The sequence below is a fragment of the Drosophila ananassae genome, assembly GCF_017639315.1.
Source record: "Drosophila ananassae strain 14024-0371.13 chromosome Y unlocalized genomic scaffold, ASM1763931v2 tig00000087, whole genome shotgun sequence".
In the NCBI taxonomy this organism is placed as follows: domain Eukaryota; kingdom Metazoa; phylum Arthropoda; class Insecta; order Diptera; family Drosophilidae; genus Drosophila; species Drosophila ananassae.
Window position 1 is genome coordinate 449,437 of NW_025319052.1, and position 72,089 is coordinate 521,525.

Below are 72,089 nucleotides of genomic sequence, written 5' to 3' on the forward strand. Positions count from 1 at the left end.
AAAATGGAATATACATTCTTAGATCCTTTTGGGTAGACGAAAATTGCCCAGAAGTCAGTAGAATGAAATACACATTTGTGTGTAAAGAAAATGATATTCAAGAAGATTCCTACAATTGTGGCATATTGATTTTGCAGTTTGCAGAATACTACATGAAAAATCTTCCAGTGACAAATTTGAAACCCTCTACCTTGGTTGGGGTGAGTTTGCCTACGTGGCAGCCCTTTCGCTTAGTAGGACCCTATTTAGCATTGCATGGAGAGCTTTGACGATCTGGTGACAAGGGTAAAGCGAAGCGTAAGTTGATGTTTTGACTACGGAAGGAGAAAGATCGGACGAGCAAGGAGAGGCATCGAAAAGTTCAAGAAGGGCTGTAGCGAAGATTTACCCGCTGAGGGATCATCGCGCTGGAGGAACTGACGCAGGACTGGCAATAATAAAAAGGCCACGAGGGGCCATTTGCCGGTGTTCGCGGAGTTGAGTTGAGGCAGGTAGCTGATCGCAGAGGCGAGGTGAGTCTTGAGGTTAGGTCATGGTCGTGCGAGCCTGACGTAGAGGTTTTCGTTTCGTTAGGTCAAGGGTACAAGCGTAAAAGCTAGATCCCTAGTGGCAACGAGGCGTGGTGTGACAGGGCGCTTGCGGCGCTTTCAAGAAGCGCTCTGTCTTTCAAGGGAGCGGAGAGACTCGTCCGACTGATGGCCTAACGGTGCCGAAAGCGGAGATTTCAAGCGGGAGCACTGCTGCTGGCTGAGTGTTTTATTGTTGGAATTGTTAACGGGATAGGCGAGAATTCTCCCGAAATGTATATTTTCTTTTCCAGCCTCGAGAAGTGGAAGCGCTTCAACGACTCCTCGCGGATATAAAAAGTGAGTAATCTTCAATCTATGCCAAGCCAGCTGAAGTGATGCGGAATTCTCCGATCAATATTTTTCCACGTTTTCCAAGTTCCGGCCCAAGAGGCTTTAACAGTTAGACAGTCAACCACCTTGCGGCATTGAACAGAAATAAAGAACTCAAATCGAACACGGTCCACTTCCGTACGCGGACTTTGTAGTGAAGCGCTTTTAGCAATTAAAATCCTATGCAATGAAATTGAGCGCGCGTCCACAAATCCTATCAAATTGAATATACAGTAAGTTCGCAAATCTTTAGTGATAAGTTATTGTTAAGCGTAGTAAGAAGGAATATATATTGAATTATTAGGATATTTAAGGAATCTAGGAAAGATATGTTATTTAGAGATTTAACGACTTTCTTTAAGGAATAAATATGAAGTTTATAATAAAGTGAGATAACGCAGTTCGCCTCGTTTGATTTGCCACCGCCCTGCCGCCAGCCTATGCCATGGACCTTTGTAGGGACCTCCCAAAGGATCCTAATATACACCGTTTTAAGGAGCTCGAGTTTGACCTACGCAGTTCGTGAGGTCTCGCACGCATCAATATTGAAATAATTAATGATTCCCGAGGCAGCATCAAGGGGAGAGAAGGGGGTGTTTCAGAACCCGCCCATTAGCCGGCGAGATCTGGCCGGACACCGCATGCAACCCTTTGTCTCATCCGATATCTCCAGCGATGCCACCTCAGCACTGCGACTATTCGTTACAGTTATAATTATCTTAATCATAAATTTATCTGACGCCCAACTAAGTGGCCATGTTTTTAGCATGGTTAGACGCAGCCATGTTTTGCGGACAAATCTTTTCGGCCGGTTACAGTAGCATGGCAGAACCAGACCAAAACCCTCAGCAGTGGCGCGGGTACCGCTTGGAATTCTACACTCAAAAGAGAAAGTAGACCGCAGTGCCACGGCAGCCATAGCGATAGTTTCGAGTAGAGTTTAGCAGGACGGTTTCTCGCATAGGACTTCAGGAGGGAACAGGACCCAAATGACCACGAGTAACGGATAGCAGGCTGCTATAAGAGCGAAGGGACGGGAGAGCCATTGCCACGGTTGCTTGGAAATGCAGAATTAGTCAGCGGACTGATATCTGACCACGACTGTAGATTGGCAGCGAGATCCCTAGGAGAGCAGAAGGACGCTTGGAGTTCAGTCGTAGCAGTTACGATATGACCACGTCCAAAAAGTTTCAGCTATTGGATCGCAGGCCTGGGAATTAGCAGGACGGGCGACAAAGAGCTGAGAAGGGGAGTTTTGTTAAGGGCGGTTTCCAGAACGGAACTAGGAGAGAAGCGATGGCGAAAGAAGAAGAACATTAGGCAGCGTGCAATGGCGGTTGGAAATCTGCTGCGTTGTGCCCATGCCTGACAGTGCCCGCATATGCGAATTAAATTTATCCGAAAGCTCGCGAAACCTCGTCGCCGATGCGGATTCTACAGCACTCAGATGCATTATCTTATTAACATGAGCTTGAAAAATAAGCCTGCGATTACTAAATCTTTTGTTTAGCAGCTCCAATGCGAAGTCATAATTTTAGTCCGTGAGCTCCAACGATTCTCGAAGGCAGGACCGTAAGCGCTCCGCATAACCTCCACTAAAAGTGGGAAGTGGCAGTGGCGGCAAAGCCTGGAAAGATCTGCCGAACGACGCATCAAAATTTTTGGCAGCAGTACCGTTGAGCAGCGTTGAACTTGCCGGCAAGAAACTGGAGCGCCACATAATCTCCTGGTCCAGGATGAATCGTGCCTCCCTCGCCGCATCGTTGAAGTTGACGCGCAGATCGCTCATGAGTTCTGAAACATCCAGCTCGGACAAGCTCCTTGTGTGCGCTCTTGAAATCCGCGATGATGCCTTCCAATTCGCTAAGCCGCACATTTATCATTGCCTTCGGAAGTTTCTCCACTTCTTTCAAGGAGGACAGCAATCCTTGAAGATCCTCAAAAAGGACAGGAATTCTTGACTCAGGAATATTTTCTTTCCAGGCGAGGCACACTCGAAAAACGGATTCATTTTCGTTTATTTATTCTCAGCTCAAGACCCACTGTGTAACAGTGTTGACCCGACAGATGCATTTGACATTTTATACAGGATTTATCCACAAAGCTAGAGGTATTCCTGTGAAACGTCATGTGAAGAGTAAGAATATTACTTTGAGCACAATATCTGGAAAAATTCACTTTCGAAAGTGATTCAGTACTTTAGTCGAACAAAGTCAGCCAGGTAGTGGCCAAACTAACTTGTATTTCAAATTGAATTGAATCAAATTATGCGTGGAGGAAAAAAAAGTTGGAAATTGTAGGCCTGTGTTATTAAGGCAAGACGTCATAATCGTGGTAAGACTGAAGAAAAGACCCATTATCAAATTTATCAAAGAAAAAATTGTCAACTTTCAAAAAAAGAATGAAAAATTTGATTTCAACTTTCTTAAATTCAAGTTTCTTAGATATACATATTTAAAGAAGAATTTGGGAAATTTTCAGAAAAAAATATTAAACAGTCAGCCATTGAGACGTCATTTCCCATGGCCCCTTGGAAAAAAGGTGCTTTCGCGTTGACAGCACAATTCCTGACAGAATCATCTGAAAAGAAAAAACTAAATACGTTCCTTTAGTACAGACCTAAAACTAGAAACTAAACGAAAAAAAAAAAACAAGTAAAAATTGGATTTTTCGGACCCCTTTTTGCAAAAAAATTAATATTTGGGGAAACATTTTTGACTCTGTAGAATTTTATAAAAAAATAAAAAAAAATCGATTTTTTTGAAGTCGCCAAACCCACTTAACCCCTTAAATAAATTTGAAAATAGCAGTATTAAATTTTATCTTCTTATTTGCAAATCTCTTTTTCAATGTGTGCATGGACTTAATTTGAATAAGTTTATATATCACATTGAATTAGACGATTTAATAACATTATTTGATAAAAAATGGGTTTTAATTTATATTTTAGATGCCAGCTTAGCAGCATTAATTTCTGATAGGAATTGAAAGAGATAAGAGCAATAAAAGTGGAAGTACATTTGTGAGTGGCCCACTAACGGCAACAAAGTGGTTTCAGTCGAAAGTACAGCGCATCACAGATGGGCCAGGGCGAGAATTGAGGTGGTCTACACTGAGAGAAAATTATGAGAAATAAATAACCATTGAAAGCGTCCCCTCTCAGCTTTGCGAATATGCCTTCTTAAATGAAAATATTATAAAAGATGCTTTTATGACAGGCAATACTTTAAATGTGCCCCTTTGTTATAATTGGCATTTCTTAATTTTGTTTGTGGATTTTTAAAAAATGGAATATACATTCTTAGATCCTTTTGGGTAGACGAAAATTGCCCAGAAGTCAGTAAAATGAAATACACATTTGTGTGTAAAGAAAATGATATTCAAGAAGATTCCTACAATTGTGGCATATTGATTTTGCAGTTTGCAGAATACTACATGAAAAATCTTCCAGTGACAAATTTGAAACCTTCTACCTTGGTTGGGGTGAGTTTGCCTACGTGGCAGCGCTATCGCTTAGTAGGACCCTATTTAGCATTGCATGGAGAGCTTTGACGATCTGGTGACAAGGGTAAAGGGTAAGCGTAAGTTGGTGTTTTGACTACGGAAGGAGAAAGATCGGCCGAGCAAGGAGAGGCATCGAAAAGTTCAAGAAGGGCTGTAGCGAAGATTTACCCGCTGAGGGATCATCGCGCTGGAGGAACTGACGCAGGACTGGCAATAATAAAAAGGCCACGAGGGGCCATTTGCCGGTGTTCGCGCAGTTGAGTTGAGGCAGGTAGCTGATCGAAGAGGCGAGGTGAGTCTTGAGGTTAGGTCATGGTCGTGCGAGCCTGACGTAGAGGTTTTCGTTTCGTTAGGTCAAGGGTACAAGCGTAAAAGCTAGATCCCTAGTGGCAGCGAGGCGTGGTGTGAGCGACGCGCACAGAGGAGGCAGAGAGCTGTGGCGTTCGGCCAGAAGAAGCAGAGCGAGTCTCAGAAGCGCTGAGCTGAAGCAGCTGGAGCGTTCGCGACGCTTTAAGGGGCGCTCCGCTGGAGACTCGGATAGGGTCATCGTGAAGGAGTGAAGCTAAGAACGGAGTGCTGGCGGCGCTTACAAGGAGCACCCCGTGGAATGAAGGAGTCGCCGTAAAGTAGGCGTCATCCTGTAGGAGTGAAGTCAAGGACGGAGTGCTGGCGGCGCTTTTAAGGAACACCCCGTCGATCGAAGGAGTCGCCGTAAAACAGGCGATATCCTGTAGGAGCAGAAGCGAAAACGGAGCGCTTGCGGCGCTTTCAAGGAGCGCTCCGTTGTTCGGAGGAGTAGCCGTGGATTAATCGACGGTCGTAGGACAGGGAGCAGGGACAGGGCGCTTGCGGCGCTTTCAAGAAGCGCTCTGTCGTTCAAGGGAGCGGAGAGACTCGTCCGACTGAAGGCCTAACGGTGCCGAAAGCGGAGATTTCAAGCGGGAGCACTGCTGCTGGCTGAGTGTTTTATTGTTGGCATTGTTAACGGGATAGGCGAGAATTCTCCCGATATGTATATTTTCTTTTCCAGCCTCAAGAAGTGGAAGCGCTTCAACGACTCGTCGCGGATATAGAAAAGTGAGTAATCTTCAATCTATGCCAAGCCAGATGAAGTGATGCGGAATTCTCCGATCAATATTTTTCCACGTTTTCCAAGTTCCGGGCCAAGAGGCTTAACAGTTAGACAGTCAACCACCTTGCGGCATTGAACAGAAATAAAGAACTCAAATCGAACACGGCCCACTTCCGTACGCGGACTTTGTAGTGAAGCGCTTTTAGCAATTAAAATCCTATGCAATGAAATTGAGCGCGCGTCCACAAATCCTATCCAATTGAATATACAGTAAGTTCGCAAATCTTTAGTGATAAGTTATTGTTAAGCGTAGTAAGAAGGAATATATATTGAATTATTAGGATATTTAAGGAAACTAGGAAAGATATGTTATTTAGAGATTTAAGGACTTTCTTTAAGGAATAAATATGAAGTTTATAATAAAGTGAGATAACGCAGTTCGCCTCGTTTGATTTGCCACCGCCCTGCCGCCAGCCTATGCCATGGACCTTTGTAGGGACCTCCCAAAGGATCCTAATATACACCGTTTTATGGAGCTCGAGTTTGACCTACGCAGTTCGTGAGGTCGCGCACGCATCAATATTGAAATAATTAATGATTCCCGAGGCAGCATCAAGGGGAGAGAAGGGGCTGTTTCAGAACCCGCCCATTAGCCGGCGAGATCTGGCCGGACACCGCATGCAACCCTTTCTCTCATCCGATATCTCCAGCGATGCCACCTCAGCACTGCGACTATTCGTTACAGTTATAATTATCTTAATCATAAATTTATCTGGCGCCCAACTAAGTGGCCATGTTTTGAGCATGGTTAGACGCAGCCATGTTTTGCGGACAAATCTTTTCGGCCGGTTACAGTAGCATGGCAGTAACCAGACCAAAACCCTCAGCAGTGGCGCGGGTACCGCTTGGAATTCTACACTCAAAAGAGAAAGTAGACCGCAGTGCCAGCGATAGCGATAGTTTCGAGTAGAGTTTAGCAGGACGGTTTCTCGCATAGGACTTCAGGAGGGAACAGGACCCAAATGACCACGAGTAACGGATAGCAGGCTGCTATAAGAGCGAAGGGACGGGAGAGCCATTGCCACAGTTGCTTGGAAATGCAGAATTAGTCAGCGGACTGATATCTGACCACGACTGTAGATTGGCAGCGAGATCCCTAGGAGAGCAGAAGGACGCTTGGAGTTCAGTCGTAGCAGTTACGATATGACCACGTCCAAAAAGTTTCAGCTATTGGATCGCAGGCCTGGGAATTAGCAGGACGGGCGACAAAGAGCTGAGAAGAGGAGTTTTGTTAAGGGCGGTTTCCAGAACAGAACTAGGAGAGAAGCAATGGCGAAAGAAGAAGAAAATTAGGCAGCGTGCAATGGCGGTTGGCAGACTGAGAACGGAGGGGAAGTTCAGTTTTAGAGTTTTGGTATTTGAAAAGCGAGTATTTTTTCAGGCTAAGCAAGAAAGGGAAAAAAAAGGATGAACCCAGCAGAGGCAGAGAAGGGGTCAGCGACACCTATGAAGGTGAACCGGCAGAGCCAGGACCAAGTGCGGACACGAGTTCCACAAAGCATGTATAACAACACACGCTAAATCGAAGTTGTCATGTCCGAAGTGCAAGGTAGTGTGTTTCGAGAAAGCACAGGCTTCCGGCGACATGACTGGCGCGAGCACGAGTCAGCTGACTCGCAGAGCAAATTCACCTTGTGGGACCATCCAAAAGAGCTCTCAAGCAGAGTCGGCAGGAAGCACAGCAGAATTGAGTTCGATTGTGTTCCAATCAATCAGCGCTATGCAGGCAACGCTTTTGGAACAACTGTCAGCGCAAATGGACAGACTGGTCCACCAAATGGCGCAATTAGAAAGGGAAGGAGAAGAGAGAGCAGGAGGCTACGAGTAGCCTAGTGGGATCTATGGTGATGAAAGGGAAACTATTTATTTAGGAAATGGCGTAAGGCAACAGGCTGGCCACAACTTTGGGTATAGACCAGAGAAAGTGGGACAGATCCTGAATAGTTGGAAGATTCATTTTAGACATCCCGACGGTATGACCATCGATAATTTCATCTTTCGGGAAGAAGCTTTGACGCTCTATGCGGAAATGCTAGTTTGTTATTTGATGGGAAGCGGGATAATTTTACTGGCGCTTTCACAAGTTAAATAGAGGAATGAGGTGGAATGATTTATGCGACGCGCTCATGAAACACTTCAGGGATGATAGGTCGGATGAGGACATAAGAGAGGCGATAAGAGATCGAAAGCAGCGCAACAGAGAAGATTTCGACACGTTTTATGAGGCGGTAGAACAGTTGATGAATGGTCTAAGTATTCCATTAAGCGATGCCACGCTTGTGGAGATGGCGTTCCGTCAGGTGTGAACAAGGACAAGTAGGAAATAAGTTCAGAGAAGAGTGTAGTAAGGCTAAGGTTGAGAGTAAGATTAGGTTAAGGAATACTAATAGATTAAGGCAGTATTGGCAGTCAATGAAGGCGGTAGAAACGATAAGGTATAAGACCTCAGACAAACGTCCTTTTGCCGAGGTTAGATTGTTAGGAGAGGAAGTGCTTGGACTACTGGATACTGGTGCAGCAGTTAGCTGCATCGGAGGGAGTTTTGCGGGCGAAATCATAAGAAGCGGGGCTGACTTCAGCCGTAACGACAGCAGGTGGTAGGTCATTTGACGACTGAGGTGGAGTTCAATGATCGATGCAAGACCCATATGTTCTACCTGGTTCCCACTCTGCGCCAGGATTTGTATCTAGGTATCGATTTCTGGAGGAGTTTCGAGCTGTTGCCATCGGAGTTCCGAGTCGGCGAAAATTCCGTTAGTCAGGAGTTGTCTGAAGCTCAGCAAGTTAGTCTGAAGGTAGTGGTAGAGCTATTTCCATCATTCGCCAAGTTAGGATTGGGCAAGACGCATTTGATCACCCACAGTATCGACGTCTGAGACACGAAAGCGGACAAGAAGAGGCACTATCCGGTTTCTCCAGCGGTAGAGAAACTGCTCTACGGAGAGGTCGATAGGATGATGAGATTAAGAGTGATCGAGGAGTCGCAAAGCGCCTGGTCGTCGCCAGTTGTATTGGTACAGAAGCCAGGAAAAGTTCGGTTATGTCTGGACTGCAGGAAAGTGAATAGTTTTACCCAGGGCGACGCTTATCCACTTCCGCAAATTGATGGGATCCTGAGTAGACTTCCCAGAGCTTGGTTCATCTCCAGTCTGGATCTGAAGGATGGGTACTGGCAAATCCCGTTGGATCCGGATTGTACCAGTTTAAAGTTATGCCTTTCGGTCTAATGAATGCATCGCAGATCATGACTCGACTCATGGACAAAGTGATTCCGGTCTCGTTGCGTAATGAGGTATTCGAGTAGTTGGATGATCTGCTGGTCGTCTCCGATACCTTTGAGTCGCATCTAGTGTTTCTGAAGACGGTGGCAGGTCACATTCAGAAAGCAGGGCTAACCCGGAAAATTGAGAAGAGCAAATTTTGCATGCGTTCTATTAAGTATTTGGGCCATGTGATCGGAGATGGCGTCATAAGGACCGACCCCGAGAAGATAGAGGCGATGGTAAATTACCCGGTTCCGCGGACGTTAAAGGCGTTGCGGAGTTTTCTGGGCATGACTGGATGGTATAGCAAATTCATTAGTAATTATGCAGACATAATCAACCACTTGGCTGATCTGGAGAGGCCTAAGTGTCGTTTTACGATGTCGCAGGCTGGTCTAGAGGCTTTCAAAAAGCTTAAGAAAGCGATGTGTCAGGCTCTGGTTCTGCACAGTCCGGATTTTAGGTAGCCGTTCTTTACGCACTGCGATGCGAGCAGCTACGGGATTTGTGGTGTCCTGGTTCAAAAGACGGAAGGAGTCAAGGGGGACGGGTATCGCTTTCGTCTCAAAGAAGTTGAGTAAGGCCCAAAGGAATTACGCCGTCACTGAGCAGGAATACCTGGCCGCGATTTTTTGTATTAAGCGGTTCAGACCTTACGTGACGGCGAGACGGTACCAGATTTGAAGGTCATGGATGGCAAGGTTTTCCGGCGGACGAAGCAAGTCCGGGATGTAAAGCTAGCGGATAATTTCACATGGAAGTTATGTGTTCCAAAGGGTATGATTCCCGGGATACTTAGAGAGGCCCATGACAGTCCCACAGCAGCTTATGGAGGAGTCCATAAAACGCTGGAAAGAATTCGCCAAAGGTACTACTGGCCAGGATTAGTGAATGAAGTGAAAGAGTACGTAGGCAAGTGAGAGGTCTGTAAGATGAACAAGGTACCTAATCAAGTGATAAGGCCAGCGATGGGAAGACCGGCAGAGACCCAAAGATTCTTTCAGCAAATTTATGTGGACTTCCTGGGGCCGTACCCGAGATCCAAAATGGAAATATTGGAATATTCATTGCGTTAGACATTGCGTTAAAGCTTTCAGCGGATGTAGTGGTGAAATACATGAGGAGGGGTTGTTCCACGCATATGGAGTTCCGGAGACTGTGTTTTCAGATAATGGAAAGCAATTCAAAGGAGAACTATTTAGGACGATAATGCGGGAGAATAGGGTGACGCAGGTCCATTCACCGCAGGCCAATGCGTCGGAAAGGGTGAATAGGTCCGTCATTGCAGCCATAAGGTCGTATGTAATTGCAGACCAAAGAAATTGGGACGAGCATCTCAGCGAGATCTGCTGTGCTTTGAGGACCTCGGTCCATTCGGGCACCGGGGAGTCCCCATATTACTTAGAGTTTTGGCAGCAGTTTGTAGGGTCAAAAGGAACGTACAAGCTCATGAGAGAGCTAGGTATCATGGAGGATAAAGAAGTCAGGCTATCCAAGGAGGACTCGTTGAAAGTAGCACGCGCTCAAGCTCAGAAGGCTTTCGCGAGGCAAACGGAAAATAATGAGAGGCTTTACAATGTGCGTTCCAGAGAGGTATCATATCGGGAGGGCCAAGAGATCTTCAGAAGAAACTTCAAGCATAGTAATTTTGCTGTAGGGTATAATGCCAAGCTTGGGCCTAGGTATGTTAAAGCTAGAGTTAGGAGGAGAACAGCAAGGGCGATCGATAGGTATCTATCATGCCAAAGATTTGAAGCAGTAGTTCTCGCCTCCGTGGTTGAGCTAAACAGGATCGTTTGAGACCCTGTTCTAGCTCTTGAGAAGGGTGCATTTTGTAACGTCGGCGATTGGTCGACCGGGGTGGCAACCCGGGGGGTACGGCGAGTTGGAAGAATTAACAATCACAACCAAGGCAAGGATTATGTCCTTATGTAATGCCTTCAGTACAGCTGAGGACCCCCGCTCAGCTACTGCAATTTCCACAGCCCCAACTCGAGCTAGACTTCCCAGTTTAGCATTACCAAAATTCAGTGGAAATTATTCGGAGTTCAAAAATTGTATAAGTCTCTACGAGACCTTGGTACACAAAGATGTGAACATTCCTGTTATTTTGAAATTTAATCATTTTATTTCTTGCCTCTCTGGTAAAGCCTTAGGAACTATCAATACATTCCAAGTCACTGAGAGTAATTACGACAATGGTATCGCTAGTCTAAAAAGAGTCTATGATAACAAATGTCTCATCTTTGCGAACCAAATAAGTCAATTGTTCAGCCTTTCGAAAATTTCCCAGCCGTCTGCGTCGTCGTCCAGCCGTCTGCATCGATTTATGGATCATTATTATCCATAGATGACACTAACATTGCAAACTCTATGATTATATATTTAGTTTTGAGTAGAGTAGATCCAGTGACCAGGCAAAAATGGGAAGAGTTACTGGATTATGAGGAATTGCCGCTGTGGTCTGATTTCGAAAAGGTATTAAATCGTAGGTACCAGAATCTAACCTCTGAAAAGACTGGCAAAAAAAACAGGAGAAAACTGGGTTTCGCAAGCAACTTAATAGAAGTTCGTTGGCTTACTCTTCTGCTAACACCAGCTTGCGAAGTACAAATCAACTAGATGTCAAATCTGTGCAAGATCGCACCATAAACTTCTGCACCGATTTACAGAGATGACTGAAAATAACTTAGCGTTACCACCACCAACAGAAAATCCTCCTTCGGCGTTAACGAATAATGGCCCTTCTACTTGACATGCTTTGCATGCGTCTCTAGAAAGGGTATTGTTAGCGACGGCGAGCACATATTGGCCCGAGCATTACTGACTCAGATCTTGCTCAACGCTTACAGATCCGTAGGAAGGAATCGTTCATCAACTTGTTTGGAATTGGTCAAACTAATTCACAAGTAAAGAAACCGTGGTCACCGTGGTGAAGTCGAGAGTCAATGGTAGCGAGTTTCCGTTCGACTTTTGGGTTTTGAAAACAATTTCAGGCTATCACCCTGACCAGTCAGTGAACATCCTCTCTTCCTCTCTTTATCTTAAAGCGGACGGACGTGTTTTTTTTGTGCGCACTACGTTTTTGTAAAATTTGCACTAAGCTTTCTATAAACAATCGGTGTTTATTTCTTTACAGATATAAAAACAAATTGCAATTTTTTAGATCCGTATCGCTTCGCGTGTGCAGTGATATATTTGGAGGTAAAATAATAATTTATTTAATTTACTTTCCAAACATAGCCCTGCTCTGCTTCTTCATCACCTACGGTGTTGTTGCTATTCTTTTGCTTCTACTCTCGCTCAATAGAGATTCTTATCTCCATTTCTTTAAATCTTACTTACTTGCACTAACTGCTCTCTTTAATCTCCCCCTTTCGTTTCCTTGGTACAGTGGTTCAAGGTTCCTCATTAATATAATCAAATAATATTTTTAAATTAATTATTAATTTTTTTAATAATTTTTAATAAATTAATTATTTAATTTTTAATAATTTTTAATAAATTAATTATTTAATTTTAAATAATTTTTACTAAATTAATTATTTAAATTTTTAATAATTATGGATTTTAAATTGGTCTGTGCATTAAAGTCTTGCAATAAGACAATCTCGTCTTCCCAGCCTACCATCCATTGCTGGCTCTGTGAAAACGTTTTACACGCTAAGTGTGCCGGGTTCACGGCCTCAGTTTCGGATGCAATCTCGCGTAGGTCTGGTCTTCACTTTTGCTGTGATGGTTGTCGTGCTGTTCAGGACGAAATGAGGTCGTTCATGAGGCAGACTAAAAGCGGTTTCAAGGAGTTGATTAGTGGTTTTCGAAAAATCAATTACCAACTCTGTGCGCTTGATACACAGTTTAGTAGCCTTCAACTACTAAATGAGTCTCCAAAGCGTAAGAAATCCGCTTTTAGTGATGTGCTCGGGTCGAATAATCTTCAGCATGCTCAGCCGACAACTATGCAGCCGCTTATATCTCTGGGCACCCCAAGGGCCGGACCTGAGAAAAATTCGGCTTCCGAATGTCTCGGAATCAATGAGCAATTGTCCGATATGTCCTTTGTGGCATCGCTTCAAGTGATCCCAGACCCAATAATTCAAACCCCTGTAACAGTCACCAAACAGGGTAATAAACCGTCCGGACCCCCGGTACGTACTGATGCCGCAGTATTAGTTATGGCGGCACCAAAACCCTTGCTGGTGATCCCACCATCGAAACACATTTTTGTTTCCCGGCTTGCCCCTGATACTTCGGAGATTGATATCTCGGCTTACATCAAAGCCAAAGCAAAAGCCGACATAAAGGTGGTGGATATTACAAAATTCAAATATTCTTACACCAGGCACACGTCATCTTTCAAAATACGTGTGCCCTTGCAGATGTTCAAGACGATCTGTTCCGCCAGCTTTTAGCCAGAGAACATTTTCGTCCAAGAACATCAGCCAAGTACGGTGAAAAAAAAGATAACCAAACTTGTGGGTGTAAAACTCCCACATGTTGAGGCCACTGATCAACCTTCCACCTCATCTTCCTCAATTTCAAAAAACTAATGTCTTCATTAACACTTACCTATCAGAATACTAAAGGGTTACGTAGTAAACTTCCCAAACTGTATTCTGATAGTTCTTTTTTTGCATCCCACATTATAGTATTTACAGAAACTTGGTTAAAGCCGGAGATCTTAAGCTCCGAAGGTTTTCCTAGTAGGTACACCACTTTTAGATGTGATAGAACTTTGCGAAGGGGAGGAGGAGTGCTAATTTCTGTAGACTCCAATTTCGCTTCTAAAGAGGTAAAATCACAAGAGTTTGGTGACATTGAATTCCTTTGCATCAAAATCACTTTGTCCGATCAATTTTTGTATGTTACCTGTTCGTACATACCACCTTCGTCCGAACCGCCAACATACTGGCAACATTTGCCCGCTATTCGTTTGGTTTTCGATCGTCTGTCTGATGGTGACCAGCTGATAGCTCTGGGTGACTTTAATATCCTAGAACTTATGTGGTCAAGTGTTGATAATTCACCGTCTTTACAGCTTAACTCCCACCATGACTTCCCTGAGGGCATGTTCGACATGTCACTCGGGCAAATTAACCATGTTAGAAATTCTTTAGGTCGGCTGTTGGACTTATGTTTCGTTTCTGATCCTGATGGAATTACTCTTTCCAGAACTTTGCCCCTTTCTCGGATCCATATCATCCCACTCTTGAGGTTTTAATCGAAAATATTTACTTTATTGACCTTAAGCATACAGTTAAATCTCAGAAAGTTCGCTTCTTTCGTAAAGCTGACTTTATGAAATTAAATAAGTTAATTTTGGAATTTGATTGGTCTGATTTACTGGCATGCGAGGATATAAACATCGCATTAAAAAAATTTTATTACACTTTGAAGTTATTTTTTGACGCTTGCGTGCCGTGGAAATTTCCGTCCGCTTCAACGAATCCGCCTTGGTATATGTACAAGGCACCTTATAAATTTAAAGAATAGTATGAGTAGACTTTTAAACAAACATAGATTATCTGGCTGTACAGTTAGTTATTCAAGATACTTAGTAGCTCGGTCCAATTTCACCGTGCATAACGCAGAATGTTAAAGGAGTTATATTCGCCGCTGCAGGATTCAGTTTACTCAGGATCCGAAGCAGTTTTATAACTTTGTAAACACTAAGCGTAAACATGTATCTTTTCCCCCACTGCTTACGTTTGAAAACTCTTATGCGAACACCGATCAGGCAATGGCCGATCTCTTTGCACAGTTTTTTCAAACTACCTATTCACCTAGCAGCAGTTTAGCTCAGCCTTACACTTATAATATCCAATCAGCCAACCTTATATTTTGCCCATCTCTCGATCTTCTTAAGGTTAAGCCAGTGTATTCGCCAGGCCCTGATGGAGTACCAGGCTGTTAAACTCTTTAATCTATCGCTGGAAACTTCGATCTTTCCCCTTATGTGCTGCTGTTACGCTGCATAAAAAAGGAAAAAATCCGACGTTGCTAATTATAGAGGCATCTCTAAATTGTCAGCAATTCCAAAGCTTTTTGAAAAACTTATCACTTCACATTAGCGACACCTATGTAGTTCAATAATAATTCATGAAGCGCCGCTCCACCACTACCAACTTATTGGAGCTAACATCTTTTATCACGGATGGCTTCCGGAATGGCTTACAAACAGACGTCATATACACTGACTTCAGTAAAAAATTTGACTCTGTTAACCATTCGCTTCTTATAAGTAAACTCAGTCTTTTGGGATTCCCAACTGATCTTCTTATGTGGATTTCGAGCTACTTATCAGGGAGAACCCAACGTGTTTTCTTTAAAGATGTTACCTCGCGTTTAGTCCGCGCCACATCGGGGGTGCCCCAAGGAAGCCATCTTGGACCCCTACTTTTTACTCGGTTTATTAACGTCTTGCCCCTTGCCTTAACTAATTCACTTGTACTTATGTACGCTGATGATGTTAAGCTATGCCTTCAGTATAAATTCACTAGCGTCCAGTCGAGACTTCAATCCGATCTGGATAATCTTCTAAAGCTTAAGGGATCGAAATGTTAGGCTATGTACTTTCTCTATGGGAACGCCTTAGAACGATTAACCCAGGTTAACGATCTAGGTGTCCTAATAGATTTGAGACTTAAATTTTTCGACCATATATCTACCATGGGACGGACATTACTGGTCCGTCCGATTCTTGAGTATGGATCGTGCGTCTGGAGTCCACAATATGGAGTACACCAAGATCACATTGAATCTGTACAAAAAAAACTTACTTACTTTTACTCTTAGGGGACTCAATTGTCTTTTAGTAATCAACTTACCATCATTAACAAACCGTAGAACGATGCTGGGTGTCATGTTTCTATATAATCTTATTTATGGAAATATAGACAGCCAGCATTTACTAACACGCTTAAATTTTAACATTCCTAGTAGAAGGACCAGAAACTTTCGTCCTCTACTCCTCAGCCATTGTAGTTCGACATATGCCCAACACGATCTATTCAGGGTATTATGTTCGGACTACAATGGTCTCTACCACATCTTGTCACTTTGCTCTATTAACAATCATAAGCTTATATTAACCGCCGTGATCGCTTATCCTCGCTTATGTATCTCGGATCTATTCCCCCGATTTAATCCGTACGTTACGGTTGGACGGGAGGTGGGCTGCACGTATGCAGTGGGAACCGCTCAAAAAAAATATATAACAGGAAAAAAAAGTAAAACAAAAAAAAAATAAATAAAAATAATATATATACAACAGCATAGAGAAATAGAACGACCCTGACGTCATCCGAATAAGGGGGGAGGTGGATATGGGTATCCACACACAGAAAAAAAAGAACAAAAACAAAAAAAACTAATTATTCACACAAAATAATGCGTCTCTTCCTGTCCCTGAACTTGGTGAGGCAAGGAATACCTTTCTCTGCCTTTTATTTGTCTCCCTGTTGCTTTCCCGAATTAGGAGAACCGCCAGCTGAACCATTAGTCTGTGGATTCTCCACCTGGGTGGCCATGGAGGATTCTGATGACCTCGAGGAAGGAACTTTTCCGGTGTCCCGTTCCAGCTTCCGGAGTATTTGTTCAAATCCCGTCCTCATGCACATGTCGATCCTTCGATGCACCAGTTGGCTGAGATCTACCCTTAGCTGCTCTTGGGAGGTGTGAATGAGGCCTGTATCTCTCGTCGATTAAAGGATGCATAGGCATCTGCGTTCTACAGGCTATACTGCTCTTGAATGGGATCCAATTGGACATGAGAGTACTTCCCGCATGGAGTTGATGCTTGCTCCATGCCGAGGTTCGTCGGGATTGCACCCTTTTGTTGTGCGCTGAGTCGACCGGGCTCTCTGCTTTGCTCGGTACCGGCCTGTGCTCTCCCTCCTTGTCCAAATCTCTTTCCCCTTCTTCGAGCATAGAGTCCTACTTTGATTTTACTCAAGTTTCCCAATAAGGAACAATCCAATCTATTTATATGCAAGCGCTGACTGACTGTAATAATTAATTTCAATACCGGCTTCAAAATAAATAAATAAATGAATAGATAAAAAAACAAGTAAGGAAAGCTAACTTCGGGCGGAGCCGAAGTTGATATACCCTTGCAGTTCAGTCGCAATCCGCTAGGTGGCGCCACGCATCTTATATTATTAATTATATAGCGGATCGTATATAGTCGGCCGATCCTTATGAAAATTGGCAGATCAGATTGTTTTTACCAAAATAGAATCTGTACCAAATCCCATCTTTCTAACTTAAAAAACACAAAAGTTATGCCAATTTCGATCGTTCTATGACAGCTATAGGATATAGTCGGCCGATCCTTATGAAATTTCCGATCCTTGTGAAACAGACAGACGGACAGACGGACATGCTCATATCGACACAGGAGGTGATCCTGATCAAGAATATATATACTTTATAGGGTTGGAGATGTCTCCTTCACTGCATTGCACACTTTTGACCAAAATTATAATACCCTCTGCAAGGTTATAATGAACAAATAAATAAATTATTGATAAAAAAGAAAGATAAATAAACACTAATAAACCAAATAAACAAAGGAATATATAATAAGTATTCGAATGAATGTCGAAATACAGAAATAAGTGAGTCGATATGAGCATGTCCGTCTGTCCGTCCGTCTGTTTCTACGCAAACTAGTCTCTCAGTTTTAAAGCTGTCGAGTTCAAACTTTGCACACATCCTTCTTTCCTTTGCAGGCAGTATATAAGTCGGAACGGCCGGGATCGGTGAACTATATCCTATAGCTGCCATGTAACTGATTGATCGGAAATGCCATAACTTTGGTGTTTTTCAAGTTAGAGGGTTGGGACTTTCCCCACATGTTATATTTGTTATACCTGAAGGATCGGCCGACTATATCCTATAGCTGTCATAGAACGATCGAAATTGGCATAAATTTGGTGTTTTTTAAGTTAGAAAGATGGGATTTGGTACAGATTCTATTTTGGGGAAAACAATCTGATCTGCCAATTTTCATAAGGATCGGCCGACTATATACGATCCACTATATATCTAATAATATAAGATGTGTGGCGCCACATAGCGGATTGCGACTGAACTGCAAGGGTACATCAACTTCGGCTCCGCCCGAAGTTAGCTTTCCTTTGTTGTTTTTTTTTTCTATTTGTAGGGTTTTTTCTTCTGGTCCTCCTTGGAGCAACGCAAAGACTATTTGTGTTTAGCCGTTTGGGACTTCCGTTTTTGGTTCAGAACCCCTACAAACATAAAACCAAATTCTGTCTATCCTATTCTTTTATCAACGCATATGTATTCTTTGCTGTTTTAGACACAGACGTTGAATTTCCTCCTTCTATTAATCCTATCCTTTTCCTACTCTTATTTATTTCTACTCTAAGTCCTATCTATTTATCACAGTACTTATCACAGTTTATTCCTTGTTGCGCCAATCGTCCTTTGGTCTATTAAGGCCCGATGTCGCATATGGAATTCCAATTCAACCTTGATCTGTACTGCCATAAATTGAATCTATTTCCTTTCTTCTTTCGCAATCCTGAAACATACTACTTAAGGACCTCTCGAGTGGTCCTCTATTTAGCTCTCTGGATCCACGAAAGTCGAGGTTTCTCTTGTGGAGGCTATAGCGTTGGCTTCAATTTTGGGCGCCATATTGTTATGACCAGCTTCTGGTCCTACGGTCCTCCAATCGGCATGGGTCTGGCTCCGGCTAGCTCATCCAGGCCGTGGTTCCCCTGACCCTTCCCATTTAGACCGCACAATAACAATCATCCAACACATACCAAACCGCATATATTAGACGTTTCACAACACTAAACTCCCACAACATTTAAATTCAAATTCTAACATATCGAAACAAAACAAACTTATAACACCCATCCTCACCTAATCATCACGGGATCTCTATCCTACTCCTGATGACATGGAGTAGTTGGGAGCTGCCCTCCCTATCCTTAGCGAATCGCTGGCCAATTCTTGGGTCCGCCCCTTATTTATAATCCTCTCAGTCCCCTACCCTTGCTTTCCCATTATCCATCCCTTAACCCCTCTTCTCAGTCTTCATCTTCTAATTATGTTTTTATTAAATAAAGTTTATAATTATTGTTATTCAGACCTATTTTTTACTTCTTTCTTCTGTTCCGACGCTTCGGTTTCGCTTTCGGGCTTAATAAATCATAATAATAATGTAATAATAATATAATTATAATAATCTCGCTTTCCACCCTGATTTATACCCCTACCTAAGAGAGCTCTTCTTAAGACGTAGGAACTACCGCAAAAAAATTAAATTTATTTTCGCGCGCACCCAACAACTTGGTTGGGTATAAATATTCAATGTCATCGCCTGACAACTATTTTTTTAATACTCAGTGCCTCGAATATCAAAATTATTTGACTATCAATTTCATAATTAATTTAATTTAATTATTATTTTCGTTTTTTGAATAATAAATGGACAAAGTGCAAAAAATTTATACAATATGATTTACAAAATCACAAAGCTTTTGGCAGTTCATGGAACGTTTATAAGCTGGATCTCTTCTTTTAGAAAAGACTTAGCTAGAGTGCAGGCTTTAGGTTTAAGATGAGACAATTTCTGAAGCAAATGAGATGCAAGACCAGATCGAGCAATTAGATGAAATGAATACATTTGCAGCCGAGTTGGACTAGCAATAACGACCAAAACAAGGGTTGAGTTGTTATTTAATGTCTTTAATTCAACTGAAGACTCCCGTCCAGCTGCTGCAATTTCTGCAGCCCCAACTCGAGTTCACCCCTCAGCTTGGCATAACCAATATTTAGTAGAAATAATTCGGGGTTAAAAAATTTTATAAGTCTTTTCAAGACCATAGTACACAAAGATGTGAACATTCTTGTTCTCTCTGGTGAAGCCTTAGGAACTTTCAATGTATTCCAGGTCACCGATAGTAATTATGACAAAGCTATCGCTAGTCTAAAAAAAGTTCGTTGGGCGCCGAGGATGACATTTGTTGACAGGCGGGCCGCTCATCGCCCCACCTGCACCGCGGACCCCGGACCAGCAGGGTCTAACGTGCTTGCGGCGATGGCTGCTTGTCTCGTCAATCAAGCAAACATTTTGGCAGCGATGGACCCGGGAGTACGTCTTGGGCCTACAGGTACGGTCGAAGTGGCATCGGGAGCAGGAAGACATCAGGAAGGGCGATCTGGTCCTGGTCGCAGAAGACCACCAGCCGCCCCAACAGTAGATAACCGCCAGGGTTATCGAAACAGACGCCGGCGCGGACGGAAGGGTCAGGGTCGCCATCGTGAGGACTAGCGCTGGAGCGATATTCAAGAGGGCGATCCATAAGCTGGCGAGGCTACCGGTTGGTTGAAGCGGTATGGAGGCCTTCAACGGGGCCGGTGTAGAATAATTAGATTAGTAGCATAAGTAATACTGAAGTCGAGAGATATAATTGAAGTCAAGTCTAAGTTAGCATAGGGCGGAGAGGGAGCTAAATAAGAGTTCAGTTGCGCTCTCTTGCGAATTTGCCCCGCTTCGCCGCAATAGATAAGCTAGGCTTAAGTTCTTTTTGGTTTAATATAGCGAATTATAACGTTGAGTCGAATGCTTCTAATTTTCATTTTCGTCCTTGTGAAAATTTTAGTAAACAGCCACCTTTTTCTTTTTAAAATATTTGAGTTAAAATAATCTCATTAAACACAATGCTTAACAAATATTTTTAAGTTATGTCAGAGTAACTTATTCTGCTTAATGTGCAAAGACTCACAATAGTAATGTTGGGCTAAGCAGCCACCAGATAGGCTAATTAGAATATTTATAATTTGTTCATCTACAGCGGCATTTAATCTTCTCTTTTGTCTCCCAGATTCGCATGCACATTGTTGTCATTTTGTAGCTCATACGCTTTTGGGAGCTTTGGAAGAGCTTCTGCGCCAAAGCTGTTCTTCTTCTTGTTGTATTTTGGGAGTTGTTATTGACGGGCCGCTTTTTGTTGTATGGTGCGGAATTAGTTGAATAAATTTAATATAAACAATTGAATCTCGTCTTTAATTCGGTCGCTATCAAAACGCTGATCGCTCAACATTGGGGACCCCGACGTGATCGCGCCCGAAGTTCAATCAGTTTAATTGCCCGAGAAACTGAAAAAACTATTGTACAAAAAACTCAACAACAAAAAAAAATAACAAACATCTCTTGGTTATTGATTTAATTCACTCGCGCTGGAGATTTGCGGGATGGAGTCTGGATGTGGAACTATTGGATCTGCTGCCGCAGGCAGGGAAAGGATGCTGCGGAGAAGAGCAGAGGTGACCTGCCAGGAGATGGAGGCGCTGCATCATAAGGTGAAGGCTGCAGCGCGGAATGAGGATGGCACCATTATGGCGCTGGAGTCAGTGGAGAAGCGTTTGCGTGAGCGGTTCACCGCGCTTCAAGAAGAGTTGGAGGAGCTTAAATTCAGCGAGATCGGGAGTGAGCTTTATTGGAGATTCTCGCAGATGGCGACTGATGTGCAGGTTGACATTCAGGTGGAGGTTGGCAAGCACTCCATGAGAATTGCTTCTCGACGGTGCCGGTGTCTCACCTATGCCATACAAGCCAGCCCCCTCCTTACCACCGTTGACGATGCCAACATTTAGCGGCGGCTATGTTGACTGGCCGGATTTCTTCGCCCTTTTCAAGCCACGATTGACAGCCATCCTCATCTAACAAATATGGAAAAGCTCAGGTGGCTCATTTCATGCCTGCGCGACCATCCTTTGTATGTTTGAAGGATGGTCATTTTGCACGCCGATGTTCAGCTGCCCGTTGTTCAAAGTGCAATCGCCGACATCATGCTTTGTTGCTCCATTGCGGGCAGCTGCCCAGCTTAAACAATTCCCCACCATTACGAAGCTTGGGTTCCGCCGCTGGTGTTGCCGTTGCTACCCCACCTTCCCAGTCAATCAACACGGTCTTGACCGTTAATATGAGTGTGAAGTCTCGACTAACCACATATTGTGCGAACCTAGAGGCGGTTATAGTGTCTTATATTGCGGACTGTCAGCCCAGCCTTAAAATTAATGTTACGAAATGGAAGATTCCTCACGGCATAGCGCTGGCTGATCCCAACTTCCACAGACCGCAGGGTATGGATCTGCTAATTGGAGCCAGCCTGTTCTTCAACCTATTGTCAGTTGGCCAATTCCAATTAGGTCACTGCCTCCCTGTAGCCCAAAATACACTATTTGGATGGATGGTTTCTGGATGCATTGGACTATCGCGGAAGGCTGGATTGCCCTATGCAGAAGGAGAAGAGGAGAAGAATCAAAGCTGTTCTTCTTCATGTTGTATTTTGGGAGTTGTTATTGACGGGCCGCTTTATGTTTTATTGTGCGGAATTAGTTGAATAAATTGAATATAAACAATTGAATCTCGTCTTTAATTCGGTCGCTATCAAAACGCTGATCGCTCAACATTGGTGACCCCGACGCGATCGCGCCCGAAGTTCAATCAGTTTAATTGCCCGAGAAACTGAAAAAACTACGGTACGAAAAACTCAAAAACAAAAAAAAAATAAACATCTCTTGGTTTTCGATTTGATTCACTCGCGCTGGAGATTTGCGGGATGGAGTCTGGATGTGGAACTATTGGATCTGCTGCCGCAAGCCGGGAAATGGAGGCGCTGCATCATAAGGTGAAGGCTGCAGCGCGGAATGAGGATGGCACCATTATGGCGCTGGAGTCAGTGGAGAAGCGTTTGCGTGAGCGGTTCACCGCGCTTCAAGAAGAGTTGGAGGAGCTTAACTTCAGAGATCGGGAGTGAGCTTTATTGGAGATTCTCGCAGCTGGCGGCTGATGTGCAGGTGGACATTCAGGTGGAGGTTGGCAAGCACTCCATGAGAATTGCTGCCCACTCCACTCTTCTCGACGGTGCCGGTGTCTCACCCACGCCATACAAGCCAGCCCCCTCCTTACCACCGTTGCCGATGCCAACATTTAGCGGCGGCTATGTTGACTGGCCGGGTTTCTTCCCCTTTTCAAGGCCACGATTGACAGCCATCCTCATCTAACAAATATGGAAAAGCTCAGGTGGCTCATTTCATGCCTGCGCGAGTCAGCCTTGGAGACGGTGAGGGCGCTGGAAATTACTGACGCGAACTATGATGTGGCTCTTGACCTATTGCGCAATCGGTTTAGTAATCGGCGATTAATTTTCCAGTCTCACATCAACGAGATCCTGCAGCTTCGTGTGGTCGAGCCAGGTTCTGTTGCTACGTTGCGGGAGCTGTCGGATCGGTATAATGGGCATATGCGGGCTCTCATGAGTTCCGAATCAGCTGCCGAGATCCAAGGATGCTTGCTCATCCAGATTGTCCTTCAGAAGTTGGATCCGGCCACAAAAGCCAAGTGGGAAGACACTCTCGCCGGAAACAACGACAGCCTTCCGTCTTGGGAGTCCATGGCACGATTCTTGGAGCAAAGGTGCCGGGCTCTTGAATGCGTCGACTTTTCTTTGGCTGCGTATCCACCAGCTAACCAAGAGGGCCGAGGGAGATCTTCGAATAACCGATCGTCGTGCATGATTATCAACGTCTATGCGCCCTGTGTGGTGTTTTGGCGCACGCGCTTCCTACATGTCCAAGCTTCATTGCCTTGCCACTTAGTCAAATTAAGTATGTTTGGAGGATGGTCATTTTGCACGCGGATGTTCAGCTGCCCGTTGCTCAAAGTGCAATCGCCGTCATCATGCTTTGTTGCTCCATTGCGGGCAGCTGCCCAGCTTAAACAATTCCCCACCACTACGAAGCTTGGGTTCCGCCGCTGGTTTTGCCGTTGCTACCCCACCTTCCCAGTCAATCAACACGGTCTTGACGTAGGATCGCCCTACTGAAGTGCTTCTGCCAACCGCCAATATCCTCATCCGTGGTCGATCAGGTGCCTTCCTGCCTTGCAGAGTGTTATTGGACTCTGGTTCACAAGTTCACCTTATCTCATCGCGGCTGGCAAGTCAACTTCAGCTTCGTCGCACCAAAAGCTGTGTAGCGGTCGCCGGTCTCGGCGGCACTGAGTTTGCTACGGATGGATCCTCCGTTAATATGTGTGTATCAACTAACCACAAATTGTGCGAACCTAGAGGCGGTTATAGTGTCTCATATTGCGGACTGTCAGCCCAGCCCTAAAATTGATATTTCGAAATGGAAGATTCCTCACGGCATAGCGCTGGCTGATCCCAACTTCCACAGACCGCAGGGTATGGATCTGCTAATTGGAGCCAGCCTGTTCTTCAACCTATTGTCAGTTGGCCAATTCCAATTAGGTCACTGCCTCCCTGTAGCCCAAAATACACTATTTGGATGGATGGTTTCTGGATGCATTGGACTATCGCGGAAGGCTGGATTGCCCTATGCAGAAGGAGAAGAGGAGAAGAATCAAAGCTGTTCTTCTTCATGTTGTATTTTGGGAGTTGTTATTGACGGGCCGCTTTATGTTTTATTGTGCGGAATTAGTTGAATAAATTGAATATAAACAATTGAATCTCGTCTTTAATTCGGTCGCTATCAAAACGCTGATCGCTCAACATTGGTGACCCCGACGCGATCGCGCCCGAAGTTCAATCAGTTTAATTGCCCGAGAAACTGAAAAAACTACGGTACGAAAAACTCAAAAACAAAAAAAAAATAAACATCTCTTGGTTTTCGATTTGATTCACTCGCGCTGGAGATTTGCGGGATGGAGTCTGGATGTGGAACTATTGGATCTGCTGCCGCAAGCCGGGAAATGGAGGCGCTGCATCATAAGGTGAAGGCTGCAGCGCGGAATGAGGATGGCACCATTATGGCGCTGGAGTCAGTGGAGAAGCGTTTGCGTGAGCGGTTCACCGCGCTTCAAGAAGAGTTGGAGGAGCTTAACTTCAGAGATCGGGAGTGAGCTTTATTGGAGATTCTCGCAGCTGGCGGCTGATGTGCAGGTGGACATTCAGGTGGAGGTTGGCAAGCACTCCATGAGAATTGCTGCCCACTCCACTCTTCTCGACGGTGCCGGTGTCTCACCCACGCCATACAAGCCAGCCCCCTCCTTACCACCGTTGCCGATGCCAACATTTAGCGGCGGCTATGTTGACTGGCCGGGTTTCTTCCCCTTTTCAAGGCCACGATTGACAGCCATCCTCATCTAACAAATATGGAAAAGCTCAGGTGGCTCATTTCATGCCTGCGCGAGTCAGCCTTGGAGACGGTGAGGGCGCTGGAAATTACTGACGCGAACTATGATGTGGCTCTTGACCTATTGCGCAATCGGTTTAGTAATCGGCAATTAATTTTCCAGTCTCACATCAACGAGATCCTGCAGCTTCGTGTGGTCGAGCCAGGTTCTGTTGCTACGTTGCGGGAGCTGTCGGATCGGTATAATGGGCATATGCGGGCTCTCATGAGTTCCGAATCAGCTGCCGAGATCCAAGGATGCTTGCTCATCCAGATTGTCCTTCAGAAGTTGGATCCGGCCACAAAAGCCAAGTGGGAAGACACTCTCGCCGGAAACAACGACAGCCTTCCGTCTTGGGAGTCCATGGCACGATTCTTGGAGCAAAGGTGCCGGGCTCTTGAATGCGTCGACTTTTCTTTGGCTGCGTATCCACCAGCTAACCAAGAGGGCCGAGGGAGATCTTCGAATAACCGATCGTCGTGCATGATTATCAACGTCTATGCGCCCTGTGTGGTGTTTTGGCGCACGCGCTTCCTACATGTCCAAGCTTCATTGCCTTGCCACTTAGTCAAATTAAGTATGTTTGGAGGATGGTCATTTTGCACGCGGATGTTCAGCTGCCCGTTGCTCAAAGTGCAATCGCCGTCATCATGCTTTGTTGCTCCATTGCGGGCAGCTGCCCAGCTTAAACAATTCCCCACCACTACGAAGCTTGGGTTCCGCCGCTGGTTTTGCCGTTGCTACCCCACCTTCCCAGTCAATCAACACGGTCTTGACGTAGGATCGCCCTACTGAAGTGCTTCTGCCAACCGCCAATATCCTCATCCGTGGTCGATCAGGTGCCTTCCTGCCTTGCAGAGTGTTATTGGACTCTGGTTCACAAGTTCACCTTATCTCATCGCGGCTGGCAAGTCAACTTCAGCTTCGTCGCACCAAAAGCTGTGTAGCGGTCGCCGGTCTCGGCGGCACTGAGTTTGCTACGGATGGATCCTCCGTTAATATGTGTGTATCAACTAACCACAAATTGTGCGAACCTAGAGGCGGTTATAGTGTCTCATATTGCGGACTGTCAGCCCAGCCCTAAAATTGATATTTCGAAATGGAAGATTCCTCACGGCATAGCGCTGGCTGATCCCAACTTCCACAGACCGCAGGGTATTGTCAGTTGGCCAAATCCAATTAGGTCACTGCCTCCCTGTAGCCCAAAATACACTATTTGGATGGATGGTTTCTGGACGCATTGGACTATCGCGGGAGGCTGGATTGCCCTATGCAGAAGGAGAAGAGGAGAAGAATCAACGTTCCGGACCCCCTGCACTCGTTAGGAGAACTCGATTCCCGCATTGGTCTATTGGGGGGAGCAATGCATGGTCAAGGTTTTGGAAGAAGTTGGTGTGCCTTTTTCGCCCTGTGAGTTCTAAATCTTCTTAATGAAAAATATGTGTCTGCTGCCCTTCCAAAATTGTTATTGAAGGCCCACCCTTCAATAGGGGGAGGATGTTGGGCTAAGCAGCCACCAGATAGGCTAATTAGAATATTGATAAATTGTTCATCTGCAGCGGCATTTAATCTTCTCTTTTGTTTCCCAGATTTGTATGCACTTTGTTGTAATTTTTTTAGCGCATGCGCTTTTGGGAGCTTTGGAAGAGCTTCTGCGCCAAAGCTGTTCTTCTTCTTGTTGTATTTTGGGAGTTTTTATTGACGGGCCGCTTTTTGTTTTATTGTGCGGAATTAGTTGAATAAATTGAAAATAAACAATTGAATCTCGCCTTTAATTCGGTTGCTATCAAAACGCTGATCGCTCAACAAGTATCTTTTCATGATTTTGATGAGCAGGTTAAGTGACGAACGGCATAGATGTTTCCTATCCGGATATGATTTGGTTGGGACTAGACTCATTTTTCTTTACGTTGATTTAATCATTAGAGTCGTCTCATTACACCCTCCAAAGCAAAGGAATTTGTTATCCGTTGAACAGTTTGCTTTGTTTGAGCTGCCTTCAAAGCAAGTAAAAGAAAAGTGAACTAGGCCTATTGAGGATACCACTATAAAAAAAAACGCGCCAATAACTCTACCTCAAAAGTGGTGTGGAAAAGAGTTTAAGAAACCAATTTTTTAATAGCTACTCTCCTGTCTTTAATACTAAACTCCTCACTCCTTTAAAGGAAATCCTGAACCGTCTTTAGAAGGTCTACTGCAACAATATCGGCGTGGAGGTTATATTCATCAATTCCCTGTAGCAGTGCAAAAGGATCCTTAAGTGTTTGTCGTCCCCAGTATTCTGAACTTCTTGCCCGAGGAGAAGCGTCTGATCCTGCACCTTGACCAGATATTAAGCCAGTTCGCTTGAAAACCTTTACTAACTGCTATCCATTTAGGGCTCTAGAGGGTAAAGTACCATTTGGGCATATACATTGAGCGTCTGAACCGTGTGACAAACAAAAACTTTCGCCTGAATCAATCACATCTGCACATCTGGGTACTACACATGGTATTTTGAAATACCTCATTTCATATTCCTCGTTATCTTAACGAATCTCAGCTCGGACTCTTTGGACATCTGTGCCACGGGATTACGGTTAAAGGTCAGTGCTACGGACATCTCAAATGGAGCCAGTCCCGAGGGAGTGGAGGAGAATGAGACCCCTTATAACGCCCTTCCACAACATTGCCGTGTGGTCGGTTTGGTCAGGTAAAATAAGTAGATTCCACTTCGACTTCATCTAATATGACATTCATTTTAGAGTTAAACTCTTGTCTGCATGAATCACATCATCACGAAGGACTTCCCGGGACTATGATCCCAGGTGGTGGACAACATCAGTATGGCGCCCTGATGACCATGTACCAGCCGGTGAAGACCTACGAGTACAAGCGGAGCGAGGAGCGACCGCCCCTGAACGAGGCCATGAACCTCTTGCTGCCGATGATGGTGCACCTCCTGACCGGTGCTGATGGAGCAATCGGTGCTGCTCCAGAAGCAGATCCTTAAGATCTACTTTTTCTTTACGCAGTACAGCCGCTGGACCTCAACTTCAAGGAGATCTTCTCCCAGTGGATGGAAATTTGTCGCCAAATTGATGATCGGGATGTGCCCGATAGCTCGCATTTGGACGATGATGAGCACACCGAATTTCCCTACTGGAAGACCAAGAAGTGGCTCTCCACTACATGGGTCGCTTGTTTTAGAGGTAAGTTCCAAAAAGAATCATAAATTGTTTGCCGAAAACATTATTTTTTCTTTTTTTTATGCATGGAAGTCCCAGCAACGTAGTTAGTGAAAATTACAAAAAATTCGATGATTGGTATCTGTTTACGTTCAGCCAAGGTGTACTGAAGTTGCTTATCAAGATTCTCGACCAGTACCGTAATCGTATCTACTACTCGCCACGTGTCCTCACGAATGTGCTCAACTATCTGAAGAATGCGTAAGTACCTGCCACTTTATGCCTAATCCTACTATATTATTTTTGTTATTGCACTTTTTAGTGAAAGCCACGCCTATACCTAGAAGCTAATCAAGCCGCACATTGTGGCAGTTATCCAGGATGTGATATATATATTATATCATTCACCGACTCCGATCAGGACCTGTGGGAGAATGATTCCTACGAGTATATTCGTCTGAAGTTTGGTAAATAATTGTATTCTTTAGAAACACAAGCACCTTCTTAATCCCAAAATTTTCAGATATATTTGACACCAGTTCAAGCTGCCCATTCCATGTTTAAGAAACGCAAGGGCATTCTGCCCATGGCCATAATCACAAATATGCAGATCATCACGTCGCGGACAACAAGCAAAAGGATGGTGCACATGATTGGAACACTAGCGGATGTCCTATTGAAGAAGGCTCAATATCGGGATCAAGTGTCAATTTATGCTATCCACGCATGCCCGGAGTTCCAGAATCCCGCCGGCCATATGCGGGCGCGTCCCTGTTGGTTTCAGAACTACTTCTGCGAAGTGCAGATCAAGTATCCCCTGGTCCTGGCCGAGATCATGTGGCTGACCACAAACGCTCTGCACACGGACAAGAAACTGCCCGTTAAAGTTGAAGCGGCTATTGGCCTGCAAATGTTGCTCTTATCCCAGGACAAGGAACCCCCCTACGTTGAAGGTCAGATTAAGGAGATCACCAAGGAGCTACTCACCATCATTCATGAAACCGAGAACGAAGATCTGACCAACGTAATGCAGAAGATTGTGTGAATCTTTACGAAGCGGCTGTTGCCGGTGGCCACCGAGATTTGCCAGCACTTGGCAACCACCTTCAGCCAGGTGTTGGAATCCGAGAAGGGATCCAAGGAGAAGGCCATCACCGCCATGACCCTGCAGAACACCATGCAGCTCAGTGGGATGGACGAGCATCCCGACGTCCTTCTCAGTCTCCATGCGATCGTTATCAATGTGGATGGACCATAGCTTGCAAATAACTGTTAACCGTTTTTTTGCTTACGCTCTGTTTGCGAGAGCAACCGAAACAAAGCATGCCGTTTCGGTTCCTCTCTGAGCAGCAGGCTTTGTTTTGTTTCGTTTCGTTTTCTGTTGAACGAAATACAATGGCAATTCATGAAACTCTCATCTACCTAACATTGCTCAATGAGAGATTTGAGTGACACTCGTACAGAGAGACTCAGTAAAAGACCGATTGACTGAAAAGTCAGCGCAAAAAGTCTTTTCAATAATTTGTTTTCGTTTCGCTGCACAGTGGTACATGGTACATGAAATTTGACGAAAAAACTTATTAAAATTTTAAACGTGAATTTTCCAATTTCAAACTAATATATTGATTATTTTAATTAAAAAAATGAATAGTTTCCTTTTAAATACATTTATTTTGAGTTAAGCTTAACAACTAAACTTTGGACAACTTTGTTGTCCATTTTGTTAAATATAAAAAATTGATGCACTTTTTTATTAAATTCTCGTCCCATTTTCAATAAATTTGATGAATCACTGTTTACACGAGAGATTTACAAAGCAAATTGACAAGTTGAGCCCACTAAACTTCACATACACACATACATGCACAAAAGACTTTTTGAATCGTCGAATGCAAGCAAACGGTCCTAGAATGAGCAGTGCTTTGACTGCGCGCGAGCAAAATTTGTATACGAGCAACTCAATCGGTTGCTCTAAGACTTTTTGCTTAAAGTCTCAGTGACAAACACTTATTTTGAGACCGCTGTAAAATGCACATATATGCACTATTAATATCATATATATATATATCGACCACCCACTGTACCAAGAGTACTTAAAGGGTACACACTGTAACACTTTGTCGCAGTGTTTATGTTATCCAAGGTCTCGGTCATAAACCTAAGTGCACCGAAATATGAATCGCCCGCTGTGCCTTTGCTGCACGCCGAAAAGTGCATATGTCCGCATATACGTAACACGAGTGGACCTTATGCATGTCCACATACCTCCGCCTAAGCGAACATAACATAAACATATATTCATATATAAATATTTAAGAATACATAAACGTCTCTCCGCTGCCGCTTTGGGCAGCGCAGCTACGAGACTTAGACTTCCTTTAACTCATAAGTAAATTTGTTAAATCAGAAACTCCCATGAGCTCGGAGCGGCAACAACAGCTGCTCCGAATACAAAGCAAACTTTAAATAAAGATATGCTAAAAACATAAACCCAACCGATGTAATAAATAACAACTGGGAACACGACCACAAACCTGGGGAGCCTTCAACATAACACTACATGGCGACCGTGACAGGACCAAAGGGACATCGAAGGATCCCCAACGCAGAAGGCATCATAGGATCAACAACTGGAGGAAAAAACATCAACGAGAAAAAAAAAAAACACACACAGCAGCAGCCACTCTTAAATGGAATTCCAATGATCTAAATGGAAAAACAGAATATCGCAGTAAGTAGAGTGTGATGTGTGCTAAACATAGTGGCGTGGTTAAACGTTTAAAAGCCAGGAAGGCTGAATTACTGAAGCTACTAAATAGCGGAAGTAAATTAGAGTGGAACAACTCGGTGAAAATACATGCCGAAGTTGAACACATCAAAAACCTATTAACGCAAAGAAATAATAAAACCACAGCCACTGACACATCCACCTACACTGCAATACCTAATATATGCAAAGACAAGATAATACTTAATCCACCACCAAAATAGGAATTACCGAGAATAAAGAGAAAATGCCCCAATGACTGCAGAGGACCCCTGGAATCCCCCTTCTGCGAACAAACCTGTGCCAGCACCGGTGCCCGAACAATCAAAAAAGGAAGACAAGCCTGTGCAGCCAGCACCAACCCCGCTTAGCGCTCCAAGCTAAGCCCGGATCAGTGAACCGACAGCGCTACCAAGAGCGCAAAATTTTTTTTCCCCATGCACTGCGTTGCATATTTTTTTGTATTGCACTGCGATGCATATTTTTTTTTAGTATAAAGAATCATTTGTAAAATTGAGCGACATTAAAGTTGCCCGATTAGCGTGTGGCCTGAAAACCATACAAAAAATAGGCAGGTTTTTATGTGAAAAAAAATACAATGAACAACAAAGAAAAACTACCGATATATAAAAAAAAAAAAAAAATTATAGGCAGGTTTTATAAAAAAAAAGGTACAAATAAAAAAAAAACACAATATACACATAGCCAAATAAGGCAAGTCTTTAAATGAGCCAAACTGAATGGCAAATAAATAATAAATTAAATCATACAATTCACACAAACCAATTCAATTATACAAAATCATACAATTATATACCAATTCTAGAGAAAATACCCAAAATGGGCTTAGTAGATGTAAAACAAGTGGACTCCACAGCAAATGTAATAAATAAAATTGAGTCCAGCACTATGAACACAGAATTGACAAATATCCTATTAACAATTATTGTATTCATTTTGATCGCATTTATTTTGTATAAAGCCTACATTTTCCATAATAAATGTATAGCAAAAAGAGCGATTAATAAAAGCCAGGCTATCAATCTGGACAAAATATAAAAAAAAAATAACGGAAAAATAAAAATTAATTTTTAAGACATATAAAAAAAAAATAATGACAACGCTCAATGCCAAATTTTGATATATTTAAGATGCACCTATGATATATACAAAAAAAAAAAACGATTTCATATGTTCATGAATAATCCTATCTTTACGTACAATGAAAATAAAATAAAAAATAAATAAAATAAAGAAAGCTTAAAAGAAAATAATTCCAGTATGAGTACACAAAGAGCCATAGACAAAACATATGAAAAGGACCCCTATTTCAAAGAAAGGATCAAGCAGTTAGTATCAACAACCCCAGTTAGTGTGTATGAACTAGAAATACTTTATATAGAAACATTTAACTGCCACGATTCACCATTGTTTCACTGCACCGCAACCCAAAAAGGAATAGTATTAACAAAAATTCCGGGTGTGCTAGTGAAATCAAGAATAGATGAGCATCTACTTTTAGGTAGAACGATTGTTATGATGGTTTCTAAAAGGTAATCCATACCCTTAATATAACGGAATGGAATGAATTATCGAAAGAACTATTAAGCATTAAAGCAGAATTCGACAAATCTCATAAGTCACTAACACAGAATGGACCGATGCAAAAAACAACGGTCAATAAACACGTAGAAATATTAGGTAAATGCTTTAATGAAGCTCGAATATTAATATATGAACACAGAGAAAAGTTAAATCCGGATCACTGGTCTCGAGTATCATAGTTTTTGATCAGACTAAGATCTAATCTAACATCTGTTAAAGAAAGGTTCAAACTTGATATTTCAATACCTACTATTCTCAATACTTCAATAACAATTGAAGCTGGTGACGAACCAGAATCAAAAGAAGTTATTGACCAACAAGAAATAGAAGAAAGCGATATTAACAACCTTACGGTTCCGGCAATCCTCATTCAATCTGAATTATCAGACCAGGACTTGTCCGACTCTGAATTTAACGACATCGTTGTAGAATTAAAACCGATCGCAATGGCTGACGAGAGCATTGCCCAAAGGGCATACATTAGAGAAATATCGAATGCCATCCCTGAATTTAACGGCAAAGGTTACACCTTCAAAGATTTATAACAGCTTTGAGGTTAGTTAACCTAACGAAAGGCACATTCGAGAATTTGGCTGTAGAAGTAATTAAATCCAAAATAATTGGATCAACTTTATACAGAGTCCAAAATGAAACAACAATAGAAGCAATAATCAGAAAACTACAAGACACTATAGTCGGAGAAACCTCTGACATAATTAAAGCCAAAATGGCGAAAACAACCCAGAAAGGCAAAACTGCGGAAAAATTCACGACGGAAATAGACAACCTAAGAAAGCTCTTAGAAGCTTCGTACATTGACGAAGGCCTATCGGCCGAACACGCTGACAAATTCCGTACCAAGGAGGCCATAACCACAATGGTTAAAAACTGTGAGCATGGCCGCCTCAAAACAATATTGGAAGCAGGCACTTTCATAACTATGAACGAAGCCGTCACAAAGTACATTCAATGCAGTACTGAAATGACAGGTAATGCCAATTCAATATTATACACCCAACGAGGAAATAATTATCGCGGTAATAATTTCAGAAACAATTATCGCGGTAGAGGTAATAATCGAGATAATTATAATAATACTAGATATTACCAGAATAACGGTTATAATCAAAACAATGGCTACTACAGAAATAACGGTAACCAGAATAACAGTTATTACTCAAACAACAACCGCGGCGGAAATAACAGTGGTGGAAACAACCGCGGCGGAAATAGCCGTGGGGGAAACAACAATAATAACGGTAATAATAATAACAACCAAAATAACAATATAAGGATAGCCCAAACGAATTCGGAAAACTCCCAAACACCTTTAGATACACGTCAGTAAAAAATAACAAGATTCACACTATAAATCTCAGTCAAAGTACATTCGTTAGTTTTATAAACGCAGCAACAGGAAAAGAATTAATTTTTCTACTAGATACAGGTGCAGAAATTTCCATATTAAAGGAAAATTCTGATAATTTTCAAAATATTCATGATGATAATATCATAAACATACAGGGTATAAGACAAGAGGTTACCAAATCAAGAGGCATAACTTCTATTGAAATTCAGACTTCTAAGTACATCATCCCACATGATTTCCATATAGTAAATGTGCAATTCGCTATTCCTTGTGATGGGATACTGGGAATAGATTTTATCAAAAGGTACAATTGTCAATTAGACATCAAGCCTTCTGAAGAATGGCTTGTAATTAGACCAAATAATCTCAAATATCCAATTTATGTTCCGATAACATACAGTTCTGGCAACAACTCCCTAATTCTGCCAGCAAGATCCCAAGTCATCCGAAAAGTTAAGATAAACTCCGAAGAAAATAGTGTACTGATTCCGAATCAAGAGATTCATAAAGGTATCTATATAGCAAATACCATAGCAACAGTCCAGAATGCATATGTAAGACTACTAAATACCACAAATATAGATAAGGTAGTTAATATTAAAAATATTCATCATGAACCACTTTCAAACTACGATGTAGTAAAAACAGACCCCAAAAACCGTAAAAAAACTGAATTATCCCAACTTACAAAAAACTTCCCACCTCAATTCAATGATCAACTTACAAAATTATGCACCCAGTCGGACTAGAAACCGAAGCGATCACTACAAATAATTTCTATAAACAAAAACTGAGATTAAGTGATGATGAACCCGTATATACAAAAAATTACAGAAACCTTCACAGTCAACAAGACGAAATTCAAAAACAAGTCCAAAAACTCATTAATGATAAAATAGTAGAACCCTCTGTATTACCTTATAATATCTTTCTTTTGCTAGTACCAAAAAAGTCACTCCCAAATTCAGAAAATAAAAAATGGCGATTAGTAATAGATTATCGTGAAATTAATAAAAAACTCTTATCTGATAAATTTCCACTCCCTAGAATCGATGACATTTAGATCAACAATGCCAAAACGCTTTCAAACATCTAAAATCAGCATTAATAAACCCAACTCTGTTGCAATACCCAGATTTTAGCAAAGAATTTTGCATAATTAAGGTGAAAGCAACAAGAGCACTACAGAACAAGAATTAGCAGCTATTCATTGGGCAATAACATACTTCAGACCATATATTTATGGTAGACACTTCACTGTCAAAACAGACGACATAGCACTTACCTATTTATTTTCAATGTTAAATCCCAGTTCCAAACTAACACGAATGAGACTTGAATTAGAGGAATATAATTTTACAGTAGAGTATCTAAAGGGTAAAGATAATTATGTAGCCGATGCGCTGTCTAGAATAACAATCACAGACTTGAAAAACATACATTTAAACATTAAAATTCTGAAAGTCACTACCAGAAACCAAAGTAGACAAAAATCCTGCGGAGGGAAAGAAAAAATAGAATTGCATAAGCAATCCATAGAAAAAGCTTCAAAGCCCAACGAATATGAAGTCATTAATAATGATGAAGTACGTAAAGTAGTGACCTTGCATGTAAATGACAATATGTGTTTATTTAAGCACGGAAGGAAAATTACAGCAAGATATAATTTTAGCGATTTGTATACTAATGGAACCCTTGACTTAGGTCAATTCTTTCAAAGGCTTGAAAAGCAAGCCGGTATGCACAAAATCAGCCAACTTAAAGTGGCACCGTGGGAAAATATCTTTGAACATGTTTCAATTGATAATTTTAAAAATATGGGCAATTATATATTGAAATCATTAAGAGTAGCGATACTCAACCCGGCGACCGTAATAAAAAATAAAGAAAAAGAAGCTATATTGTCTACATTTCACGATGATCCAATACAAGGTGGTCATTCAGGCATTACTAAAACCTTGGCCTTGGCCAAGGTCCAGAGGCATTATTACTGGAAAAATATGTCCAAATACATAAAAGAAAAAAAAGAGTACATAAAGAAATGTCCTAAATGCCAAAAGTCAAAAACAACTAAACACACTAAGACCCCATTAACTATAACTGAAACTCCACAAAGAGCTTTCAATAGAGTAATTGTGGATACGGTTGGTCCACTACCAAAATCAAACAATGGAAACGAGTATGCAGTAACACTCATATGCGATTTAACCAAATACCTGGTAGCAATACCAATACCAAATAAAAGTGCAAATATGGTAGCAAAAGCTATATTTGAAGATTTTTTTCTAAAGTACGGTCCAATGAAGACGTTCATTACGGACATGGGAACGGAGTATAAAAATTCAATTATTGAAGGTCTATGTAAAAATTTAAATATTGAAAACATAACTTCTACTGCACATCATCACCAAACTGTAGGTACCGTGGAGCGAAGCCACAGAACACCGAATGAGTACATTCGTTCATACATCTCAGTTGACAAAACGGATTGGGATGTATGGCTCCAATACTTCGTCTATTGCTTTAATCCGACCCCCTCGATGGCACATGACTATTGTCCATACGAGCTAGTTTTTGGTAAAACTTCAAATTTACCTAAGCATTTTAATAGCATAGAAAACATAAAACCTCTTTATAATATAGAAGATTATGCTAAGGAATCAAAATTCAGATTAGAACAGGCATTTAAGAGAGCCAGACTAATGCTAGAATCTCATAAAATAAAACAACAAATTATTTACGACAAAACTAGTTTAGATTTTGAGTTGAAAATAGGAGATAAGGTCTTGTTAAAAAATGAAACTGGACATAAGCTAGATTTTAAATATACAGGCCCCTATAAGGTAGAACAAATAGGAGATAGGGATAATATAACTATATTAGACAATAAAAATAAAAAACAAATAGTACATAAAGATAGATTAAAACTTTTTATTTCTCTATTATTTATTTTTTTTTAACTATTTTATTATTTATTTAATCAATCAACATTTCACAAATATATCACGTATGGCCATACATAAATAAATAAAAAAAAAAGAAAAATAAATAAATAAATAAAAAAAAAGAGAAAAATAAGCATACCAAATATAACACAAAAAAAAAAACTTATTGTTGACATGATTTATTAAATTTTGTACAATTTTTGGGAACACGACCACAAACCTGGGGAGCCTTCAACATAACACTACACCGCTCGAATCGGTTAACAGTTATTTGCAAGCTATGGGTTGGACACATTTTCCAACACAACATTAGTGGTGGGTTGGGTTTCTCTGCCAATGAAGGTCTCAATGTTATTTTATATTATTTCAATGTTATTTTATATTAATATGAGGAGACCTTCTCTCTTGTCTACGATTTCACGCCCAAGTCCATCTCGCCGAAGATGTGGCACATGCTGGAACTGATCTACCAGATGTTCAAGAAGGACGGCATCGACTAATTCATTGACATTATGCCGGCTCTGCATAACTATGTCGACAGCCCGCATTCCTCTCCAATCCCAATAGGGTGCTAGCTATTCTCGATATGTGCAAGACTGTAAGAAGACTGACTTTGAAATCATGTTGAGATTTTAATTTCGTCTAGTCTATTAGATGTTAAATGGCAGCCCTGGCGAGGATGCCATGTCGCCATACTGATGGAGGTTATCATTCTGCAGTGCAAGGGCCAGATCGACTTGGTGATATACATGTTCGTGACGGGGGAAGTACAGTCCTCGGCTCCATTCTGCTCTCCACTCTGGACAAGATGTCGTAGCAGAACTACGAGTCGATTAGCGCGCATTTCATTAAGAAGTGGCCCAACAACAATTGCTTCTTGGGGTAAAGATACCTCATTAATTTTTAATAGAAATCATTTATTTATATTTTATTTTTATTATATTATCCCCTAGAATTTATGATCGCAAGCTGTGCATCCTGGGTCTGTGAACACTCATCTCACCCGGCGATGGCAAGCCGCAAGTCTTGAGCGAGCTAGCTAGTAAGATCCTGCCGATTCTAGTACTGTTCTTTGATAAACTGAAGCGAGCTTACGAGTCGCGTGCTGAGGAGGAAGAGGAAGTGGAGGAGGAGGAAGATGGCGATGACTGCGAGGAGGCATAATAATAAAAGAAAACATAAAAATATGTTTTCTTTTTTGCATTACTGTTTATTTGTAAATATTTTATTTGCCAACATTGGCCCAATGTGCAGGGTCGGCAGCGTTGGCCGATCCGGCTTCTACTCCACGGTAGCGTCGGCTCCTTCTTCTGCTGCTGGTTCTGATGCTGCTCCTTCTGCTGCTGGTTCTGCTGTTGCTCCTTCTGCTTCTTCTGCTTCTTTTGCTAGTGCTGAGTTCCGGGCCCGCCTTGACTGGCCTCGCGGCGCACCCGCACCCGGCAGTATCGGTATCCGTTCGATGATGGCAGTGGGCCAACGATGTCGATATTGATGTGCTCGAAACGGGCGCCGCTGGCGGAATACTCTCCCAGTGGCGATTTTGTGTTTCGTTGGATTTTAGCTTTTTGACCTGGAAGGCTTACCGAATGCAGGGCTTGAACCACGGTTTGGCGTTGACATCTGGGCACGAACGGGCGTATCTAATTATTGGTGACGTGGCAGTACAATTGCTTGTTTGAGCCTGAAAGGGATAATTTGGTTAGTGAGATGGTATTTTCTGGATCAGAATTGAGTAGCGATTGTAGTTCATCGTCGTTTTCCTGTTCCAGTGCCATCTCGTCGAAGTCGATGTGTTTGATGGTTTCGATGCGTGAGAGAAGATCAGCCACGTTGTTTTCCTCTCCTGTGATGTGCCGGATATCGGTACTGAATTGGCTGATGAAATCCAGTTGGCGCGCGCGTCGCGGTGAACTTGAAGTGCAAAATGGCCTGATAGATGGCAGTCAGTTCTCTATCGTAGGTGCTGTACTTCTTTTGCGTCGGTGTGAATTTCTTGGAGAAGAAACCCAGTGGTTGCGTCTGCTCGATGACAATCTGATGTAACATGGCACCCATGGCGTCATCGAAGGCCATGTAGTTCAGCAACGTTGCGTTTGCAAGCTCGTTCTTGCAGGCGTCGAATGCGTGGTCGGCTTCTGTAGACCAGAGTATCGGGGTTTTGTCGTTCTTTTTATTGCCTTGGATTAGCGTCTGGAGTATGTGTTGGTTATCAGCAGAACGTGGGATAAACGGCCGATAGAAGTTGATCATACCCAGAAACTTTTTTAAATCTTTAGCTATAAGCGGTTTTTTAAAGTGGCGAATGGTTTCCACTTTGGCTTCGGATGGTTTCAAACCGTGCTGGCTGATGTCATGTCCCAGGAACGTGAGTTGTGATTTACCGAATTGGCACTTCTCGAAGTTCACGGTGAGATGTGCCTTTCGAAGGCGGTCGAGGGTCGTATGGAGGTGTGTCTCGTGCTGCTCCGCGGATTCTGAAGCGATCAGAATGTCGTCGATGTATGCGAAAACAAAGTCGAGATCCTGTATTACGTTGTTTATGTGACGCTGAAAAGTTTGCGCTGCGTTGCGTAAGCCGAATGTCATGAACAAGAATTCGAATAGCCCAAAAGGCGTGATAATTGCTGTTTTGGGAATATCTTGCGGTTCGACAGGGATCTGGTGATATGCTTTTTGCAGGTCGATTTTTGAAAATATCTTTTTACCGTGTAGGATGCTTGTTACATTTTTCGATGAGGTAGGAGAACTCAGTCTGTGCGGCTTTGAGTTTGTCGGGCGCTAGTCGTCGGGCGCGGGCGTGAGTAGGCGGGCCGTTGGTCGAGATGAAGTGCGTTACTTCGGACTCTGCTGGCAGCCGGTTCGAGTTGACCGTTGCGAGATCGCGGTATTCGTGAAGCAACCTAGCGTATTAGTTGCTTGTTCGTAGGATAAAATCGCGTTGATTTTACGTTGAGGCGAGAGATATGTTGATTCGTACAGCGTAGCTCGATCGATGAGTTTGCGTCGTTTCTCATCGACGAGTAAGTCGAAAGGTTGAAGGAAATCAGCTCCAATGATAGCGCAGTTGACGTCAGCTAATACGAAGGTCCAAACGAAGTTTCGTCCCAATCCCAGCGACACTGTTATGTGTTTTTTTCCATAGGTTTGTATCTTCGTAACATTGGCGGCGAAAAGAAGCTTTGGAGTGAGCATAGTTTTTTGCGATTCTGCAGGGTTGCTTCACTGAAATGTCGGCGCCGGTGTCTATGAGAAATTGAGTTTTGGAGTAATTGTCGTTGATGGCGAGGCGGGCAATTGTGTTGTGGTCTTCTATGAATTTGTCCGCCGAATCCGAAGACTGTTTTAGTTTTTTGGTTCGGAGGAAAACGAGCACGGTTGGCGACATTTCTTGGCGGCGTTGCCAAATTTGCTGTGGTACCAACACAAGCCTGAAGTCGGGGCGCTGTTGCGATCCGTTAATGTGGATGAACTGTTCTTGCGGTAACGGTTTTTGAACAGCGCGTTGATTTGTTGCTCGATGCGGTCTAGACGTTCGTCGAAAACGGTGCTGCTGTGGGGCGCCGATTTGGCGTCAACGGTGCGTATATGATGAATATCGCCGACTTCCATGACTTTATCTGCCAACTTATCTAAATCTGCTAGGCAGGCGTCCGATGGTTGCAAGATCGCTTGCACTTGTGTTGGTAGGCTCTGCAGCCACAGTGCTTTTAAGAAAGTTTCGTCAACTTTGTTTGCGGCGAGTGCGTTTAACTCGTTGAGCAGTTGTGTGGGGCGCTTGTCACCAAGGTCAGTCTCCGAAATCAACTTCTGGATTTTCTTCTGCTCGCTTTCGCAGAAGCGTTCCAAAATGCACGACTTTAAGTTTTCGTACTTGCCTGTGCCTGGTTGGTTGACGATGGCGTCGGCAATTCGGGCCAGTACCGGTGCTTCGATTGACGCCAGGATCGTGTTGAATTTCGTGTCGTCTGTAGTTATTCCTGCCAGAACGAATTGGGCTTCGATTTGCGACAGCCATAATTCTGGGTGCTCGGTCCAAAAGGGCGGAATTTTAACCGCCACGCGGTTAATAACTACGTCGGAACCGCGAGTAAAGACATCGGAGTCGTCTTGTGATGTGTCGTTGTTTGCCATTGTAAGCACCGGTACTCGCGTCTATATAGTGATCACGTCGGGGTCACCAATTTAATGTTCATTTATTCACTATATATTTGCTTAAAACTAATTATGAGGCGGATGAGGCTGTCGATGTTGTGAGGCGCAGAAAAGGTTGTGTTTCTAGAGATGGCCTCCAGCGATATCGATACTCTCATAAGATATCGAGTTCGATTGTGTTATGGTAAGCACTTACTGTTGCCACAGACCTATATACTTATGTATAAAGAAATGTACTTATATATATTGCTATGCGCTCTTAAGTGGAGGCGCGAGGGGGTATGCATATGCTGTCCATTATTTACAATTATGCCGACGCTAGCACTTTCTGTGTGCGGGCTGAGACATAGCGATCGCTTCATATTTCAGCCACTTAGGGTTTATGACCGAGACTTTGAAATATGTAAACACTGCAACAAAGTGGAACAGTGCGTACTCTTTAAGTACTTTCGGTACAGTGGGTATTCAATATATGTGCTTACTACACAATTAAGTGTTTACCAGACAACCCTCAATGAACAAGTAATAACACACAATTAGATTTTCGATTAGATTTTCGCTCACGATGCCAGAAAGAAAGTGAACGAGAATATCGACAGGGCAAGAGGACAACGAACAGAAGAAGTGAATGAGAATATCGATAGGGCAAAATAGCAAGGAACAGGCGAGAAATTGTTAATGTGACTTTTGCATATTTGAAAACGCAAATTTCAACATAATAAGTGATCCTGTACGGGTTTTTTCTGGGTTTTCCCCGTACCTTGCAGCAAATGCTGGATCAGATTGCTGGATCAGATGGCTGGATCAGAATTTGAAACCTATGGATGTTATTTTTGAGGGGGGCGTGTTGGAATACCCCTATACAACTATTAAACATACTGTTCATGCTGAATTCATAATACTATACTAATAATAATCACATATGTACAAATTCATAGTATATACTAACATATCATACATATGTATATCGATAACCACCGACTGTGCCATCTCTAGAGAGTTTTAGCATCTCTGGAATGATGTTAAGTTTTTTGGAGTTCTTTTTGCCGCTAAAAAATTCGTTTTGATAATAAAGAGAAGAAAGTGAATTAAACCCGCCACAAGTGTCTTTGGAATCATCCTCAAATCTTCTTTTCCTACTGTTCGCCTCATTCCTGGCAAAACATTGGTCCTTCGAGCCGGATATCACCGACACAAAACGGCAAGTTCACTATTCAGGTGGCTAAATTATTTTTGGTTGAGACATATAACAACCGAAACATATTTACCCACATTTATTCATTCCTACTATCATCTTCAAAAAAATATATATTAAAATATCATCATCTTCTATCACCTCATCTTCTGCATATATACATACATACAAATTGTTGCCGAGGGCTGCTAGAAAAGTTCTCCTATATATTATTCCTATTATTCCTATATATTATTCCTATATATCCTATATATTACTACTCCATTTAACGCGTTAAGAGGAAGGAAATAAAAAAAAAAAATTAATAAATTAAATTATTTGGTTAAAATTCCTATTAAATTCCATTAATTCCTATCGCGTTTGCAGGGGGGTTCGTATCCTCTGAACTTATCCAAGGCTCCCATATTATGTCCTCTGGACGAGAGACAAAACCAAAAGGTTTTGCACCCGTCAAAATTATAAGAAGGAGTACATCCTCATCTCCAGTTCCTCCTTCGCATCCGTTAGCAAGATCTGCGAATACCAGATCCAAGAGCGAGTCCCTGACGCCAACGCTACCAAAACCGCAGAGCATCTCACGAACCCCAATAGGAACCCGATCCGTCACTCGGAAGACAGTTTCTGCAACCACGATGGCTTTTGCGACGTTCATTTCCGTGTGCGATAAACCAAGCCATTTCGAGGCCAAGATCAATGAACCATCGACTTCTGAGTCCACTCAATACGCCCTTGAGGTCCGCCGTGACCACGTAAAGAAACTTTGGGAGACGATTGAGAGCGAGTACGACAAATGTTCCCAAGTTCTCCAGCAGGAAGCCTCCAGCAGTGGTGAGTGGCAGGCAATAGAAGCCAAGTATGACTACTGCTATTCCGTTTATGAACGCTGTGTAGCCCAGCTAACAGAGGTTATTGAAAGAATGTCCGTTCCAACTCTTACAAGGGCATCAAGTACTGCCCAACTGTCCATGTCTAGCGGATGCCGACTTCCGCCCTGTGACACTGAAGTTTTCAGGGGGGATTACTTACGGGGGCCAACGTTCCGCGACCTTTTCACTGCTATCTGTGTCAACAATCCGAGGTTGACGCCGGTGGAAAAGTTATTCCATTTAAATGCCAAAACAGAGGGAGAAGCGAAGGCTATAGTAGCAAAATCTCCACTCACGCATGACGGTTTTGAATCGGCTTGGACCGCGCTTTGTGACCGTTTTGAAAACAAGCGTCTTCTTGTCAACAGCCAATTAAAAATCCTGTTCAATCTTCCCGTAGTGGTTGTTGAGTCCGGTGCAGCTTTAAAGGAGCTGCAAAGTACCATCCAAGGCTGTCTCACGGCGTTAGAACACTCCACAATTTCAATCGATAATTGGGATTGTCTTCTCGTATTTCTCTGCTCCTCCAAGCTTCCGAAATTGACCCTTTCTTTGTGGGAACAATCCTTGTTCATAAGTGCGAGATACCCGCATGGCATGAAATGAACTCGTTTCTCAGCGAACGATATCGCACCCTGGAAGCCATAGAGGATGTTAAACCCAGCTCCAACATTAAGATGGTTAACTCCCAACCGCCTTCAAAAAACACAGGCTCAAAAAGGATCAACTCCTTTGAGACCAACGTGACGCAAGGACCCAAAATCTGTGACCTTTGCGCAAAAGAGAATCACCCAGTGCGGGTATGTCCTCGGTTTCTCCAAATGCCCGTCAGTGAACGATCCGCATATATAAGGAGAAAGAAATTGTGCTTAAACTGTTTCGCTGGGGGACACCAACTTAAAGAGTGTACCAGTAAGCACAATTGTTTCACGTGTAAAGGGCGCCACAATACGCTCCTGCACAGAGCTGACCTTCCTCAGTTGACTACAATTCAATACAATAATAATCCTACTACTTCAACTATACAGTCCACTACGCCTACCAATGTGCAAAGTTATCTAGCGGCAGCCACACAAGGTGTGCTGTTAAGTACGGCAATGATAAATGTCTGTCACTTAGGAGTGACATATACTGCAAGGGCCTTACTCGACTCCGGGTCTGAGGCTACTTTTATCTCGGAGCGTCTCTTTAGGATTTTGAAGCTTCCGTACCAATCCGTACAAGCTAGAGTTTCCGGCTTAAATCAAGCAGTAGCTGCCCAATCAACTTAGATGTGCCATTTTCAAATTGGGTCGCCAATAAAACCTAGACTACACATCGAGGCAGAAGCATTTGTCGTGCCACTTCTATCCGGAAAGTTGCCTTCAACCTCCATACCAAAGGAACAGTTAAAGGACCTTCCCAGTTTTACATGGGCTGATCCTTCGTTTTTCGAGAGCTCACAAATTGATTTGCTGATTGGGGCGGATATTCTTCCGTCTATTCTTCTGAGTGGCTCGAGGACAAAGATTTGTGGCACTCTGTTAGGTCAGGAAACAGTATTTGGCTGGATCCTGAGTGGGCCAGTCTCCAAGTCCGATTCTTTCTGTGAGAAGAACTTTGTGCAAACAACAAGGAGAGATGACACTGGGAGATACCCTACCATTCCGAAGTTGTGATCGGATTGATCTAGGGCATTCAAGATCCATAGCACTGGCTCAATTCCTAAAGAACGAAAGCCGTTTGAGAAAAAATCCAACTCTTAAAAAAGAATATGAAGCAGTAATCAGGGATTACTTAGACCAGCGGCATATGTCTCCAATCGTTCCAGACTCCAGTGGGAAGAATTTCTACTTGCCTCATCACGCCGTTTTTAAGCCAGATAGCACTACTACCAAGGTTCGTGTAGTATTCAATGCTTCCTGCCCTACTTCCAATGGAAAGAGCCTGAATGATATCCTTCATCCAGGGCCTGAGTTACAGTCCGATTTGACTTTGCAGGTCTTACGCTGGCGGTTCTTTCGCTTCGTTTTCAATGCCGACATTACGAAAATGTACCGGCAAATACTCGTTGCTCCAGAGCACACTCCATTCCAAAGAATCCTGTTTCGTGATGCAAATGACCAAATCTGTGACTATGAACTCAAAACAGTCACATTTGGAGTAAATTGTGCTCCGTTCCTTGCAATAAGAGTATTGCAGCAGTTGGCGAAAGATGTGAGAACGACTTTTCCATTGGCAAGTGCAATTATTTCTACTTCTATGTACGTAGATGACGTACTGGCTGGGGCGCACACAAAGCAATCTGCTGGTGTAGCTATTGAACAGCTACGTGCGGCGCTCAGGAGCGCAGGATTTCCGTTGCGCAAGTGGACGTCCAACTCCAAGTGCATTCTCAAGGACATTCCTAAAGATCACTTGCTAAGAGAGGGTTTCTTAGAGCTAGATGATCAGAGCACTGCCAAAACTCTCGGGATTCGTTGGCAGGCAAATAAAGATGAATTTTTCTTCGTCCCATCCGATATTACTCCAAAGGCGGTCCTCAGTAAACGGGAGGTACTGTCACAAATTGCAAGACTTTTTGACCCGGCAGGATGGCTGGCACCTTTCGTGATCCGAGCAAAAATCTTTATGCAGGAGATTTGGCTCCAACAGCTGGGTTGGGACGATCCACTCCCTGCTGAGCTCATGGGAAAATGGAACGAATTTCTTATGAGCTATCCTACTATAAACCAAATCCGAATTCCAAGATGGGTGAAATACGGTCCACAATCCAAAGTTCAATATCACGGCTTCTGCGATGCATCGCAGCAAGCATATGGAGCCGCGATCTATGTCCGAATTGAACACGCTCAGGAGGTTTCTATTTCTCTTTTGACCGCTAAAACTCGCGTGGCTCCAGTAAAGACCATGTCCATACCACGCCTTGAATTATGCGGTGCAGTTCTTCTGGCTGAGTTATTCCAATCGGTTGTTCCACAACTCCCTCCTGATGACTTCGACACATTCTACTGCTACGATAGTGCTAGCATGGTTAAGCAAACCGCCATGTACCTGGACATGTTTTGTGGCAAACAGAATTGCCAAGATTACACAGTCCGCAGATGCTGGGAAGTGGTCTCACGTGCGGTCTGAATTCAATCCAGCTGACTTGGCTAGTAGAGGCGTGGCTCCACAGGATCTCGCCTCAAGTAACTTGTGGTGGAATGGCCCACAATGGCTACAGCTTCCTAAGGAGCAATGGCCTACTCCAATAGAATCCGTACCTGAGACAGAACTTGAGCAGCGTCCTATCAAATGCAACTTGGCTAAGTTGCCACCGTCGGAGGATTACATAGATCGTTTTTCAGACCTAAGTCGTGCCCTCCGGGTGACCGTTTATGTCCTGCGGTTCCTAAGACGTTGCAAGGTACCATCTACGGTCTTGCCAACTGAAATCAGTACCGCCGAAATCCGAGAGGCACAGGAGTGTCTTCATGTTCTGACCCAACGGCAAGGGTATCCAAAAGAATACAGTTGCTTGTTAAAAAAGCAACAGATCCCATCATCCAGCCCTCTCAAGAACCTGAATCCCTTCTTAGACCACAGAGGGGTACTGCGAGCATCGGGCAGGCTTGTTGCGTCTGACACGCTTTCCTACGATGAGAGACATCCGATTATAATACCATATTCCAGTCCATGGGCCCGTCTACTGGTTCGATTTACTCACCGCATATCCTTGCATGGTGAAAGTCAGCTCCTAATGCGACTCATTCGATCCAAGTATTGGATTCCAAAGCTTAAAACTTTGCTAAAAGCTACTATTAGTGCAAGGTGTGCTTGATCTACCGAAAGCGGTTGCAGACCCAACTCATGGGGGAGCTGCCCGCGGAACGGGCCACTTTCTCACGTCCGTTTACACACACTGGCGTAGATTTTGCCGGTCCCTTTGAAATTAAAAATTATACGGGCCGTGCGTGCCTTATCACAAAGGGCTTCTGCTTCAGCACAAAGGCAATCCACCTTGAAGCTACGTCAGACTTGACGAGTGAGAAATTCCTGGCGGCTTTTGCGCGCTTGGCTGGTAGAAGAGGCTGCCCACAGAAATTATATTCAGACAACGGTAAGACATTTGTGGGTGCCTCAGCCATTATCACGCGGGATTTCCTACAAGCAACGAGAGAGATGGTCACTGCACACTACAGCCACCAAAACCTATCCTGGTACTTCAATCCGCCAAGTGCGCCATATATGGGAGGACTGTGGGAAGCAGGAGTGAAGAGCTTTAAGGCGCATTTCTACAAGTCTGCTTCCTCAGTCAAATATACGTTTGAAGAACTTTTGACATTATTAATAAAAATCGAGGCGTGTCTCAATTCACGGCCCATTTCTCCAATGTCAGAGGATCCTACTGACTTGTTAGCCTTGACTCCCGGGCATTTTTTGATCGGTGGCCCACTGCTAGCTCTGGCCGAACCAGAAATTAAAGCTAACGCAGTATCCATCATCAACCGTTGGCAACGTTTAAAGGGCCTTCATCAACAATTTTGTGTCCGATGGAAGGAAGAATACCTAAAGGAGCTCCACAAACGGAATAAGTGGCAGTTACCAACTACGAATCTCCAGGTCGATGACATGGTTGTCATAAAAGAAGACAACCTGCCCACGAACGAATGGCACAAGGTGAGAGTTTGTTGTATTTGGTTGTAGCCAGTAGGATCAGCTCTACGGTATCGCTAATGCCTTTGTCGATTTTAAGGCATCTAGCAAACTCTACCAGAGTGCTGTGGTAGCGTTCCACCTGTCCGTTTGAGACACTGTGAAGGGGCGGAGCATTTGAAATGCTAACGCTGAAATAGTTTTCCAGCATGGCCACGGTGGTGAGCGAGTTCAACGATGGTTCGTTGTCGTATTATATGACCTTTGCCTTAGGGAAAATGTTCATCAGCTGTAGTAGCGCTGGTTTGAGGTCCTCTATAGCTCTAGAGGGAGCCGGTTGGGCGACGGCAAATTTCGAGAATTTGTCGATGCGCGTAAGGGAATACTTTTTATCCGTGGAGAAGATGTGTATGTGTAGCATTTCTCCTACATGAGATGGGATTGGTGTTTCGACAAGCTCCTGTTTCTTTGGATGTCTATCGTATTTAGCCTTGGCGCAAGCCCTGCAAGAATCGACTATTTCGTTCGCCATTTGGGTCATTTTCGGGAAGTAGTACTCGGAGAGTACCTGCTTCACGTTTTCTTGGGCAGATCTGTGAGCTCTGTTGTGCTCGACAGTGAGAATCTCCCGCCTCTCGTCAATTGCAAAAATATCCGTTACTCGGTTTTTGCAGTGCCAAAATTTGGTGGCAGGGAATTGCCGAACCAATTTGTCCTGTACCATTGCTAGCGTGTGCAAATCGCAATGGATGGCGTTTACGCCTTTAGGAACTATTACGTCCGCCAGCTCCTCCAGCAATGACTCCTCGCAAGAGAAGTCAATGTTATGCCGTCTCTTATTTCCAAAGAGAACGAAGCTGCGTTTCGACGAACAGCGGGCTTCTTCCAGAGTTATCTGTTTTTGGAAGCAATTTAGAGGCTTGTCCGTTGATGGGATAGTGTGGGTTAGCGACAGCTCACTGTGGATTGTGGCCGCGCTTGAAAACGCCTCTTCCTCTTCTACAACTTTGAGTTGTTGCCTCGAGAGGGCATCTGCAACGAGGTTGTCTTTGCCAGGAATGTAATGAACCTTGGCACCACACTCGTCGATGCGTTCTTTCCACCTTTTAATTTTCGTGTTCGGATTAGAGTCCGACACCGCGTAGGTCAGTGGTTGGTGGTCAGTGTAGCTATTTATGTCTTTGACCACATATAGGTAGTGACGAAGCTTTTCTAGTACCCAAACTATGGCTAACAGCTCCCTTTCGTTGGAAGTGTAGGTAGTAATAATACCAGCCCTGTCCTTTAGATCATAAGGTTCTAGAGATCATAGTAATGGGTCGTCCTTTTTGGGAAAGCACTGCGCCAATGCCGTATGCTGAGGCATCTGTCGTTAGATCAAATGGCCAAGCTAGCCAAGCCCATGAATGACCTTACATCGTTTTTAGGCTCCGGGAATTCCTTGATGGACCGGACCTTTTCTGAGTCTGTTCTAGTCCCTTCGCTGGTGACTATAAACCCAAAAAAGTTAACGCTTTTTTTTAAGAAGATCGATCTTAAGTTAAATTTACGTTGGGCCATGCTTAGAATTCTAGCTTTTCTTTTTCGGAATTCCATTTGAGGTGTCCGGAAGCTAGGCAAAGCCCCTGCCTGTTTTAACAGGTCAATCAAAGGAGGACAAATCTGGTAAGATGAAGAACGTGGCCGTCAAGTTGAATAGGGATACGAAGCACTTTTTTGTGATAGTGGTAACGCCATGGATAGAATGTACTGAAAATGCCGAATCTACTGGGCAGACGCCATTCAACCCTTCGTACGGACGGATGAAATTTTTTTGACGCGCCCGTGTCTATTAAAAGCTTCATTTCAAGCTCCGCTATTTTTCGCCTGATGACGGGTATCAGGGACTTTCCCCTAAAAAATTGATCATATTCCTTAATGGCGTCGACGTCAATTTCTTGAGCCGCGTCTGAAGCTGCGGCGGTATATTTCACCCCGGGCCTGTTATTTTACTCCTTATAATGATAACACAGGCCGACAATTTCCAACTTTTTTTTACCTCCACGCATAATTTTACCTGCTCCATAACCTTTAGGCTCCCCTGAACCAAAGTCCAGAACAAACATAGGTTCTATCACCCACCGTTTCCGCGGTACACCTAAGAGAAGAAATTAATCAAATTTTACCATATATTGAATTATGTAGGCCGTGTAATGGCGATGACCATCATAGTTTCCAGTACATATCATTTTTGAAATGTATTTGTACCAACTAAAATTCAAAAATGGTATCTAGCAGTTACCATATCTTTGGAATACTCATCCAAAGTTGAAATCTCAGATTTTCTACATTAATTTTTGGTCTTCTATGATTTTTCCCCAAACATTTTTATATGGAAGATTTTTATTTTCTTATTGAAATCAGTAGATCATCTAAAACTGTTTCTATATTCAAAACGTATCTATTGCAGGTTCAGCTTGTTTAGTAAAGCTTTACAGAAGTTGTAGATAGCCATGACTTTATGAAAATATGAGATTAAAAACTCCAATTTAATTGAAGAAAATATTGTTTAACCACCTATAATAAATTCAATAAAACTATTTCGAGTTTTTTCGAAGAAGATTTAATAATAATTTAATCAACAATAATTGAAGAAAATATTGTTGAACCACCTATATTAAATTCAATAAAATTATTTCGAGTTTTTCCTTAAATCCAAAATTAAAACATGGTATGATCTACTGATTTCAATAAGAAAATAAAATTGAAATCTCGTCACATTTGACGTCGTCCCTAATTTCTATGGGTTCATCTACTTTGATCTTGGGAGCTTCCGCTTGCGCGGGAGTGATTTTTATTGTTTTGACCTGTTTGGTCAGCTGTTGTATAGCGAGGCGAAGTTCATTTCCCCTACGTTGGCTCTCAATACTGGCTTCTTGAACGGCATGTTGAACGACCGCCTGAATAGTGGCTGTCATTTGTTCCATGCTGAAAGCCATGTTTGCGTGTATGAGTCCTCTAGCGTTTGCGCTTTTTGGGGTGGAAGATCGGGCGGGTCTTTCGGTCTCGGACTTAGAATCACTGGAGAATTGTCTTACGCTTCTATATCGTCGGAAGGGATTGCTCATGTGGAGCTGTAGCTATGTATTAGACATCTGCATGATTACATTCATAACATACGTCTAACAGAGTACATTCGAATCGAATAGAATGGAGTAAGTGGAACGATGGAAATGAAATGACATTGTATGAATGTAAGCTTGGGTTCCTCTCGTAATTTGAGACGTCAAACGAAATGTCAGAGAATGAACGAAACCAAAAGTTGAAATGAGAAATATGTCAATGTCATGTATACCCGAATCCTTCGAGTTGTTTCTTATGATTCGGGCACATTTCTTTCTGAGAGCTGCAGCAAAAAGACGGAAATATGGACAATTAATTTATAAAAGAAGCCGACGAGCCTTCAACAAGCTCGAAAATATTTTGCATTCCTGCAAACAGCGCGGCTTCGGTAAGGTACAAATCCTTAATTGACCTTAAGTCTACACTTAAATCTCATAAAGTTCGTTTCTTCATTAAATTAAATTATATAAGTTAAACTCGGAATTTGATTGGTCTGATTTACTGGCATGTGAGAATATAAACATCGCCTTACAAACATTTTATTTTACTTTAAACTCATTTTTCGACGCTTGTGTGCCGTGGAAATATCCCTCCGCTTCAACGAATCTGCCTTGGTATACAAGGCACTATATAAATTTAAAGAATAGTATGATTAGACTATTAAATAAACATAGATTATTTGGGTGAATTCTGTCTGATTCAGTTTACTCAGGATACGAAGCAGTTTTATAACTTTGTAAGCACTAAACGTAAACATGTATCTTTTCCCGCACTGCTTAAGTTTGACAACTCTTATGCAAACACTGATCAGGCAATGTCCGATCTCTTTGCACAGTTTTTTCAAACTACGTATTCACCTAGCAGCAGTTCAGCTCAGCATTATAGCCAATATCCAATCAGCCAATCTTATATTTCGCCCATCTTTCGATCAAAGTGGTGTGTTTTTGGATCTTCTTAATGTCAAGCCCGTGTATTCGCCAGGCCCTGAAGGAGTACCAGGCTGTGTTCTGAAGAACTGCGCCAAGGCTCTGTGCAAACCGCTCGTTAAACTCTTTAATCTATCGATGGAAACTTCGATCTTTCCCCTTATGTGGAAGATATCCGGGATATAAAAGGGAAAAAATCCAACGCTGCAAATTATAGAGGCATCTCTAAATTGTCAGCAATACCTGTTTATTAACGACTTTCCGCTTGCCTTAACTAATTCACTTGTACTTATGTACGCTGATGACGTTAAGCTCTGCCTTCAGTATAAATTCACTAGCGCCCACTCTACACTTCAATCCGATTTGGATTAACTTCAAAATTGGTGTTTAGCAAATAACCTAAAGCTTAATGGATCAAAATGTAAACTCATGTCTTTTTACCGATCTAGTCCTCACCAGGCTATGTATTTTCTCTATGGGAACGCCTTACGATAGAACGATTAACTCAGGTTAATGATTTAGGTGTCCTATTAAATTTGAGACTTAAATTTACCGACCATATATCTACCATGTTTAATAAAGCTATGGATGTGCTTGGTTTTATTAAAAGATGGTCAAAGGAATTTAATGACTCGTACATAACTATAACGTTGTATACATCACTGGTCCGTCCGATTCTTAAGTCCGATTCTGTCTGAAGTCCTCAATATGGAGTACACCAAGATCATATTGAATCTGAACAAAAAACTTCCTTACTTTTGAGCTTAGGGGACTTAATTGGGATGCAAATCTTTACCTCCCCTCTTATCGTAGTAGACTTATACTAATCAACTTACCATCATTAACAAACCGTAGAACGATGCTGGGTGTCATGTTTCTATATAATCTTATTTATGGAAATATAGACAGCCAGCATTTACTAACACTCTTAAATTTTAACGTTCCTAGTAGAAGGACTAGAAACTTTCGTCATCTACTCCTCAGCCATTGTAGTTCGACATATGCACAACACGATCCGTTCAGGATATTAAGTTTGGACTACAATGGTCTCTACCACATCTTGTCACTTTGCTCTACTAACAATCTAAACCGCCTTATCTGTGCAACACTCTTCCTCGTGATATCTTTCTCCTACTTTTCGCTTAACTATCTCGGATCTATTCCCGCGATTCGAGCCATACGTCACGCGTCAGCATCCCTCGGTCGGTTGAACGGGAGGGGTGCTGTACGTATGCAGTGGGAACCGCGCAAAAAAAAAAAAAAGGCATGTGCTACGGTATCGGCTTGCATGCCTTCGATAACAATGGCTTCTGGCCACCTCGTGTACCGATCTATGATGGTGAGGCAGTATCAGTACGGGCCAGAATGTGGTAGAGGTTCAATAAAATCGAGATTGTTGTGCTCGAATCTTTTGTTGGGTAGTGTGAAGTGTGAAGATGTGAACGAACCTATCGGGAAATTTTTGATCTTTGGCAAGGAATGCAGGAATGCGAGTTCGTACTCGGATATTTTTTTTTTGCATGGAGGGCCAAACGAATCATTGTTTTAAAAGATTTATAGTTGCCTTAACTCCACCGTGTGCAATGTTGTGTAGCTTCTCGATGATTTTGTTCCTAAGTGGCTGTGGTATGAAAGGCCGTACGCTAAAAGTAGGTAAATCGCAAATTATTGAGTGTTGCGTATGAGGATTATTTACTTCTTTTAACTGAAGCGAGCTGGTGTTGTAATGGAGTAGTTTTTGAAGAAACCCATAGGTTGGAATTCCGAGTTGATGACTTGATGTAGAACCCCTTCCACTATCGACAGGTTGGCGTTCGGTGCAGGATGTGCCAATAGCGCAGCTTGTGCTAAGGAATTTTTGCAATTGTTTAAATTTTTGATCGTTTCTGTCGTTAAGTTGATTGGGGTGGAATCGGTTTTTAATTACCTGGTATTAGCTGTACTAGTTGAGCTTGATGTTGAATAGCATTAGAGAGGAATCGTATATAAAAGTTGATCAATGCGAGAAATCTTCGTAATTTTTTGGCAACCATGGGTAAGGGAAATTTGTAATGGTTGTTGAGGTTTAATACCCTGGTGCTTAATTTGATGTTCTAAGAACTCAATTGATTCTTTTCCGAAAATTAATTTGCTGGGATTTATCGTAAGATTGTACTCTTACAGTTTCTCGAAAACTTGGCGCAGGTGGATATGATGCTGTTGTGTGCTAGCCGATGCGACTGCTATATTGTCGACGTAAACAAAGACGAAGTCTAAATCTCTGAATGCTATATGCATATACCGTTGAGCTGCGTTACACAGTCCAAATGTCAAGTGTGTGAATTCAAACGGTGGAAACGGTGGAAAAAACTCCAAATAGAGTTTTTATAGCCGTTATAGGGATGCCTTTAGGTTCTATGGCGATTTGATTGTATGCGCGGTTGAGATCGATCTTGAAGAAAATTGTTTTTCCATAGAGCACGTATGTGCAATCTTGTGTGTGTGGTAGTGGATACCGGTCCGGTATGGCTTGCGCATTGAGGGCGCTGTAGTCTCCGCATGGTCTCCAATAACCAGTAGGTTTACGTACCATGTGTAAAGGTAAAGCATATGGGCTTTTAGAAGATCTGCATTCTCCCATGTCCATTAAATATTGGAACATGTTCTTTGCTGCTCGGAGTTTCTCTGGCGTCAGTTTTCGTGGTCGCGCGAAGGGTAGTGCTTCTTTGGTGTTGATGACGTGGGTGATGCTGGTAATTGACGATGGACGGTGTGTGATTGTGTTAAATTGTGTAATGTCTTTAAATTTCTGCAACAGTTAAGCGAACGCATTCGTCGTGTTGAATTTTTTAATAGTGGATGCATTTTGATCTATATGGATGCCACAACATGTCAATAGTGTTTGGCATCATCTAACTTAGCCTCCTTGATGTTGATAAGGAGGTTGTAGTGGTGTAGAAAATCTGATCCAATTGGAGTATTGATATCAGCAATAACAAAGTTCCAGATTGGGCGCCTGTTACGAAAAGTCAGTTGCAGTATGAAATTCTGTGAACATTGATTTGGAATGCTTGATGAATAGAAGAGTCGAAATTACTTAATCCGTCAAAGCTGACCCATGATCCACTTACGGTTGCATTTACTTTTTTTAGTTATCACTAAAAAAGGGCATGGTTGGCTGCAACATTGTGGATCTCTGCCGTACTTGGATCTTGGAAAATCTTGGATTGTTGACAATTTCGTGTACTTGTTCCAGGTACTTTCTGAAGAACATTTCGATGCTTGTGATTGATTGTAGATTTGGGAACGGAATCTTTCCAATTACAGATTGGATCATGGCTGTGCTAGTGAATTGCGCAGTGACTTGCGCATCAGCGAAGTCTTCATTCTTCTTCACCAGACTTGTGATTTGGAAATTTTTCTAGTTGTCGAGGGTTACCAATTATGGAGACTTACATGCTCAATTAAGTATAACGACGTTGGTTAATATCTATTAATATTTATTAAAGATAAACTGCATTAATAGGGCTGATACAAAGATTTTGGTTTAATGTATAGGTTGTGAATATTAAGATGATTTCATGGAGAGTGAAGCTTCTTGTAGCGGCGAGTAGTCTTTCAGTATGCTCAAAGGGTTTTTAGATACCACGGCGAAGAAGTATTTATTCGTTGCTATTTTAAATTGTGTCGGTTGGATCAACTATCTGTCTGAATAAATTGGGAAGGGATCTACGTTGGACACCAACTTCGCCAACAACACATGTATCCTACATGGCGATCCTTGCGAACTCTTACAGAAAATTCAATAAGTACATTCGATCATACAATTCGGTAGACAAAAATGATTGGGGCATAAACCTTTGACTGGTTTACGACAGGCTTTTATCACAATCCTTTAAAATTTTCCCACCTCTATACAAAAATAGCGATTATGGAACTTGCTATAAAAAAAACATAAAACACAGGAAAAAAATCACTTAATAAAAAAACAATAATTGGAAGCGTTTATGGGTAAAAACTTTAGATAAGCACAAAGTAAATATAGTCAAATGGTAACAGACTGACTTTCCGTCCAGAGTGACACTATATGTAATTTTATTTCATAAGCGGGTTTTTTCTATTTTCAATCCAGGCAAATATATTCCTTTGAAGACATCAAACATCTGATTGATTTGAGGTCGAAAGTTAAAAAAGTTTACATTATTAACGATTGTTAACAGTCTTTTAACAGAGAAATAGTGTTGTTAGGTAGGTCTCGCCGATGTTGTTGACCCCGGACCCACCCTCGCACTTAACCCTATCCCTTGACTGGCTCACGCTAGCCAAGGCTTTTTTTTTTAAACGTTTTTTTCAAATCTTATATTTTTAACGCTACCAGCTTTTTGATAGCGGTAATTTATCAATAAATTTTGATAATTTATTGAGAGCTAATTCCGCGCAATATCACAAAAGAGCGGCCCTTCAATAACAACTCCTAAATATGCAAGAAGAACAAGAGCTTTGACGCAGAAGCTCTTCCAAAGTTCCCAAAAGCGCATGCGCTACAAATGACAACATAGGGCATGAGAAACTGTGGGACAAAAGAGAAGATTAAATGCCGCTGCAGCTAATTTGTTTAGCTCAATAGTATTCTAATCGCATGATGGCTGCTTAGCCCAACAATTATTATTATATATATCGGATCGTATATAGTTGTCCGATCCTTATGAAAATTTCATCCTTAAAAATCCGATCCTTAAAAAAATATTGGAAACAGCCAAAAGCATCTTTACAAATAGCAAGGTTGCGCCATTTCCGATTGTTCAGTTATATGACAGCTACAGAATATAGTCGGCCGATCCTTATGAAAGATCGGATTAGAATGTCCAAAACGGGATCCGCAGAAAGTCCCATCATTCTAGCTTTAAAAACAACAAAGTTAAGCCAATTCCGATTGTCCAGTTATATGAGAGCTATAGGATATAATCCTATTAAAATTTTGCAAATCGGATAAGATTGCCAAAAATGCAATCTGTTCCAGTCCCATCTTTCTAACTTAATAAATACCAAAGCTAGGCCAATTTGTATTGTGCAGTTAGTAAGAGCAAAATGTCGTACGCTGCTATTCCTCTTGCTTTACCACACGGCGTCATGTCCTCGTTGGTGGCTGCTGCCAAATTCGAATTACTGTGTCTAACTGACATTTTGCTTGAAATAATTACAAAAAGTGTTCTTTTCTTAGGGTCTGTGCTTTGGGCTGATGTTTACAATGTATTTCCTACTACTGATTCCCTGAATCCTGCTTCTTTTAATAAAAATCATCAAAGTTAATGTTGTTTTAGCGGCTGAAGTATGGCTTCTTTAATCCGGTACTATACAATCGAAGTATCTCCGAGGAATGTTACTCCACGAACAAATATTCCATGCTTCCACCGCTAGACTGCAAAAAATTATTCGGTATGAAGTGTCAGCTTGATCTGGTCGACCATTCCGATTATCTCGAAATAAAGGCGCTATTCCTAGATACAGAATCCTAAATCACCTCATCAATTCCACAATAAAATCTTCAGCTAAATCTCATTTACAAGTTAAGAAAGTCGCTTCAGTCAGTGTTGTCGCATGGGTGTCCCGAACCGTAAGTACTCGAATCGCGGGCGCAATTACAATGCGCAGACATGCAGATCCCTCCTTTCAGACTCTTATCTTGATCCTAAACGCTAAACTGAAACTTTACTTATTTGCACTTTTTGTCGCTACGCTCCGTACCCTACATTTCGGATTCGGCATTACCGACTATCTATGGTAAAGGCTGATACCAAAAAATAAGATATTTTGACCAAATGTAACATGTGTGGAAAGTCCCAACCCTCTAACTTAAAAAACACCAAAGTGGGGTGTTTTTCCCAAGTAAGTTCATCCTTTCTTATTTTATTGCTAAACCTGAAAACCCACTAAAAATAATCGCTTTTCACCCAAAACCCTGAGACCGAATTTCGACCTCGTTTTTAGTTTGCCTACCGCCTAAAATTTAAGCGTCATTCTTCTCTTCTATGGGATAATGGGCTCTAGCTGCCAATCTACAAGCGTGGTCAGATATCAGCTTGCTGACTGATACTGCTTTTCCAAGCGACTGTGAACTGGAAGTCCCGTCTCTTTGTTCTTGCAGCAGTTGCGGCTTATGCCCTATGCCCTTCTGAAATATTATGCGAGAAACCGTCCTGCTAAGCTCTACTCGAAACTATCGCTAGGGTTGTCGTGGCACTGTGTTCTACCCTCCCATGTAAGTGTAAAATTCCAAGCGGTGCGCTCCCCACTACTGAGGGTTTTGGTCTGGTAACTGCCATGCTACTGTAACCATCCGAAAGGATTTGTCCGCAAAACATGGCTGCGTCTAACCATGCCAAATACATGGCCACTAAGTTGGGCGTCAGATAAATTAATGATTAAGATAATTATAACTTTGACGAGTGGTTGCAGTTCGGGACTGCGTAGGTCACAAAGTCTCAAAAAAAAATGTACGTTGAATGACAGGGTCCTCGAGAATAACTGTGGGCTGGGCTGGCGGCAAAGCGATGGAAAATTAACCGAGGCGAATTGTATTTCATTACTTCATTATAATCTTCGTAAATGACATATTTCCACTATTTCTTACTTATTACTCATTTTTATTTTATAAATTTTATTTTTAAATATCAAGAATGAGTTATAAAGATATCCTATTGGACTGATCGTTGATTATAAACTGATTTTACAGATTCAATTTTCTTATAACTATAGCTTTTATCTGTGACAGCGACGCTGGCAGCATAGATGGACTTTGGTTGAATAGTTTTAATTGGTCAGAGTTTTATTCTGACATGTAGGTTCCCAGGATGGGCACTTGTTTATGAATTTGGAGCGAAAAGGGGTTTGATGTTTACGTCTACTGTCGTCGATAAAGGCGTGTTTATGTCTGAAAGCCAATGATAATGCCATGGGAAAGTGTTTGTGTCTATCCTATTTGAATTATTCCCACACTAGGCTCTGGAATGTTGTTTTTATATAATTTTATAGGTATGGCAGGGTATACTGGTTTTATGGAGGTTTCGCATTTGCATATACATTAAGTGTATTTGCAGATACACTACTCGACCCTCCTTTAGAAATTTCAACATCCTTGTTGAATTTAACAACAATTTTCTTGGCTAAACGCTTATAAGGGAATATTATATAAATTTTTATGCTTACAACTATAAGTATTAGGCTTATAAATACAATCCATTTATAGACAATGTCTTGTTTTTGTTGATTGATTAAAGATTCTTTAAGTTTTAAACATAAGTTTGGTGTTGGTTCATGTAGAGTTTCATTGGTACTTGACAATATTATTTTATATTAATTTATATTCTTTGAAGTAGTGAATTTGATATTTCTTATATCAAGTGTACATTGGCTTAATTGTATAATATTATTTCCTTCAATTGTTTTATTAAATAATTCACAATTTTGGTAAATTTGCGTTTTACTTAAATTATAAGTTATTACAATATTTGGTTCAATGTATTTTATAAATTCTTTTTCTGAAATAAAAGTGTGTTGACAAATTGCTAATTGATTTGTAAGGATCTTTGAAATACATTGGTCAGTTACTAAATATTTTTGATCCATTACATCCACTAAAGGATTTGCAGAATTTTCCAAACAATAAACACTTTTATTATTATTCACAAAATATTCAAATTTATCATTTATGTCAATTTGGCGGCCTAAATTATCTGGATATTTAATTATTCTGTATTTTTGAGTTTCATTAAAAGATGTTGGTATATGGGCTAAAATAAAAGTATTTTTGGTTTGACTGCATATCCAAGCTGAAGTCTTTATTGATAATAATTTTTCTTCATTAATGTCATCTAACTCTTCATGTTTTAATATTTTAGGATTAAATATTCCAATTCTTGTTAACTGAATCCCCATTTGTAAATCTTCAATGTATTCTAGAAAAATGTGTAAAGAGTATCTAAAAAGGTGCAAGGCTTCATTTTCCTCTTCTTCCCGTATTAATTTATTTATGTCTTCTGTATGTTTATTTATTATACCAATGATTTCATTAAATTCTGAATTTTCTATCATATTTTCTTTTATATTATTTAATTTTACTTCTAATTCTTTTTTATCTTCTTCTGTTAGTGTACCAAACAAATATTTGTGAGCTGATCCTACAATATTTACTAATCCCCGTTTTTGTCTATTTGATGGGATAATCCCTTTTATTTCATGTTTTAATTGTTTAAGTGCTAATGCTATATCTGGAATTGTTTTATATAAATTTTCATATTTTATAAATTCTTGGTATGTATTTAATATTTTTGTTTGATTTATTTCTATCATGTGGTGTTCGTAATTAAGAGGTATTTTTATAGTTCCTGTATTCAATAGTAAATAGCCATTTTTTGAAGTAATTGGGACAATACTAATTTGTTGAGCCGTTATTAATGGTAACGTTGTCCATGGTACTATTATTATCACTTTCAATATCAGAGTCAGAATTTTCAACATTTCTGGAATAACGAGAAAAATTGCGTTTTTTAAGTTTTTTAAATTTACTTTTGTGTTTTATTACTTTGTGACCCCTATTTATTTCCTGCCAGTGTTTTTCATCTTTTTGTATAATTTTTCCTGTTTTCTTAAATGGATTAACAAGTTTCGGCTTACGTTTCATATCTTTTTCAACTTTTGCATAATTTAAATCTACCTCATACTCTTCCCGTTTTTCATTAATTTTATCAATTTTTGATTCTTTTATTTTTTGGACATTTTTATTAGGTTTCATACCGAAAATAAATATTTCAGCAGGTGTTCTACCTGTAGTGTCATGTGTTATTTCATGATTATAAACATATGTAGCTTTTTCGATATTCATGAGCTTGTCTTCAGCATCATGAAGTGTATTTATGATTCGTAATTTTTCATTAATTGTTTTGTGAACTCTTTCTATATCAGCTATACCATTCTTGCTACTAGTAATTTCGATCTCAATATTTTCTTTTTCTAACCAATTTTGTAATGATTTGCATACTAATCCGGGATCTTGATCCATTTTTATTATTTTTGGTTTACCTAACATATTAAATATTTTAAGTAATGCTTTTTTACTTTCGATCCAATCTGTGGTATGAGTTTCTATAATTGAAACAAATTTTGAATAGATATCAATACAAGTTAAAAATTTTCTTTGATCAATAAAATAATAGTCAATTACATATTTTTCACGGATATTTTTACTTTCAGGGATTTTTTCAAATGTTAATGCTACTTTTCTATGTTCTGCCTTGCATAAATTACAAATATCGCATTTATTAATTATATTTTGGATTAATTTTTGTGCATCTGGAAAATAGTATTTAGTTTTAAAATCTTCATATGTTTTTTTAATACCTTGATGAATAGTTTTCTCATGAATATTAATTACTTTCTCGTGAAAATCTGCGTAGGTAGATATATTAGGAAGTATTACTGATGTTTTCATTAATTTTGTTCCCAAATTTGGTTTAATTAATTCCATGAAAGCCCTTTGAAATATTGCGAAATCTTCGTCATTATTTATGTACATTACAAAATTGTGTCCACATACAAATTTAAGAATAATATCTTTTGCTGTACGTTCCGTCATGTTACTATATTTTATTGTATTAATTGTTTTATTAAAATACCGGACTAATTCATTACTATCTTTATTTCCCTTTTCAAATATTAATTGGTGACTGAAAACATTAATTGGACGCCCTGTAATCTGAATACAATTGCCATTATCTTCTTGGGCGCTATGTATAGTAGCTCCTGTGCTTTGTAAATCATCTTCGTTTTGAAATGTTTCTTCTAGTTGTTCATTATTTGATTCTTTTTTAGGTAGCCTAGATAAGGCGTCTGCTACATAATTTTCCTTTCCTTTAATGTAATTCATACCACAATCATATTGACTAAGATATATTTTCCATTTTTGTAATTTCATATTAGGTTCTTTAATATTGTGTAACCAAACTAGTGGTTTATGATCGGATGTAATTTTAAATTTTCTTCCAAATAGATAGGGTCGGAAGTACTTAGTTGCCCAGACTACGGCTAATAACTCTTTTTCGATAGTTGAATAATTTATTTCATGATCATTTAATGTTCTACTTGCATAGCAAACTGGTCTACCTTCTTGAGCTAGGACAGCTCCTAAAGCATAATTACTAGCATCAGCAGTTAATTCAAATGTTTTTTCAAAATCTGGATATCTAAGGATTGGATCATTTGTAATTAGTGTTTTTAATTTTTCAAATGCTTCAACGTAATTATTATCTTTGACATTTATTTTTGAACCCTTCTTAAGGCACTGGGTCATTGGTTTAGCAATTTTTGCAAATTCTCTAACAAACTTTCGGTAAAATCCACAAAGACCAATAAATGATTTAATTTGTTTAGGAGTACTTGGAATTTTAAAATCGTGAATAGCTTGAATTTTATTTGGGTTTGTTTTAATTCCTTCAGTAGTAATTATATGGCCTAAAAATTCTGTTTCTCTTTTCATGAATTCACATTTATCTAATTGAAGTTTAAGATTGGATTTTCTTAATCGGACGAAGACTTTTTGAAGGGGCTGAATATGTTCTTGTAAGGAGGTTAAAAATATAATAATATCATCTAAATATACTAGGCAATGAGTTCCTATTATATCATGAAGAATATTATTCATACATCGCTGGAATGTAGCAGGAGCATTTTTTAGACCGAAAGGCATTCTAGTATGTTCATAGTGTCCTTTCTTGGTGGAAAATGCTGTTTTTTGAATTGATCTTGGGTCCATTTCAATTTGATGGAATCCCTTTGCCAGATCTAACGTTGTAAAATATTGACATTTACGTAACTTATCTAGTATTTCATCCATATTGGGGATGGGGAATTTATCGTCAATAGTTATCTCGTTAAGTCCTCTGTAATCAATAGCCATACGAAATTTTGGAATGCCCGATGCATCCATTTTCTTGGGTACTATTACTATAGGACTACAATAGGGAGTTTTAGATTTGCGGACAATACCTTGTTTAATCATATCTGCTATTTGGTTTTCTACTTCATTGTCATAAATATAGGGATAAGTATATGGTCTTCTATAAATGGGATCTTCATGTTTAGTTTTTATTTTATGTTTGATTTCATTTGTGAAGGTCAAATTGTCACCCTCATGATACTGAATATCAAAGAATTTAGACATTAGAGAATGTAGTGCCGATTTTTCCTCACTGTTGAGATGATCATCTCGAATATAACTAGTTTTTAATTCCGTTTCCAATGCGTAAATGTGTTCTTCATCCTCTAACATGTTTGTATAATTTTTGTTATGTTCCTTTATTATATTGATCATTGGAAATTCGTAATTATTTAGTTTAACAGTATTCTTTCCAAAATCTATTTGGGCTGATGTAAGGTTTAAAATATTACGTCCTAAAAGAAAATCGTAATGATTGGAAAATTCTTTGACAAAAAATTTTTGTTTAGATTTAAATAATTTTGGAATTATAAATTCAATGGATTTATTTAAAGTGACTGAATTTCCTACTGTTTGAACTTTTATATAATTCTCTTTAATTGGATATTTTAAAAAATTTTCATTTATTAAACTTATACTGGAACCTGTGTCAATGAGGCAAATGCATGGTCTATTATCAATTTTTATTTTTATTGCTGTTGTGTTTTTTCCGAGGCTTGTGTCTGAAAATTTTCAACTATCTCCATTGGTTCTGGTCTATTCTGTTGGTCTGATAGTTTTTGAGGAACATTAACAGACCGATTATAATTTGGAAAGTTTTGACCTAAAGGATGTTGAGAGTATCTATAATTATTATTATAGTTTGAATTAAAATTTCTATTTGAATCAAAAGTATTTTGTCTTTGTTGATAATTATATGTCCCACGATTATTATAATTTTGACTCCTATTGTTTCCTACATTCTGATTGAAATTTGGGTTTCTGTCCCTCTGATTATTATTAGAATTATTAGTATTAGGAGTATTAGATGTGGAGACCATTGGTATATTATATCGATTTTCAACACTTCGGGAAAAATTGTATATATCATCATCATCATAAAGACCTACAGCTTGAGCAGCTTGTTTTAATTTAGTTGGAGTTGATATATCGTATTTGCATATTGATATGTACACTCGTAATGGTAATTTTTCACGAATTACTTCTGCTATATGATCACCTAATACTCTCGAAAATATAACAATGTTTGCTGCATTATTATCCAGACTTAACTTATTACAAATTTTACTTGTCTGTTTATCTAATTCATCAATAAACTTACGTAAACTATTTTGATATTTAATTTTATGTAAATCCATGATCATGAGATGTGGGGGTTTTGATGAGTTGAATTCACTGATGAGTAAGGTTCTTAATTCATTCCAGTCCTGGGTTGAATTCCTAAGAAGAATTGTACGTGCAGGTCCAACGATGAGGTTTAGGATAGCTCCTTGAATGATTTCATTCTGAGTAGACGATGTTGTTTTGTATTTGGTAATCAAGTTATCAACACTTTTTATAAATAGTGCTAAATACATTGTATCACCATCAAATTTGTCAATTTGCTTTAGTTGCATGAAGAAATGATTCATATTGCTGTCAGACAGGATGTGCGTTGCTGCAGCTGATGTGGATGTTTGTTCAGATTGCATTTTAAAGTTTATTTATTTAATTTGGTATATATATGTTTTTTATTTTTTAAATTGTCTTGATTATGTTAATAATTTTATTTTATTTGTTTATTTCCAATAGACATTAGAAATCCTCATTCGTGATTTAACTAATGCTGAGTTCACTGGTGTTTATCGAGATTATTTTATATCTCTCAGCAGACTCCATCTATAGACTAGAGTTGTGCGCAGCAGTCCTAGGCGCAGAACTAACGCACAGAGTCAGACAAGATTTACGCTTGTCGCTAGACACGGTTGCGGGGTTCTTTTGGACTGATTCATCCGTCGTGTTAGGGTGGATCAATGCAACAGCTTCCACTTACCACACGTTTGTGGCAAATCGGATAGCTAAAATTCAAGAAGTGACGGAGCAGTGTCAATGGCGTCACGTATCATCCGCCAACAATGCAGCCGACGTCTTGTCCAGAGGAACAACAGCTAGCAAACTCTCGAGCAACAGTATGTGGTTTTATGGACCCCTGTTCCTATATGGATCAAAGGAAAGCTGGACAAAGATGCCAGCTATTATTTCGACGAACTTAGAACAAAAAACGAAATTCGCCAGCATGGCGGCCGCTAAAGACATATTCAGAGGGGAGATATACAACTGTAGGCACAGTAACTCCTTCTACAAATTACAACGAATTGTTGCGTACATGCTGCGGTTCTGTTATAAGTCTAATAGAGCGCCAACGAAGGCGCTATGTCTGGAGGAGCTAAGCCAGGCACGCATTATTATCCTGCGCACGATTCAGCAAATCGAATTTAACGCAGAGCGTAACCAGCTCAAACGGTACAAAACAGTGGACAAAAAGAGTTCTCTTGTATCATTGGCTCCCATCGTTGGATCTGATGGGTTAATTCGAGTAGGAGGCAGACTCGAACATTCAAACCTATCCGAAGACGCAAAACATCCAGTTCTGCTCCCCTACAATGACACAATTGTAAAAATGATCTTAAGAGAACTACATGAGACCAACATGCATTGCGGTGCCCAAGCCTTGCGCGCCATTGCTAGGCAACAGTATTGGATCATCAATGACAAAACAATGGCAAGAAGCATTGTACATAACTGCGTGCGATGTACCAGAGTCAAGCCCAAATTAATGAGTCAAATCATGGGAAATCTACCGAGCGAGAGAGTCACACAGGCTCGGCCCTTCTTTAACTCTGGAGTAGATTACTGCGGCCCCATATGGATTCATCACAAGATTCGAGGAAAACGTCCCGACAAGGCCTATATCGCAGTGTTCTGTTGCTTCGCCACGAAAGCAATTCATTTGGAGTTGGTAAGCGACCTCACAACAGACGCCTTTTTGGCCGCTCTCCGCCGGTTTCTTGGACGTCGAGGGAAGTGCCAGACAATCCATTGCGATAATGCAACAAATTTTATTGGAGCCAACAATAAATTAAAAGAGCTCGAAACCAGCATCTTCTCAACCAATGCGCAGGACTCCATAGTTCAGCATTGCAACAAAAGAGAAATAAACTTCAAATTCATTCCCCCACGAGCACCATCCTTCGGTGGCCTATGGGAAGCTGCGGTGAAATCCGCAAAACGGCTGCTAGTATCAATTACAGCCACGGCGTCTTTGACGTTTGAAGAACTCAACACTGTGGTCGTTGAAGTTGAAGCGATCCTCAATTCACGGCCGATTACTCCCATGTCATCAGACCCCACTGACGAATCAGCTTTAACGCCAGGACACTTCCTGATTGGAGAACCACTAACTGCTCCTCCTGATACCAACATCATTCCGGGCGGCAAACCATTAGTAAAAAGATGGGAACTGGTATCACGACTGAAGCACGCGTTTTGGAAACAATGGTCATGTGAGTACCTGCAAGAACTTCAGAATCGACACAAATGGAAGCATGCATCTCCGAATATTAAAGAGGGATTGTTAGTCCTTATAAAAGAGGACAACGTGCCTGTAATGAGCCTATGGGAAGAGTTCTCAAAACATATCCCGGACCGGACAACCTCGTTCGGGTAGTCGATATCAAAACGTCATCTGGAGTATTCAAGAGACCAGTGACTCGGCTAGCGCCACTGTTCCCAGAAGAAATCAACAACAAGCACCCATTACACAACACCCTCAAGGCGGACCAGTCTGATGAGCCGCCTGTACAACGCAAAAAGGAAACACTCTCATCAATGCCTGTGATTCTAGCGCTTATGTTGTTACTTCCACTAGCCATGGCAACGCCAATTAAGGTAACGGAGTTCAGTAATAAGCCAGGAATATTCTACGAACGGTTGGGAACCACGAGAATGGTAGTGTCAGAATGGACGATGATAGTATACTACGACTTGGATCCCTACTGGAATGATATGAAGGTACTTTCAGGTGGAGTAACGGAACTCGCACACAAATGCCAGGAATTGACCAACGTAGCAGCATGCAGTTCCATCCTAGAACATTTTAAACATATAATTGCAGAACTTGAGGCAGGAAATAACCTGATGCATCACTCTCGGCAACGTAGATCACCGTTTAATGTTGTTGGAACTATGGCCAATTCATTATTCGGTGTACTCGATTCCACATACGCAGAAGAGATGGTCAAAACTATCACTAAGGTGAAGGGTAATGAGAACTTCCTCCTACAGCTGCTTCAGAACCAGACGTCCATTGTTGACTCCACCATCAATTTGGTGCGAAAGGGAAGGTTGGCTACCAACAACCGCTTACGATCTTTGGAACAGCAGATGACCCTCATAAATAAGCAACGAGGACAGTACCAAGGCGCACATTTAGAGCAAGCGTTTATGATCCTCACGACACAATTGAATCTACTTGCAAATGGTTTACAGCGAATGCAGAGTGAGATAACTAATGTATTGACTGATGCTCGCCACAAAACAATCAGTCCAATTTTAATATCACCTACACAGTTACGAGACCAGCTCGACCAAATGCGGGATCATTTACCACCCGACCAGATCTTGCCAGTAGCCACAACGGATGTTGTTCAGCTATACAAAATAATGTATGCGCAAGGCAGTACGTCTGATACTCACGCCATTTTTCGAATCACAATACCATTGGTGTCGTCAGAATTATTGGATGTCTTCAGCATCGTGCCCATTCCAATATGGGAATCGAAAGGTTGGACGCTGTACAATCTTCAGACACCGATCATAGCTGTCAATGCCCATAGAGATCGCTTTATTGGGTTTAGTGAAGACGAATTCAAAAGATGCACTTCTATAAAAATTGAGCAGCATATTTGTTTCAATCACTTAACGGCATACAATGTTGACAGTCGATGCGAATTCCAGTTATTTAATAACAAGACTGGAACAGAATGTCACAGAAATCCTGTGCACTCTAGCATGGTGTGGTTAAAAACTCACCAATCTAACCAATGGATCTTCGCGACCAAGGACTCCATGGAACTTCAGGCAGTATGCAGTGGAGTTTCATCAACAGTCAACATAAAGGCGACTGGTATACTGAAATTGCCCATTGGTTGCACAGCACGCAATTTCAATATAAGTTTGACCACATTCGGCACTATGACCACTGAAGTACAAACTTCGTTCAGTCGATTCGGAAATATCTCCGAGCCCCTAAAGCCCATAGAGGAACCATCAGAATTCGGGTTAAGGGCCCAATCACCAAGTATAGACGACACAGAATTACAGATCCTACAACATCGGTTAGCCGATCTACAAAGAAAAGATGCACCGTACCAACTGGACCACCAGACAACTATGTCATACACAGCATTTGCCATTTCCGTCATCATACTGATACCGATAGGCATTATCATCATGCGACACAGACGGTCGATTTGGACGCCAAAGCTTAGAGGGACTACAAGAAGTTCAATTCCCGAACCTACCCCAAGACAATTTACTATAGAGCTGGACGACGGTTGAACACCTGTTCAACGGCCGGGAGAATGTTAAGTCATAAGCATTTAATATTTAGGTCACAAGAACACGATTTACACATAACAAAGACACAAGTACAATAAATATATAATAAAGAAAATATTAGGTCAAAAAACCTACATAAAACGATGAACATTAAAAAAGACCAAACACTACAGAAACAACAAACTGAAAAGCAGCAAGGACTGCTGACATTACAAGTTCATGCAACCGACAAAATATTGCAGAATTACACTTTTTAAAATTGTTAATTTATCATTTTTTATATTTTTTGCTATATTTCCATTAATTTACCACTTAAGCAATATCTATGTATCGAATTAGCTATAAATATTGAACCTTTATATGAATAAAATCAGTCTCAGACAAATCTACTCTGAACTCAGTAATTTCTCCACGTCCAATTTGTTCAAGTGCAAGTTGCGGCAACCAATTTTATCGGTTTATGTACCCTTTGCTTCTATTCAAACATTTCAGATAAACAATTGGTTCGCCTATTATTCTCCTCCATAATTTGAATCCACTTCAATTATGTAACGGTCATCAAAAAGATCACCGGAAACATTCTTGAAGCAACCATTTTGGCTGGGAAGTTTAAAGAAAAAGTGGTCCTGCTGCCACGTATTCCGATGATACCATCCGATTCTACCATACCCTTCAAAAGGCTACAGTTTCCAATTCGTTTAGCTTTCGCCATGTCTATAAATAAATCTCAAGGTCAAATAACGTCCATTTGTGGTTTAGATTTGAGAAATCCATGTTTTTCTCATGGGTAACTATATGTTACCCATATATGAAAAACATATATGTACCCTATATGTACCGTCGAATCTATTTGTGTTAGGTAAAGACAGTGTTGGGCTAAGCAGCCACCAGATAGGCTAATTAGAATATTGATAATTTGTTTATTTGCAGCGGGATTTAATCTTCTCTTTTGTCTCCCAGATTCGCATGCACTTTGTTGTCATTTTTGTAGCGCATGCGCTTTTGGGAGCTTTGGTAGAGCTTCTGCGCCAAAGCTGTTCTTCTTTTTGTTGTATTTTGGGAGTTGTTATTGACGGGCCGCTATTTGTTTTATTGTGCGGAATTAGCTCAATAAATTGAATATCAACTATTGAATCTCGTCTTTTATTCGGTCGCTATCAAAACTCTGATCGCTCAACAGACAGGTTAACCAAAAACATTGTGCACCGATTGGCGTTAAATTAAATGTAATATACTGTATTTGTTATAAATTTAAATAAAAATAATAAATCTGAAAAAACTTGTATTTTTTACCTATTGATTTCTGCTTAATACGAAGTGTAAGAACATTTTGATTAATTGTGTTCAACGTACTACCCCTTCGAATCTCAGTCCAGTGAATTTGTATACCAACATCAACATTTTCGTCTTTGTTCGTAAATAATTTCATTGTACTAAAGGATTATAGTAGTAGAAAGTCAAATAAGGAGATCACTATATTTTTTTACAAATACCATATGTGTGAAGAAGTCACAGCAACGCGTGTCCGGGTCAGCTAGTATATGTATATTTTTTTGCTTTTTTTTTTTAAATAATAAATTTAAATAAATTTTAGTTTCAATTCCGGTACAAAAAACGAAAACAATAATAATTAATTATTTTAATAAATATTACTTTTTTTTAAATTTTTATTTTAAAGTAATTCTGCGTATTATAATTTTTTATTTTTTATAATAAAAAATAAATTATTATTATTAAAACTAAATTATTATTTTTTAACCAACGAAAATAATTAATTAATTAATTGAGAGTCGAATAAATCTATAGTCGAGGCACTCAGATTTTAAATATTTGTTCGCCAGTGATACCGAAAACAATATACCGAACCAAATTGTAGGGTATCGCGTCACTTGGCGTTCCGTTGAACCAAAGGCGCCAAAAATGCATATACGTGCATACATACAGCAGCGGATAACGTAGGGAGGCGAAAACGATAAGTTCACCGCTGCATCTATTTGTTTGTACCAAATTATTTATGCAAAAATATAAAATAATTTTTTGGCTGCACTTTATCTAATTTATTAGCAAATATTTACAATATCGAGAACGAGGGGTAGGGGCCGAAAGTGATTTTTAAATAATTTATGCGTATTAATTTTGGACACAGGCAATTGTTTCTTTATATTGGCAATATTTTATTGAAATTTAAATACAACGTTATAATTCACTTTAGCTCTAATATTTTGAAGTACGTATGCCACCACGAATTGAAAGAAGGGTGCAATATTCCAGCACGCGAACTTTAAATTGTTTTTTGTTTATGGTTTTCAAAGTTCACAGCACTACCGTCGCGATCAACTTTTTTATTTTTTTATTGTTTTCCATGTATTCTTTGTGTCACTGTCACTAGTTGCTTGATATTAGCTTATCTCAACAATTTAAAAAAAAAAACTAAACGTGGCTGTTTACTATAAATTTCGACGGAAAAAACGACGGAAAAAAAAGTACATGCTCTCGGCTAGACGTTATAATTTATTTTTTATTATAAAAAATAAAAAATTATAATACGCAGAATTACTTTAAAATAAAAATTTAAATATAAGTAATATTTATTAAATTAATTAATTATTATTGTTTTCGTTTTTTGTACCGGAATTGAAACTAAAATTTATTTAAATTTATTATTTAAACAAAAAAAAGCAAAAAATATACATATACTAGCTGACCCGGACACGCGTTGCTGTGACTTCTTCACACATATGGTATTTGTAAGAAAATATAGTGATCTCCTTATTTGACTTTCTACTACTATAATCCTTTAGTACAATAAAATTATTTACGAACAAAGACGAAAATGTTGATGTTGGTATACAAATTCACTAAACACAATTAATCAAAATGTTCTTACACTTCGTATTAAGCAGAAATCAATAGGTAAAAAATACAAATTTTTTCAGATTTATTATTTTCATTTAAATTTATAACAAATACAGTATATTACATTTAATTTAACGCCAATCGGTGCACAATGTTTTTGGTTAACCTGTCTGTTGAGCGATCAGAGTTTTGATAGCGACCGAATTAAAGACGAGATTCTATAGTTTATATTCAATTTATTGAGCTAATTCCGCACAATAAAACAAATAGCGGCCCGTCAATAACTACTCCCAAAATACAACAAAAAGAAGAAAAGCTTTGGCGCAGAAGCTCTTCCAAAGCTCCCAAAAACGCATGCGCTACAAAAATGACAACAAAGTGCATGCGAATCTGGGAGACAAAAGAGAAGATTAAATGCCGCTGCAGATAAAAAAATTATCAATATTCTAATTAGCCTATCTGGTGGCTGCTTAGCCCAACATCCTCCCCCTTATTGAAGGGTGGGCCTTCAATAACAATTTTGGAAGGGCAGCAGACACATATTTTTCATTAAGAAGATTTAGAACTCACAGGGCGAAAAAGGCACACCAACTTCTTCCAAAACCTTGACCATGCATTGCTCCCCCCAATAGACCAATGCGGGAATCGAGTTCTCCTAACGAGTGCAGGGGGTCCGGAACGTTGATTCTTCTCCTCTTCTCCTTCTGCATAGGGCAATCCAGCCTCCCGCGATAGTCCAATGCGTCCAGAAACCACCCATCTCAGCCAATGTGAGATGCATCAATGAGAGCCTATGGAGTCTGCGTCTATATTCGTTGCAAATCTGCATAAGGTAGTAAAGTCTCATTGTTGACTGAAAAGTCGAAAGTAGCGCCGGTCAAGACAAAGACGCTCCCCCGTCTTGAGTTATGTGCCGCTCACCTTCTCACGGACCTCTGTCGCAAAATAAAACCTCTTATCAACGCACCGATCGAACG

The 72,089-nt window shown here is 41.0% G+C and overlaps 2 protein-coding genes and 2 pseudogenes across 2 annotated transcripts; all 4 read left to right on the top strand.

Moving 5' to 3' along the window:
- Positions 1 to 10,007: 10,007 nt before the first annotated feature.
- LOC26513806 lies at positions 10,008 to 37,995 on the top strand (annotated as a pseudogene).
- A 4,815-nt stretch (positions 37,996 to 42,810) lies between these two features.
- Positions 42,811 to 47,417, top strand: LOC123258148 (annotated as a pseudogene).
- Positions 47,418 to 65,347: 17,930 nt separating this feature from the next.
- Positions 65,348 to 66,364, top strand: LOC123258149. The gene has a single exon (XM_044718026.1). It carries the CDS (start codon positions 65,348 to 65,350, stop codon positions 66,362 to 66,364), a length of 1,017 nt encoding a protein of 338 aa, XP_044573961.1.
- Positions 66,365 to 66,567: 203 nt separating this feature from the next.
- On the top strand, positions 66,568 to 68,256 carry LOC123258150. Its single transcript, XM_044718027.1, has one exon. It carries the CDS (start codon positions 66,568 to 66,570, stop codon positions 68,254 to 68,256), a length of 1,689 nt encoding a protein of 562 aa, XP_044573962.1.
- Positions 68,257 to 72,089: the final 3,833 nt, after the last annotated feature.

What these genes read in the sequence shown, in the direction of transcription:
- LOC123258150 (XM_044718027.1), top strand. Translation starts at nt 66,568, where the DNA reads ATGGCAACGCCAATTAAGGTAACGGAGTTCAGTAATAAGCCAGGAATA.
- LOC123258149 (XM_044718026.1), top strand. Translation starts at nt 65,348, where the DNA reads ATGCATTGCGGTGCCCAAGCCTTGCGCGCCATTGCTAGGCAACAGTAT.